Below are 72089 nucleotides of genomic sequence, written 5' to 3'. Positions count from 1 at the left end.
ATTAAAGTATTTAAACCACACATCAGGGGAAATAGAGTTTCTGGAACAGGATCTCACAACAGCACGTTTTACAGTTTTCCAAAAGAGTTTACATTTGTTACTTTTAGCAGCTGCATCTATCTCATTTGATAACTTGGTGTCATATTGTTGCTTTTTCAATGCACAACATTTCTTAAATTTTGATTTTGATTGGATGTATCGGCTTAAATTTCCATCACAACTGTATCTTCTAAACGTATTGAGATACATATACTTTTCAGTTCTAAGTTTCTGACATTCACCGTCAAGCCATGGTGGCTGCACCTGTCGACGTTTCAATGTTTTAGTAGAGTGCCGGATACCAGTGTTATTTCCGCACAAACACAGGATGTCTGTTAATTTCATAACAGCAAGATTGATGTTGTTTTTGTCAAGAAGATCTATAAAATCATCCCACATCATCTTAGTGTTATATTCCATAATCGAATGTAAAAAGTCAATCCTCCGCTCATCAGATAAAACATATCTAGGTTGTGTTAACAAAGGCATGGTGGTAGAGTAAACTGTTTCCAATTTCTGAGTACTTATATTTGTAAATGAACATTCAATAGGCACATGATCGGATTCCGTCCTTGGATCAACGGACATGTCAACAACGTTAGGAAATAGGCAGGTGGATACTATAAAGTAGTCGACAATACTATAACCAAATGTTGAAACAAACGTGAGTGAGTGAGTGAGTTTAGTTTTACGTCGCACTTAGCAATATTCCAGCTATATGGCGACGGTCTGTAAATAATCGAGTCTGGACCAGACAATCCAGTGATCAACAACATGAGCATCGATCTGCGCAATGGGGAACCGATGACATGTGTCAACCATGTCAGCTAGTCTGACCACCCGATCCCGTTAGTCGCCTCTTACGACAAGCATAGTCACCTTTTATGGCAAGCATGGGTTGCTGAAGGCCTATTCTACCCCGGGACCTTCACGGGTCGAAACAAACGTGAAGTTGCTTGGAATATCGGATTTCATTCTGCCGTTCACAATATGTACATTCAACTTACACATTTCAAGTAAACATTTTCCATAGTTATTTAATATATTGTCGCTGGAATGACGAACAATATCAAAGTCATCAGCTATGTACTCATTACCAACAGACAAATAGTCTGGATTATCATCTAAAATGTAGTCTGGAACCTTTGTAGTTCTTGGATTGAAGTCACCACCCAGAATAAATCTGCCGTTTTCACCAAATTCAAATGAAAGATGTAAGAGTTTATTTTGTAATAAATCCATACCATTGTCTTCTTTTGATGCATATATCGGTGAGTTTCCTGGATGGACATAAACAAAGCATAAAAGTAGTGGGTGAGATAGTTGTGCATTGACAGCCCTGAAGAATATCCCATTTTCCCAGTGGTGAAAGATCCGCTCAAAATATAATTCTAACTCCCGTTTTATAAATACAACTAGACCGCCACGAATATCTGCCACGAGCACCGAGTCTTGAAACATCACATGTATAACACTTGGCCGTCTCTTCCTGTTGCTGTGTCGCCTGTGTCATTGTTTGTGATACCTGTGCCAATGGTTGTATGGTCGTCTCTTCTTGTTGCTGTGTCTCCGGTGTCATTGTTTGTGACATCTGTGCCAATGGTTATATGGTCGTCTCTTCTTGTTGCTGTGTCTCATGTGTCATTGTTTGTGATATCTGTGTCAGTGGTTGTACAGCTGTCTCCTGTCGCCTGTGTCGTTGTTTGTAATACCTGTGCCAATGGTTGTATGGCCGTCTCTCCTTGTTGCTGTGTCTCCTGTGTCATTGTTTGTAGCATCTGTGCCAATGGTTGTATGGCCGTCTCTTCCTGTTGCTGTGTCTCCTGTATCATTGTTTGTGATATCTGTGTCAACGGTTGTACAGCTGTCTCGTGTTGCCTGTGTCATTGTTAGTATTAGCATTTGTATAGCGCTGTGACACTATTATTGGAGATATCGCACGTGTGACAGTATCAATACACATTAAGTACAGGGGAAACTGTTACTATTGGTACAAATACAGGAGACTGTATCAATACAAATGAAGTACAGGTGTCAGTATCAATACTGGTAGTAGTACGGGACACAGTATTAATGCAGATATAGTACGGGAGACGGTGTCATCACTGGATGTACTGTGGCTAGCATTATATAAGTACAAACATTGTACGGATGGTACTTAACTTCAAATATAGTGCGGTTGACACAAATATGCACATTCAAGGAAATTGTCCGCAGATATCTTCCCATTGTCCTTTTGGGGTTTCTATTTATTGTTTTGTTTCTGTTCCCGAGAAATAGGAAATGATTTCAACCTGACTCAAGTCACAGTATCACTTTTTAAAAAAACTAGAACTTCATGGTAACCAGCAGTATTCTGTTTCTGTTTATGAATATGATCAACACTCATAATTACTTGCCAACAACATAAGGATTGTATAGAAACGTCGCATCGTCCGAATAAAGTAGTTCTTGATCCACAAACGTTGTTCTTATCTGATTCACCAGCTTCTAAGCATGCCACTCAAGTTATGACAACATTTTATTGCCAAAACAAGAATAAATACTTGTAGATATGGTCTACCACTGTTACGAGTGTTTATTTTCTGTATATTTTTGTTAATATTAATTAAGTAATAATTATCATTGGGTCACAACGCTTAGTGTTTTGAATAATAATTATGATGGGTCACATTTCGTATAATAGATGGTCAGCATTTTTAAGATTTTGGTAGCAGGCTGTCCGGAAATTATCTGCCCTTGGCTTTCTATATGTTACTTCCGGGGGACTGTAGAGATTTCTACAGTATTGGCGATGGTCGTATGTGCCCGAAGTTTCGGGATATGACTGAGTATATATATAAAGGTTAGTTGCCGTGTTGAGACTGGAGACACACACATTCACATCACTGGAGTAGCATCATAAATCGCTGCCAACGTTTGATCTACATTAACCGCTGTCACACCGATCACTGTGTTACATTCTGCATGACTGTTTATCTCTCGCACTAAGACTTTGGTGAGTTTGCTATGTTATATTTTGTGACCCAACTTAGATTTTTTTTGTCTCATATGTATTGTATTTGAAATCAGTATTGTGAAATTGACTTGTGACTTTGTATAATTTGCTCTCTTTGCCATATAATACAAAATTTGAATGTTTTTGACTTGTATTTGTTCTGTTTTGCTGGTTCATAGGGGGTTTCTTACATTGTTTGTCACGGGAAATTCTTAACCGTAACACTACTTCTTTTGCATGCCTGTTTGCCTGAAAACTCGCACGGTACACATGTGAGTAAATGAACAGGGTATTCCTATTCCAGACATATAATGGGGAATCACAATGTATGTTGTCTTTGTTACCTGCGAAGAATTATACAGCGTTCGTTTTCACAACGTTGCCATGCATGAGCGCTCAGCCCAAACCCGACCTGTCGTGTACCCCACATCTAGAAGTTGACAGACATGAGCGCCCAGCCCAAACCCGACCTGTCGTGTACCCCACATCTAGAAGTTGACAGACATGAGCGCTCAGCCCAAACCCGACCTGTCGTGTACCCCACATCTAGAAGTTGGCAGACATGCGCGTCCAGCCTAAACCCGACCTGTCGAGTACCCCACATCTAGAAGTTGACAGACATGAACGTCCAGCCCAAACCCGACCTGTCATGAGCGCCCAGCCTAAACCCGACCTGTCGTGTACCCCACATCTAGAAGTTGACAGACATGAACGTCCAGCCCAAACCCGACCTGCCATGAGCGCCCAGCCCAAACCCGACCTGTCGTGTACCCCACATCTAGAAGTTGACAGACATGAACGTCCAGCCTAAACCCGACCTGTCGTGTACCCCACATCTGGAAGTTGACAGACATGAACGTCCAGCCCAAACCCGACCTGTCGTGTACCCCACATCTAGAAGTTGACAGACATGAACGTCCAGCCCAAACCCGACCTGTCATGAGCGCCCAGCCCAAACCCGACCTGTCGTGTACCCCACATCTAGAAGTTGACAGACATGAACGTCCAGCCTAAACCCGACCTGTCGTGTACCCCACATCTGGAAGTTGACAGACATGAACGTCCAGCCCAAACCCGACCTGTCGTGTACCCCACATCTAGAAGTTGACAGACATGAACGTCCAGCCCAAACCCGACCTGTCATGAGCGCCCAGCCCAAACCCGACCTGTCGTGTACCCCACATCTAGAAGTTGACAGACATGAACGTCCAGCCTAAACCCGACCTGTCGTATACCCCACATCTGGAAGTTGACAGACATGAACGTCCAGCCCAAACCCGACCTGTCGAGTACCCCACATCTAGAAGTTGACAGACATGAACGTCCAGCCCAAACCCGACCTGTCGTGTACCCCACATCTAGAAGTTGACAGACATGAACGTCCAGCCCAAACCCGACCTGTCATGAGCGCCCAGCCCAAACCCGACCTGTCGTGTACCCCACATCTAGAAGTTGACAGACATGAGCGCCCAGCCCAAACCCGACCGGTCGTGTACCCCACATCTAGAAGTTGACAGACATGAACGTCCAGCCCAAACCCGACAACTAGAAGTGGGGAATTGTAGATGTGTGCTTCAAGCAGAATTGTGTTATGAGGAGAACGGCGTTTTGGTGTATGTTATTATTGACATATCAACGCCTGATACATCACTGTTGAGTTCAGAATGATACACTTAAACGAGCATCGAACTCACTTCGTTGGGCCAGTTACAAGTTGAAGATGCGGAGGTAAAATCTCGGAGTCTTGCCAACATTACTGATCACTCTGATTGGGGATTACAGTTTTCCGACATTCAGCTTGAGGATGATTTACTTAATTTATTGTCAGTGACACTGTTGGTACGCATTTGGTTATTGCCAGATGAATGAGGAAGAGAGTGAATCAGCAAGGTGTTTGATCTTTCCACCTGAACAATGAAAGCATACTCAAGTGCTTCACGGGGACTTGCTGATCACCCGATCCACATTGTGTATTTGTTGTTGTTTTGTTGACACTATTTTAAACGTCGAAAGGGAATGAAATCAGTTAGAAGAGACGGGTGGGTTATAAATTTATGGAAAAATGATTACATCAGTTTTGTCCATAGTTTGGTTTGGTCGAGAACAGATAGGCGACGTAAAACGGAATGATTTGAAATCAGTATTGTTTATATGTTTTTAACACGCACGTGTTGGATAAACATTTTGAGAAAACCATGTTGTTGTACATTATATTTGATGTAACAAAGTCATGATACTCCGATCCCTCCGTGTTGGTATCCTCGCATCACAGTTTTGTTTCTTGAAATAGGACACTTCTCTGTTGTCAAGCAGACGTCCATTCATATGTCGCCAGAGGACATTAGGCCAAACCAAAGTCATTGAAGTGTTCTTAAAATCGTGGAATCGTCCCCGAACTACAAACGCCTATAACTGTTCTTCGGTGGCCTGTGGTTGATTTGGTATTCAACGCCACACACAGCTATAAGGCGACGGTCTATGAATAGACCCACCTTTCTCAAACCCAACACGCATTTCCATCTTCAGATTTTTCACAGGTACATTATTGCGAGATGTCACCTTTACACCGATAACGACTTTTTTATTATTTATCAGGACGTTTCATTGATACATCTCGCTCCTTAATCGTGTAGAGAGCTGACTGAATAAGTAAATAAAGCTGAAGTGTAGAGAGAGCGGAGTGAATAAGTACATTGAGCTAACGTGTAGCGACAGCTGGGTGTAGATAGAACTGGGAGAATAGGTTAACAGAGCTGACGTGTAGAGAGAACTGGGAGAGAACTGGGTGAATTGATTAACAGAACTGACGTGTAGAGAGAACTGGGAGAATAGGTTAACAGAGCTGACGTGTAGAGACAACTGGGTGAATAGGTTAACAGAGCTGACGTGTAGAGAGAACTGGGAGAGAACTGGGTGAATAGATTAACAGAACTGACGTGTAGAGAGAACTGGGTGAATAGGTTAACAGAGCTGACGTGTAGAGAGAACTGGGAGAGAACCGGGTGAATAGATTAACAGAACTGACGTGTAGAGAGAACTGGGTGAATAACTGCATAAAGCTGACGTGTTGAAACAGCTGGGTGAATAAGTGCCTAGAATCAATGTGTAGAATTAGCTGAGTGAATACACGCATAAAAGCTAACGTGTAGAGACAACTGAGTGAATAAATGCATGCATACACATAACGTGTAGAGAGAACTGAGTGAATACATGCGTAGACATAACGTGTACAGACAGCTGAGTGAATACATGCATAGACATAACGTGTATAGAGAGCTGAGTGAATACATGCATAGACATAACGTGTACATAGAACTGAGTGAATACATACATAGACATAACGTGTACACACAGCTGAGTGAATACATGCATAGACATAACGTGTACATAGAACTGAGTGAATACATACATAGACATAACGTGTACAGACAGCTGAGTGAATACATGCATAGACATAACGTGTATAGAGAGCTGAGTGAATACATGCACAGACATAACGTGTATAGAGAGCTGAGTGAATGCATGCATAGAAATAACGTGTAGAGAGAACTGAGTGAATGCATACATAGACATAACGTGTACAGACAGCTGAGTGAATACATGCATAGACATAACGTGTATAGAGAGCTGAGTGAATACATGCATAGACATAACGTGTACATAGAACTGAGTGAATACATACATAGACATAACGTGTACACACAGCTGAGTGAATACATGCATAGACATAACGTGTAGAGAGAACTGAGTGAATACATACATAGACATAACGTGTACACACAGCTGAGTGAATACATGCATAGTCATAACGTGTATAGAGAGCTGAGTGAATACATGCATAGAAATAACGTGTAGAGAGAACTGAGTGAATACATGCATAGACATAACGTGTATAGAGAGCTGAGTGAATACATGCATAGAAATAACGTGTAGAGAGAACTGAGTGAATACATGCATAGACATAACGTGTACAGACAGCTGAGTGAATACATGCATAGACATAACGTGTATAGAGAGCTGAGTGAATATATGCATAGAAATAACGTGTAGAGAGAACTGAGTGAATACATGCATAGACATAACGTGTAGAGAGAGCTGAGTGAATAAATACATAGAGATAACGTGTAGAGGGCTGAGTAAGTGAGTAGGTGCCTTGAGCCGATATATGTGTGTCAAAGACAATTCTGTTGTGCATATATCAGATATTGCTGTAACACCAATCCACGAATGTGGTATTTGTAATCCTTAAATACTAGTAGTCGTTTCATTCGATGTAGCTCTGCCAAACGTACCTGTACCCAAACTCATTCTACTAAAATGGTGATGTCATAGCATCCGTGAAGAATTGTTTGGACAGACAAAAGATTAATATCTTAAAATTAAATCAACATCGTTGACAAAAGCGTACACTTTTAGGAAATAATGTAGAAGGGAATTATGTTAATAATCAAAAACGGGTTTTTTTTCATAGGTTTAGCATCTTGTTTGTGGCGTCATTTCGAAAGGCTCTTTTCGATTTCAGTTGCATCGGTTGAAAAGGCAGGATTAGGTCAGACACATGGCGTAAAACTTCGTGTTATATTTTATTCAGCATTTTAAAAGCATTTTTGTTTTTACATATCACGTGAACAAGATACGTTTGTTTCAGAGCCACTGACAGAATGATTTTGAAACTGCCAAGGATGAATTTGTAATTTCCAAGGCAACGCCACAGTAAAATGTTTAAATTGTTTTAGCATAACCTATTAGACTAGTATACACTATGCAAAAATATGGTTGAATTACTGATGCAGATATCAGTCTGTGTGACAAATGTGTTCAACTCAAACTAATAACGTTCTGGTGCATACTGTGATATATGTCGGTGGTTTTAAAAACTCCCATCTTGATCTTCCACATGTTGAGGCGGAAATGAGCATTGCAATTCAAAAGTACGGGAATGTTTAGATTTGTCTGCTGTGTTCCAAACATGATTTTACAAAAAACTATTTTCTGATAGATTGTGATTCTTTACAACATTTTCCCACCATTTTCTTGTCTAAATATTGTGCCATGTGTGCGTGTGTAAGTGCAGTTTTTCTCGACATATATCTGTTGCAATTTCTCGACATATATCTGTTGCAACATGTTGCCTTGCAGTTTATAGATTATATCCATAATTCCCTTGAGATGAAAATGCACGATATAACTAAACAGTTCACAAATATAAAAGGTTGATCTCATTAACATTAACTTCAGTATTTACAGATTGACATACCATTACAAAATTGAAATTACAATAAGTAACTGGGGCGGTGAAAAACTTTGCTATGATGGATACATATATAATACGAAAGAGGTTTCGAGAAGGCATTCATAGGGAATGTTCCCAGAAAAGAAGGCTAACTTGTCGGTATGATTACTTGTCGGGGTGCATTAACCACCATGACTGATGTTTCTGTTGACACTATGATACGTAAAGTGAACACAGCCTCAGTAGTGATTAAGTGGAAAGTGCAAGCAGCAAAATGTAAAACTACTATGAAGTGTCATGCAACAGGTACAAGAGGTAAACCAGCCCAGATCATTGCTGACAATGTGGTTACTTATTAATGTGGCAGTAGAAGTGAGGGCTACAATTGGAAATACAGACTGTAACACGTACAGTCAGATCGGTCTAACGGGAGTATTCAAGTCTGCGTCTGTCATCTCACTTAGAACACATGGAGGAAGATCCAAGAATAAAGCCCTTCATAACTATACAAACATGACAAAGACAGTAAGCTGTTTGTGGGATGATAGATGCTTTATCAGTTCTGCCTTGTGAAGATGTCAAAGATCGGATGAGTGGTGTGCAGACTCCTCATGATAAGAGTATATATATATATATACATATGGAAATTAATTAAGCAACACCAAATTCAAAGACACATAAAAACTTAACAAAGTTTAACGAAGTAATTTTGATGATTGATTATTCAATTTTGATGTATTGACATACAGCATGAGCTTTTCATGGGTTGATATGACGCGCGTGAAGCTTGCACAGCGCACGTGCATTGCTTTAACCTCAACTTTCGAAAAATGCACTTTTTCCCTGGGGTGTTTACAAGCGCAGGTTGTCGATTGCATTCGGTTTTTCATTCATTTCAATGTCATGGCACGTAGGAAATTATCAGAGGCCACTCGTTGGCAAATAATCGGCATGAGGAATGCTGGTATGTCTCTAAGACAAATCGGGACTCAAATCGGACGACATCATTCCATAATTTCAAAACTTTTGAAAAAATACCGGGCCACTAATGAAGTTAAAGACCTGCCTAGACCAGGAAGACCCAGGAAGACCACAGTCCGGGAGGACAGAGCTTTACTGAGACTTGTACGGCGCAGGTCCTTCGACTCGAGCTCTCGGTTGAGACAGGAGTGGCTTCCAGGGAGACCCATCTCGAACAGGACTGTTCGGAATCGTCTGAAAGCTGCAGGATACCGGGCAAGGAGGCCAATCAAGCGACCCAGACTGTCTCCAGCCCATAAGGCAGCCCGACTGGCCTGGTGTAATGACCGTTTGCACTGGAACATTGCCTCTTGGAGGAAGGTCCATTTCTCAGATGAGAGCCGGTTCTTGCTGCACATGGTGGACGGTCGTACTCGGGTCTGGAGGCAGAGGAACACAGCAATGGCTCCACGGAACATCCAGGAGACTGTGGCCTTTGGGGGAGGTTCCGTTATGGTATGGGGGTGCATTTCCATGAACTGCAAGTTGGATATCATTACCATCCGTGGCAACCTTAACGGTGTTCGTTACCAACAGGAGGTTCTTGACAGGGCTGTGGTACCTCATTTTGAGAACCATCCTCTGGCAACGAGACCCATATTTATGGACGACAATGCTAGACCTCACAGGGCGCATGCTGTAAATGATTTTTTGCGGCAAAATGCAATTGACAGAATTCCATGGCCTGCCATGAGCCCTGACCTCAACCCCATTGAACATTTGTGGGACTTTATTGGCCGTCGTGTGAGGCAGAGAGACCCACCAGTCCATAATCTCAACGAATTGACGGCTGCCCTGCATGAGGAGTGGAACAGGATCCCCCAGAATCAGATCCGGAGACTCATCCAAGGAATGAGGAGGCGTCTGGAATCGGTGGTGCGTGCGCAGGGAGGACACACTAGATATTGATGAAAGTCGGTGTGCAGACTCTCAGATGACTGTTCTTTCTTTCCATGTGACATTTGTGTTAATACACCTGACAACAACGTCTGTGGATGAATAGTAAATTGTGTCCATTTTTTCATGAATTTAAGACAGTTTTAAGAATTTGGATTTCGTTGCAATAAAGCAAAGTCTTGATACTTTTTCCCTTTAAGTTGTTTGTCAGAGATCGTCTGTTGAATAAAAAAGTGTCAAACTATATCAACCCGGCATATTTTGACTGTCAGAACACTTCAAAGTTGCTCCAATAGAAAAAATTGGGGTGTTGCTTGATTAATTTCCAGGTATATATATATATATATATATATATATATATATATATATATATATATATATATATATATATATATATATATATATATATATATATATATATATATATATATATATATATATATAATTATATAATTATATATATATGTGTGTGTGTGTGTGTGTGTGTGTGTGTGTGTGTGTGTGTGTGTGTGTGTGTGTGTGTGTGTGTGTGTGTGTGTGTGTGTGTGTGTGTGTGTATGTGTATATATATACTACGTACCTGGAAGCTTTCACACCATTCACATTCCAGGTGTCTCAGGAGAGGAATAACCACCATTTTACATCAGGAAGAGAAGCGCCATGTTTCCACCAGGACTCTAGAATGTTCATGCAGTCACTGTTAATGATCACCACCGTACCAGTAATACTAGTAGTTCTTTAGCATTGACGTGATCACCCAGCCAGCTTGGATTGCAACTGAACCTTTTTTCGTCAAAGATATACACGTTTGCCATGGACCCATAATACAGCTGTCATAGTACACGTACGGCTTGTACGCGTATTATTGATACATATACCTAGATTCCGTAGTACAGTGGTACACTAAGATGGATAAGTATAACAGTTCAAAGGAATATGTAATGTGCGCAGATGATTATAGGCGGAACATGTTAAAGGAAAATGGGGCAAAGTTTCGGTAGTATAAGTTCCTTGTGGGCAACGTTCTGTACACACGGCAAAAACACTTTCCAAATCCTTCAGAAATCTTTGCTAAAAGTAGATATGACCCACAAACACAGTGATGACACCAGGTGGTCGGTAAAAGTCGATGTTTTTGTAGACCAGACTCGAGCATTTACACCTCGCTGTAATTGTTATTGTAATACCACTATAAAACATATGACGTGTTTGTCCTGAAAACACCTAGAAAAACGGAGGGTGTGAAATTAGGGAGTAAGTCACTCTTAAGTCACGGACGTCGAATGCCCTCACTGAAACAAAGAATTGATGCCTTTTCAATACCAACCATTGTTTCAGTAAAACAGGGGATATATGCAAATATGTGATCTCCTCGTTGCAATGAAACACACAGATTCAGGTGTTATATTTGATGAAATGACTGGGTCGGTGATTGTCCGCGTGCAACTACCTCCCCTTTCTTTCCCCCTGGACATGTACCACATAATCACACATAACCTAAATCACATACGTGTCTTCACAATCCATTCCTATTCAAGTACGATTCCATGACATGATCGCTCATCCATTCCCGTTCCATTACTTCCGCTGGGTAACAATTCCACAGCACAATGTGGAAATCTTAACCAACATTAAAGAGATTTTGTGTCATTCACTTCATCTGTCACCTTTGCAAGAAACTTACACCACATTTAACACTTAAAGTGTGATCTTCACTCTCTCACACACATCTGTCGCTATTGTCGTCACAGAATATGTCAATATGTCAATGACAAGTAGTCACGTGGCTGCCCAGGGCACGAGCCAGGATGACCACTGTCCATGGCTAATTACCACCTGGATTACACCTGGTAAGCCATCCAGGTAATTCGCTTTCTTCTCCACCTTTGAAGGGAACAGATTGGGCTGTTTGTCAGCCTGGTGACTCGACCTGTGAACAAATGTCACTTCCTAAGGGAGACATCCGCGAGCTAGGATAAACATATTTGAATAGAATAAGAAGGACGAAAGCGATCGAGCGAAATAATGATCGCTCCCTGCTGAAACTGAGTTTATTTGATATAGCGATGGTGTTAATCACAGTCTTGATTTAACCTTGCAGTTATACACCAATAACATCAGCATATTTAGCATCTTGATTAATTCATTACGTAAAATGGTGTGATAGGTTAACGTCGATATATAAATATACTGTATTTTCAGTGTCAAAAAAATATTTCGATGGCGTTTCTTTGACAAACACCCTCGAAGTACCTGTCGGTCCCGACCATTTTCTCTACCATCACAGACGTACGTATTTCTCGAATACATCGATAAGTCGAATTTATTACTTGCTCCACATTCGACTCATCGGGATTTGACTGTGCCAAGGTGTGCACGACGTGTTTGAGGTCTATTTCTCTTATTGCATGTTCATTTTCTGTCTGAAACGTGACATACACCAGACAATGGTGGTGAAAATATACTGATTAGGATATTTGTAATGTCTAACATATTCTGAAATTGTTGTTATTTATATATAGCCGAAGAATAGAAATTATTGTGTTACTTTTGTGCATTATTTTTCTTAGATCTATATGAGAACACTTGATGTGGGACTTCTATATGCATCACGGTGTTTGGTTTCGTGTGGAAATACCACAAACGTCCTCGAATAAAGAGAATGTCATTTCCGAGATGCTCTTGGTTTATTTCTACACCTTATGTCATGCCGTCAGTTGAAAACACTACCGTACAAAGGTCAGAGGTCTGTAAACGATACTGTAATGAAAACATTATCAATGTAACTGACACAGTTACAACCAACAAATCTGAAACACCGCATCTTACAGACAAACTAACATGCTATATTTATCGTAGCCTTGCATGTGATAAGACGGAACATGTGCGTGTTGAGTTCAACATTATAAAAATGGCAATGAAACGTAGCCCTGAAAAGTATCCAAAACATAACACGTCCGAAGCTGTTACTCAAAACGATAACAAAAAAATAATCTTCTGTCAACGCTGGTAAACTGATTTATCTTCACAAACCTCCAGAACATCCCGCGGACCCTGGCACCTTGCTTCCCTCACACAAAGCTGCTGATGAACCAGAGATTCGGGTTCCAACGGATCGCGGTGACTTTTGAACCTTTGCCGGATCTTATCTTCGAGAGTGTTGTGATTGCATCTTGTTACCGACCAGTGTTGATCAAGTCCTCGCCAATACCGCCATCATCCCCTAACTAACCAGATTATAGCGCAAAACGACACGGGAAATTCCCTGAACAAACACTACCAGAAGGTGGCGGGGATAGTGTGTAGTGTCCGGTGTGGCTGGAGCGTGCTGGGCTCCCCGACTGGTGGCCAAAGCCATTCATTTTGGTGTCCGACAGGTTAGGATTTGTATAGCGTGTCCGGACAAAAGTAATGTCCTCTTTTAAATATTTGTTTCAATTATTCCATATTAAATAGTTGTAATGCATGTAAATTGTTTAATACTAGCAATCGTAAGAAATGTAATGATTACAGAACAGACCATTGCCCACTTTTGAGAGGATATAATTGAGAGGGGGGTTTTGCCGCTCTAAGCTAATCCAGCCCTCTCACAGCGGAGAATATAATAATTGGCTGCATTCTCTACCCAGTTTGGGAATCGAACTCAAGCCTTTAACGTGGCGAACAAGTGCTGTCACTTCTGAGTGTCAAATGTGTGATATTTACATGTAGCATCAGTAAATGAAAAATAAAATCACTGAGTATATTGTAGGTATATGGTATTTCAATGTGATCCTAATCATTCCTCACGACCTTTCCACATGAAATCTGTGGTATGAAAAATTCACGGATTTTAGGAAAATACAATATAACCGACAATATAAATGATGATTTTATTAGTCTGATTAAAAAAATATATGATAGTGACATATAACAGTGGGCGAGAGATGGAATCGTCCGCTAGGATCGCATAACAATCTGGTTTGGTACAAGAATAATCTCGTTCCCCACCGTATCATGGTGGACTACAGACTAGACGGGAATGGTATGACATGGTTCGGTGGCCACCATCGACACACAGTGCGAGGCTCTGATGTCTTCCGTGATATAGTTTCGCTGTTGTGTGAGTGAGTGAATGAACATATTATAACGCCGCCCTAAAACAGCATCACATGAAGAGGGGAACAGGTTCTGTTTTTGTTGATCATAATTAACGTTATCAGGTCATCATGGCTTAATCCAGGTCCGAGGTTCTAAAGATATACAAAACACCATCGTGTCCAACATTGATAAGCTGCCAATGTCATGGATGTCACAAAATAAATGCTTTGTCCTTTAATTTCTTTATTCGTATCCTTTGGTTGAGCAAAACTTCGTATAACTCGCAATATTTACGTTGGTCCCTTCGATTCGACACAATGGTGTTTGACAGCTACCTTCACGTCTTTACCCCATACATGATTAAAATAATGATTAAATTCATCTGATACGTTCCCTCTCACTCGTTCTAGTTGTGTTTCTGGAAATGTTTCTTGCTAGTTTTATGCATTTTTTTCATCTGACTGCAGGATCTTGACAAAAACACCTGTAGTAAAACGATAACATAGAGAGGTGTTTTGTATGATTTCTGCTTTTGAATTACCCTTGCACATGTTCAATATTTCATGAAGTATTACATTGTGATTCAAATAAGCCACCATTTCCATAATTCCTCCAGATCTCGCTGGAGCTCTGCATTGTTCAGATGTATCATGCCATTATCATGTAAGCACCCGTCAGTCTCTCAGCTGCCGTCATGACGGACGGCACACAACAAACCCACACTAACCTAACCCCCAAAGCCTAAATTATAAAACAAAGACGCTTATTAAAGTCAGCCTAAAATTCAAGCGTGACACCAAATCACTGGGCAGAAACAAGCCTGTAAACATAGGGACGTTATGTGTAGTCCCCAGAGCAGTCAAGTATGTAAATATCATGCTGTTTATTCCGAAAACGTTGCCTCGAAGAGAGTCTCGCCTGAACAGCAGTCATTCGAAACACTGTAGTTATCCATCTGCCAGAAAGCCAAGGTTTCTGTTCTCTGAAAAAACAAGCGTCTTCACCAAAATCGATACACCAGTCAGCCAATGCGACACGCCATGAAAAGACCGGTCATGCGACTAGTGGGTTCCACCTGAGCGGTCACACATGATTCCTCTCGAGCCAGTAAAACATTATCCCGGTACGGCTTACCTGGTACAGGTGTAAATATTCAAAGAGTTTAAACTAGACCACATTAAATATTGACATTGTTTTCAACCGCATGTGACGCACTGGTGTGTTCGATGGGTTATACATGAGTGGTTCTCAAATAAAATTAAAAAAATATATGATAATTTAGAAAACATTTATCAAAACCGGCAAGAATTTAACAACGAAAAATGCATTACTAACGCGGCAACACTGGAACGAAATAAGCCACAATTGTGATGTCAACCGTGATAAGCAAACAAATGAGCATTTATAATTACTCAGTGTTTAGGCATTAATATTCATTTGCCATACATTTGCATGAGGCAGACACTACCTAGCACTCAGTGTCATGATTCAGACCTGATCACTGTGTGCCATTAATGTGTTCAAGATACTGGGCTAATTAGACGAACGTCCAAACGACCGAGGCATGTGTTGATGAGGGTGCGGAGAAATACAGGTAAGACGTTGTTGATTTTCTACGTCATTTGTTTCTATACTTTTTTGTATATACAATGCTGTAAAATTCGGTAAACATCTTTTAAGTTGGAAATGTTATACATGAGTGGATAGGTATCGTGTCTTTTTTTCCTGTAATGGACATGACAAACAGTATTTTTGTAATGTTTCCGTTCGTCTCTCAAAAACACCTGCTTGCGATGCTTATGTTGACACAACATCTACTTGTAAAGTTATATGAATACATCATGATGATAATACTTGAGCAAAATATGCAATTTCAGAAATGGTCACATTTTCTTGCATCCTATCACTTTCCATATTTCTATGATATCTTGACAAATATATACAGTATGTAATATCGATTTCTTAGAGGTTAAAAGTTACTGAAATCTCGGTAATTCATTTACATTTATGCGACAGTTATACGATTATTCACAATGTATATTTCTTCTAGGTGATTAACAAGTTTGTCTCTTATGCATACACGAATTTCAGGTATAATCATCACATATTCAGAACATACAATTTATATAATACCGACACGTTCGGGAAAACAGGCGAGGCACGATGTGATGAGATTGATTGTTTACAACCCAGTTGAACCAAAAAAATTCAAAACAAAGAAACCTGTGGATAATTACATGCAGTAACAGGTATGGTTGTTAAGATATCTCCCATTCAAAACAATTTTTCTCTAATTTGTGAAACCGATTCATTTTGTATTTTGTTGAACTCTCAGTTTCAACCAACCACCCTCCTGCCGATCCTAAAGTATTTAGTCAAGTGGATCAACATGGAGGCCTCATTAATTCCAGTGTTGGGGTGGGGAGAAAATGGTGAATTATAAGGGTATAAAAACGCCACATGTAATATAAATCGCCTTATATTCAACATTAGTAACCATCTGCCCCATTCTTCTACCCATTACCAGGAGACTTTAAATGCGAAGTACTTCAGTTTCTATCCATAATTCACGCTTTTATAACATTAAGCTGTATCAAGTTCCCCACAAAGGAACCAGGAAGCCATGGCACCACGATCGATGAGTTGTGGCCCGTAGAAGGAATTTGTTTCAGTTGTTTCTAAACAAAACTAAAGAATGTGTTCTTGTTTGATAAAAGTTATCAAAGATTAATGACGCGTAATGCACGTGCAACAAATGCTTGCCATGTTTCGGATAAGGGTGCTTTTAGCTGACTGTTAGCTTTGTGTGTAACGATGTCATTACTTTGATCGTGACACATGACACAGACAAAGAAGGAATCCCGATCTGCGGCAACTAACTTCGACATTTTTATTACGTCTTGATAGATTATATTCTCAAACCAGCTGATCGTTGATCAAACTAAACCTGGGTGGTTGGGGCCAGGTAAACAGTTCAAGTAAGAACTAAATGAAGGCCTGTTGCTTAATGTCCTGTCACAAAGTATCTCCTTTTTCAATCTCTATGCTTTTAAATACATTTTCATTATTGAACCATTGGTTTTAAAGGTTTTTAGAGGTTGTTCTAGTGGGTATGTGAAGAATGACTTATATAGTACAGATTTTCAAATGAGATATATGTTTTAACATTAGCAGAAGTGAGCGAGCCACAACACTGCTCTCCAATCCACAAGGCTATGCATGGACTTCATACGTTGTTCAAATATCCATTTAGAGAATCGAACCCGGAACCTACCGACCTACCTCTCCTTAAATCGAAAATAACAAAGGCATTTGTAAATGAGAAACATGCAACAACCATGCAATCGTCACCAAAACGTCCTCGAAGCATTCAAGTTTGCGCATTTGACTTACAGTTTTGACGTGCAGTCACTGTAAGCCTGAGTACCGCTCCACAGTGATCTAAAAGGCTAAGACGATCGCAAGTCAATGAAAAAGCACGAACGTTACGTTCACTTTAGCGCTTCAATCTCTTCGTGGAACGAGGCAACGTGACAAGAGTGGTATGTCCGAGTGTGAACAAAACCAATTCTTAACTTTGAACACATACTTAAACACATATAAGTATAACACTTGACTAATATTTAGGTCGTATATGATTTCCCTTCAAGCAATACCATCCTCTGCCATGGTTGTGCCCATGGTATCTCTGAAGACGTCCCCGTAATTTGTAATGACCTGAGTTTCTCCATGCTGAACAGTCTACATAGAGTTTACATTAATCCAGAGAGTCAACACAGCACTCGTGGTGGCTTTATACGATCTTTATCAAACATCCGCTAACACCCTCCTACAACAAAGAGAACGCATATTTGCCTGTCTATAAACCGTCCAATAAATTCATATTTACTTCATAAACTGGATCTTGATTACATTCAAGGAAGAATATGTTGACAGAACTATACAATTTGTATTTTCTTCATAGACACCTGCCTTGTCACTTTTGAAGAACAATATAAAAGTGATGTTCTTTACCAAGGACTGTTAAGACAAGAAAGACCATTGTTATGTTCATTGTTTCTGCCGTTTTAGCTGCAATGTTCAGAGAGACCATGTTTACTTGGGGACACATGCAATCCTAGGTGTGAAGTATACATGACAAACACAGTAAGACAAAATCATGCTTAATTCATAAGTAATATTAAAGTAAAACGATTGATATAAAGTATATTTCAACAAAACAACGTTGGCATAACTGTTTTTATAGACACTTCAAGAGAGAAGTGAATTCCAGAAATCAGTATAAGAAAATATTTTTTGTGTCTCTGTGAGTGAACGTTAACAATGCATCTGAAATGACATAGCGACAAGACTAATTTATTTTTCAAACGCAAGTCCGTTCCATATATTCATTCGCGAGTACAATTAGAGAGACCTACTGGGGATTTTGGAGGGTAAATACCTCAGATTCTTGTAAGATACCCCAACAGAAATTACCGAATGTAAAAGCTGCCGATGGTTGTGGACAGTATTAAGAAATATTTAAAATACATTGTTCCAGTAACACTGGCTGGTGACAATTTCATTGCATTTATTTGTTTGATATCACGGTCATAAACACCTAAGTAAAACCTATAATTTCTTGCGGCGATATTAACATTTCATTGGTTTTATGACCAGACATCAAGTTATTCAAACATAGATAAACAATAACGGCCGATACAGTTGATGTATTTTAATACGAGGATACCTTGGTTGGTGAAAGGACACCATGATGAGTGTTCGGGTGTGTATCTACATTTCGTGCCAAATTCCACATTGTTATATTAAACTTAACGGAATGTTGTGTTGTTGTTTTCTTTTTTTAAAAAAAAACAAAAACAAACAACTAAACAGATAGTGCTAATATTAATGCTTCTTGATTCTATAACACATACTCTTTTTTATTATAGATATTTATTTTAATATCATATGATGAACATGGTTTAAAACACACCATACATTTAAACATCACTTTATAGCTTTTCATTATGGCACATATATACTGAGTTCAGGTGCACTCCAACACTAAACAATATAATATCAATGATGACATAGGAGGAAGGAGCATGTCAAAGTGATCTCGTTGGTGTCTACAGAGCCTCATTTGACCTGTTCCGGTAATAGCTGCCTGCACAAACAATTCTCATTGTTCCATAAATACCATCTCACCACATATAACATATAACAATGACTGAATACTGTATGAACTGCTGTGTACTGTCCAGTCGTAGCAATGGAAGTATCAACAAAACATCAAAGCCAACACCAAACCCTAGACAAAATTAAATACATGAAATTAGATGTGTTGCAAGTTTGAAACACATGGTACAGGTAAGTGAGCGATTAAATTGCGTAAGTTCTGCTGTGGTGTAGACAAGGTTGGTGTTTTCCTGCTTGTCTGTTACATCTGACGATTTGTTTTCGGGGAAAGCCGTTTGTTATGACTCTATTTTAACGTTTCGGCTTGTTGTTTTCCTGAGGCCGATGCAACGTTTTGTTGTTACGATCAATATTATAATGCCACGTGCCCTGACTTACGACAAAGTGGGTTGTGGTTTTAGTTGTCGGGGTTAACATAGCTGCGGGTGATATTGATTAATTTGACTTGTCAGTTGACGGACAGATTGACGTGCCTGAGACGCCGTTTTTCGTCACTTGCGGGTGATGACAGGAGATGCAGCTAAGGCATAAGGGCTGGGTTCAGTTTGGAAACATTTCGAGAGGAAGTTTATGTTTGTGGAAATTTGCTTTGTTTTTCAAACATTTGGTTTTTTTCCTGTTGCCGTGACGACTGTTCCTATTTCAAATTCGACATTGACATATCACTGAAAATATCAAGGAGTTACACTTCCCTAATTAATGCATGGTTAAGGTCGCAGAAAAAAAGGTTGATAAGAGGTATGACATTATTTTTTAATGATGCTGGTCAGATGGCGTGTGTCGTAGGACCTCTCAAGCCCATAACGTCTTGTGTTCACATGTGAAGAACTAGAAATAGTGTATATTCCTTCGATCTATTTGAAAATGGGGACATAGTCGACCCTGTGTTCACAGCACCATCACTGTGTTTGTGGATTTCAGCAAAGTGTAATCGGCAAAGTATAATACGCGTAAAGGTTTTACTGCTTCGAACACCAGGTTGACCACGGTGTGGTTAGAACATCAGAACATGCATGTATCCAATAGTAATAGTAAAAGTACTCATTTCTCATTCGTTCTGTGAACATAGGCTGTCTTACATCGTGTAATTCGTCATTAGAGGTCCAAACCTTTGGCACAACCTCATATACACGAGGGAGGAGAATTTAAAGCTGATCAGGGACAAGCTTTGAACCTTGACACGTATTTGACGTAGGACATTCAGTCGGGTGAAATACCATTAACACTTAAATATAAATGATGCTATATCCTTACCACGTTGTTGTGAAAAAGATATATGAATGTTTATTTTGGGTCTGTTTATGTATTCACAACAGAAGCATTAAAGACTGAACTGTGCTAACAGAGGATTTTCCCATACTCGGTGAAACGCAATAGCCATAGTCAGCCCTTTCTTCTTCGTATGTAGGTTCTAATTCTCACAACTGGCTGAAGCCCCTGTCCACCCATGGGTTACATTTCATCACATCGTGATGAGCATTTGATCATGTTAGATTGACCTGTGACATGTGTTTTATCTTTTAATCCTTACATATTTCGCCTGATTTAACAACGTGAATATGCATCCGTGTTGGAAAAAAATATTTCAATTTCATTTACGTTCATTTCAAACGAAATAACCTCCGTTGAAAAAAACACACCAAAGATCAAAGATTGTATTTCATCAACCTTCCCAGTAATTAGCAAAGCCGTACCTCCCCCGCCACTCATTCTTTTACCCCAAAACCCCACCCACCCTAACCCTGTCACCTCTGAGCAATACCCTGTCCACAGGACGGTATTGATTCAATGGTATTGATTCAATGAATTTAACCATGTCCAAAGTCCCAATGAAGCATCACCGTGAAATGGTTATACGGTGATTAGCATGAAGGGCCATGTCATCCTTCACGGCTCCATGGTTCTATTGACGCCTTTCCAAATTTCCAGCGGCCAAACCCAAGTCTGCATTTCCATCTCGAAGAAGCCCCCCTGCTAGTGTGTAAATTCAATTAACTCTCGAGGAGGGTTCGAGTGCCTCGGGTATTGTGCGAAGCTTCTAATAAGGCTACTCATGGAATCTTACACCTCTTGAAGGAGACACACCAGTGCATTTCTTTACATGTCCACGGGTTCGTTAAGGACTGAAGACCCAACGCCTTACTCTGACCTCTTTGTGTTACCCCTTTACACCGTGGCAGACCCTGTAATCCAGCAATTGAAGCGAAAATTACATGATTAAGGGAACTTGAACATAGTGTATTCTGGCGTTAGCTGTCAAAATAGAGTGATTTCAAAATTCAAAGTTGAATTGTGGCGACGTTTGAATTAGAGGGTTGTGTAGTTAGGACATTTGTACAAGAAGCACAGACAGGCATGGTTTGACTTTCTGCATGTCTATCAGTGTCGGAAATAGGCAAGTGGGAGGACAAATGATATGCTTATAAATGTGAGGCTGGTAATCATTGAGAATCGTGTGAACCAGGGAGAACAATGTTCAAACTACGTTGACAGCAATTCAGTAAATATTATTCCAGATGGAGAGTCAGGAGTTGTGTGAGAGTAAGTGATGATTTCTCGTGCATCGGCATATTAGTCATTTACAAACAGTTGCTGGAATACAGAATTTTTGTAACGTGATTATACGCGTGATAGGAACATGATTTTAATAGTAATTTATCTATACATGTATTAAATAAAATGCTATAATCACTGCATTTTCATCATAAGAAAAAGTGAATCAGACATAATAAACCACAAAGCTTACAGTTGTTCTAAATTAGGTTGTATGCACAACTTTAAAGCAGATTGATAAAAAGGAGAGACAAATTAGCACTTTAATACAAAAAGAAAGACAATGTACACACTGCACCTTGCAGTGCCCAGTTCTCCACACTCAGGGGTTTTTTTCTTGAGACTCTGCAGTGCCATCTGCCCTGTTCTGTTTCCGGGTCCTGGCCGTGTATATTGACCTGATGAACAGCCATCCCAGTTCCTCCAAACACAGCACTGTGACTGTAACGTCAGGAGACAGTTGCGTAAACGTGTTCGTAAGTGAATAGGGCGACCGCTGTTGACTTGAACTTATCAGTGAAGAAGCTACCGGGTCCGGACAGTTTGTGTCTTCCTTGACGTTGTGGCATATGCTTGGTCTGTCCACCAATCTGACATGGGAAATGGGGAAAAGGTGGACTCGGGGTGACATGGGAACGTTTACAATGACCAGTACCCATACAGATACGTTTATCAAAGATACGTGAAAGACAGAGATGATGGAAAATGTGGGTGAACCGACTTAGGTATTTTCATTTCTTTATATCTAAAATAAAATCTAACATATATGATCCATCAACATCAGACTGGTAGGGTCGTAACTATCAATTGGCCGTGGATGATATGTCAGATATCCATCTTTATCTTATTAGCATTCTCTTTTGGAAGAGCGTGTTCAACTGCCTGCAACAATATATGAAACGTAGTCACATTTGTCATATTCACACATGAATATGACAAATAACATTCATCATAAGTACAATAATTCGTATATTTCTGTTTTCTAGCTAGAAAGGTCATGGTCGTAGGTCATAGGCTTCTTAAACAATGCATGGGTTTATAGTTTTTACTTGTTTACAGTACGGGACTCCCAAATGGCCTCAAATACCCTCATCTGTGGCAGGCATAGTGACACGTTGTTTAAATGCATCAGTTTATTGTCCCGCATCTTCACCACAATGAAGCATTCATTACCAGATTTCCCGCCTTTTCGTAACTTAAACATTCGCGCATTTTCTCATCTTAATGTTGTCTCAACATTCTAATTCTGAACCGTTTGACAAGCGTGATGGTCAACCCTTTGTCGGGACAACAAGGTTTAAACGGTGTTTACCGTTTTAGCTCCCGGATAAAATAAGGTCCTGGTATGTGAGAGTGTGAAGTTAAATTTTTGAAAGTGATAATCTTTATCCGTGCGTGCCTAGTATTTCTGTGGATCAATAGGGTCTCGTTTTTAGAGAAGTGTCCATACAAACAAGTGCATTGTCTTTTTGAAATATTGTTTGCCTCTCAGTTTAAGGCAGTCGTGAGTTTAGTTATTTATTTTTCGAAGAAAATGTACATAGAAACAGTCTTTGCAATTGCTCCGAATTTTCGAAAAGTTAATTTTAAAACCCATATCTTTGAAACGAATACAAGTTCTTTCAAAATATGCATGATTTAGAGTGCAAATAGTTCATAAAACTGACAGCTTGTTCATATGAATGAAACAATTCAAGCAAACGCTGTAGGATGAATCAGCAGTGATTTCGAGAATGAATGTAACTTCAAAATCAAATATGTCTGAGTATTAGCTTTCGATGTAACACTAATATATGATATACAAGACCAGCTGGATATCTAAGATACAGGGACAGTTCACATTACTTCGTAGAGACGGTTGGGTAGCAGAACTGTTAAAACGTTCGCTCGTCACGCGAAGACCCTGGTTCAATTCCCTACATGGATACAATGTGTGAAACCCATTTCTGGTGTCCACGCTGGAATATTGCTAAAGCTGCGTACAACCATATTCACTCACCCACTTCGTCATAACCGTTGTAATTATTTGTTGACTGGAACAATCCCTGGGTCAGTACTTCATTCACATATATACCTTAAATATACCTTAGTATACCTTTAGAACCATCAGACTACATCCGATGATTTACTTTGCCGTCCACAAACACGTCTTACTATCCAAAGGAATCTATATAGGTGGCCTGGATAATGCATGACATTTATTCTCGCTCGTGGGCTCTGTTGCATGTTTCTCCTACATTCAGATCGATATATAGTTAGCACCACTTATCACCATAATCTAAACATTTACATCTGCTTTCCTTCACATTGGAGGGTGAGCAGGACTTTACACCATCCTCGATAGTATTCATGATCTATCAGCACGGTGGACACTGGAAATGGTCATGCATATCGCCCCTTCTGTCTTTGTAGCCTGATTATAAACACATGACATGAGAGTGACAAGTGAAGAAGCCAAGTAATGGTAACTACCGCCAATTGATATCGTTGACGGAGCGTTAGAATGGTAGTTCGATCCCCTTTTTTGTAAAGCCCCCAAGCCACAAATCACTAAAGAGACATCAGACAAAGACTTCAAACTTTGCACATTTTCCTGGGGGTACAGACATTAATGAACGAACACTTTAACCATCAGCCTACCGAACGAAGGTATGGCATTGGCCATCGCTTTGAACGTTCTCATAATTCTTTGTATGTTGTAAGTGACCCAAATAGAACTGGGCGCTCTCCTGGTTAGAAGTCTGATTATGCTTCAAAGTTGTAAAACCATGACAAGCTGGAACTGTAGAAATAGTCTAACATAAAGCAGTGTATTGTAGACAACGTTCACCTCCATCCCCTGCTAAATTTCACAATCTCATCCCACGTAAAGACCCGCACAATATGGAACTTTTTCGTTAAAAAATACGTTTTCACGTGAAAATCTACCCCCACAAATTCCAGCTACTATAATTCACGCTTACCGACATTCCGTCGCTTCGAGATGGTTCATTGTTCCTTAATTACATTGCTATTCGTCAGTAGCGTGGTACGCATACTTCACGTAAAGCGACATGGCTGTGTTGATTATTTACTGCCCCCCTTTTTCCAACAGCCTCGGTGTTGTCTTGTCAGTGTTTCCCCAGCGTTGTTTACCCTCAAAGACAAACAACGCCAAGTCTCCATTCCCAAGAATTGAAACAAGGATTGCCTTTGTTACCCATGACACACTTTAATGTTTTCCGAGGCCCGGGATTTGATCTAGTAAAGCCAAGAGTTCAAGCCACTCCTCCTCTGTTATACAGGTGCTGGCGGTGCCTCACAAGCACAACTCTTTTGAAAGGAAGTCAGAAAACATCGATGGGGCTCTTCAACGGCGAAGTTAGGTAATTCATTTGAGGAGACTTGCCAAAGGCGTCTGGCGATCCAAGACGTCGGCAGAGAAATTCTGCATTTCGCTTTAGACTGTGTTTATGACTATTGGACTCCTTGACTTTGGATTTATGTGACAGGGTGTCTGTGTTTCTTTCAAGAAGGTGGAACTCGTTTCGTTGAAAAGACGAAATTCTACAATGACTCTGGTAAGAATGGTGCATGTGTTAGATAAGCATCAAATATGTCTTAAGGAATTTTGTAAAGAAATTCTGTTGTTATGATTCTCGGGTGTTCTGAAGTGATATGTGCAGGGGTATCTTCGTTTTATTAGATCTGATCAAATCAAGGCGACAAACATCCTATGATCCTTACTGAATATCATGTGTTTCAAGAATGTTCCTTCCGGATCATTATTTCTACGAAAGATTATACTCTCCTGGCAGTGCTCCAACAGCGCCAAGGCTAATTTTCAGAAAATGTACGTAATCACAAAACTGGGAATACAGTAAAACAGATAGCTGTTTTCCTTTCAGAAACTACATCAAAACAGCAGTTAACAAAGTACAATGTAGTATTCAAACGGTGAAGTTTTATGGGTGCAAATTAACATTATACATTTAACGATGTCAATCATGCATCTGTGTGTGTGCGCGCGCGCGTGTATGTGTGTCCGAGCGCGTCCTTGCTGATGGCAGTTTCATAGTGCTAGACCACCGAAATTCAATGATAGTATTTAGCATGTATACGCCACCCAGGCAATGCGTAATGACCCCAAGCTGACCAGTCATGGTTTCATACGCGAGCAGCAGGCAGGGTACCAACAAGTATCGTAGTTTAGTTATGAATGCACTCTTGGCAGATGTTTGGCAGAGACAGACGTGTTTATCTGGTCAACTGCGGGAGAACCACAACACATGTTCTGTCATCGTGTCTTGACAAACGTATGATGACATTTTCTGTCATCTTGGAGAGGGAAGTGTCGTTTTGGATAAAAAAGAAAAAAAATATCCAGTGTTTCTTTAAAGGTGGAATTCACTCGCAACGGAATACTATTCACTCACATGCTCTCAGTGCATCAGTGCAAATCCCTTGTGAAAACTGACCCACATACAAATGGCTTACAGACTTGATTTATCCGGAATATTGTTAATCTGGACGATGTCACACTGGTAGGGTAGTGATAAATGTTGATTTCCGACGCATGGAGTGTCGTTGGCAGGACCCTCGGAAGTCGGTTAGTCTGACTCCCAGCCTACAGGACCGGCGGACATCGGTTAGTCTGACTCCCAGCGTACAGGACCGGCGGACATCGGTTAGTCTGACTCCCAGCGTACAGGACCGGCGGACATCGGTTAGTCTGACTTGCGTTCTTCGTGACCTCGACTCCCAGTCAGGTGAGAAGAAACAAGACGCTGTGGACCTAGACCCTTCTATTAAACACTGATGTCGGCCTGTATGCGAACAGTAGCGTGGTAGGTTTGTATTTAGTAATGAAAACGATTACTTGCGACATCTTGTACATACTTTGCGGGACACGTTTACAGGTGAACCTTCTATGAGCAAGTGTCGTGTCGTGGCCTGATCATACGTAACGATACCTGATTCGAGAACGATGTCACGCGAAGCTCATCTTCTTGGATATCACGGTGGATTTGACTGCTGATATCACAAGGATGAAGTTATCATTTGTTTTGTATCATACAGCGACGTTACTATCAATATATCGCATCGTACTGCAACGGCACATCTCGTAAGAATTCAAGTATACTTACGAAATTATTTTTTCTGTCCAATATTTTATCTGAGCTAGGAATGGGATACGAAGTTATAGTGAGGAATACAGGTGTATTTTTTCTAGTCCATATACGGATATAGAAAGTTTGAGGATAACCCCCAATTCAAAGCGGCCCTGAGAAATGTGTTCACATGATGGTTGTTTCCTAGCTTACTACTAAGACGATGCCATCATTGATATGGACCTAGCTTACTACTAAGACGATGCCATCATTGATATGGACCTGGCCTTCAGATCAGTGAAAATACCGTACACTATAAACACTCGACCGAACGCACAAGCACCATGAAATACTCATCCAGGTGACACGCCTTCATATAGCTGGCTCACCTGAAGCAGCGTGTAATGTATCTCACTCACTCATTCCGCTTTCAAGTTGTTCTTTGACAATGAAATATAAACAACTAATTACAAATAAACGATACAGGTTCAAAGGGCAAACAGAAAACATAAAAGAACCAGTCGAGTTTATATTGAGTGAACCTATTCTGCCTTGTAGCATACACGGTAAGTTTTCAAAAACGACTCTATACTACAAGCCACTTCAAAAGATAAACTAAAACAAAGCGGTCTTGTAAAGAAAGTTGAACAAGTTACCAGTGTAAATATTTAATACCCTAGGCACAAAATGCCTTGGGTAGATGCATATTTCACACCATTTGCCTCAAGTGATTTGATTCACAGCGTCAAATGAAGCGTGTCTCCCTTAGAAGTGCAATCATTCGATCTTAACACTATGCTGATTTATTCAGAATGTCAAAATCAATACCCTATGATCATTTTCGTGTGTACGGAATAACACGCCTCGTTTGGTCTACTGAATAGGAACAAGGTTAGAGTGGTGCACTGAACACAACGTGTGAATTCACAGCAATAACCCACATGTATTGTTTCTAATTGAAGCGGCAGATAACGGAATATATGTAGTGTTATATATTTCACAATGATGTAGCATCAGCTAAGTTATATACCTGTATTAGTAATTAGTATGACCATTCCCGGTCAGTAGCGACCCTGTCAGCGTATATTGGTGCCTCGGTGGCTCGGATGGCCAGGATCGGTAACATGTTGAATATATGACTTGCGTTTGGTTGCTCGCGACATCAATCATTCTTTTGCCTGGTTAATACTTGAAACAGACACGTAACTTTAACATAGATAGTTTTTTATTATTAGGGATTGCATGTTAGATTGCTTACTCCAGATGGTATGCATGTATGAGATATTTAGACAGATACTAATGAGTTTAATGGCTTTCTTATATTATTATGTCAACAAAGTACCTAAGTGTAATGACATGACTTTGTATTTCCTGTTGCATTATAAACTCTGGTTTGCTTTGGGGGCACAACTGTAAGTTCCAAACAAAGCCCACCTTAATTATTCTGCTTTTGCTGAACATCATTAGAATACAACTTTCACAAACCAGTATGTGAAGATTAACTACAAAGAATCTGCCGAAAAGAATTTCTTTGAGTCTATAAGGAAAAAGAGTGGCAAGGGTGCAAACATGAGTAGAGTTTATTTTTCTGGAAAGAGAAAATATAATTATTATTTATACTTACATTCTACTTACCAAAAAGGAATCTATATTATTGTTACATGGCAGTTGTAATTGCATCTGGTGATGTGTGCCTATTGCGCACAATACATCACATAGATAAAAAATGTCCTAACGTTATTATTCACATTTATTCATCTCATATCTATATACCTTTATATACGCCCAAATGTTGCAGGGTTCCCATTCAGTTACTCGAGACAAAAATCGCAAGAACGGTATCTTAGCAATTGAAGACCAACTTTAAAGGATTCATAACATGAATCCACAATTCTCTTCATTAACGGCATTGACATCGTGTTGACTATGTCAATAGGCATATCAATATTGTGTCATCGTTGTGTCCTGAGCATGACTCAGGCACCCTGTCTACAACCTGTAAAACTGTCGTGGTGATATCAAAGACTGTGAACAAACACCTCTGAGCATCACAGAACAATGGATCCCTTAGCAACACGCATTCCAGCTGGAAGTCTATTTATTTTTCACTTTTTTCAGATCGTGGCTCGTGGTATTGTAAGCGTTTGAAAGAAAGAGAGGCGAAAGAAAGGAATCTACTAAAGCCCTTTCATTTTCTGTTATGATATCATTTTCATGGCAAAGCATGCTCAGAAAACATAAATATTGGTACGCCAGCAAAAATGCAATCAGTTTCTACAGCGCTGATATATTCAGAGTTATTTTGCTCTGTCAAAGTACTGAAACAATAGTTTAATCTCAATGCAGATCTGATAATATTGAAACGGTTTCCGTGAACAAATCAAAATTTTATCCAGACAATAGTAGAGACAAGAAACAATTTACAGGTAGTGTTCTCTTCCTTCCACGACCTCAGACGTGTTCAGGCTTATTTGTTTAGCTTTTTGCGGAGATTATTCCCAGAAATCACCACAGTCTAGGTATAGTCCAAATTATCTACAAACACAAAAAGACGATGAAAAAAACGTTTCCAATGATGCAAGAAGTTATCCTGTTCAATAGTTCGGATTACCATTCCGACTGTCATATACGCATGGGTTTAGTAACCTCTTTATATATGTATCGATGACATAAGCCATTCGTGATAAGCTCAGTGTTTCGTGTCACCAGTGACATCATCGGTCCAGTTTCCAATGATTGGACATATACGTTACGTATGAAAGAAGTTTGCTTCGAAATATATGTCTTGTATAACATGACTTCTGTAGCATTAGTTATAGATCTATGTCTTGTATAACATGACTTCTGTAGCATTAGTTATAGATCTATGTCTTGTATAACATGACTTCTGTAGCATTAGTTATAGATCTATGTCTTGTATAACATGACTTCTGTAGCATTAGTTATAGATCTATGTCTTGTATAACATGACTTCTGTAGCATTAGTTATAGATCTATGTCTTGTATAACATGACTTCTGTAGCATTAGTTATAGATCTATGTCTTGTATAACATGACTTCTGTAGCATTAGTTATAGATCTATGTCTTGTATAACATGACTTCTGTAGCATTAGTTATATATGTAATTGAAACACGTGACAAACAGGGTGGCATGTATACCTATATATTTGAGATTAAAGAGAAGTTTAATGACACAAGGAGCCCCTCTTTGCCAGCTTTACAACCTTTCAAAAGTAATAATTAATTGTCGAGTTTAAAACAAACTGATTTCTCGGTGTTATACATTACTTGTAACAGACATTGTTTTATCGGCAGTTAAAGATTAAGACAACTCTTGATTAAATTTAGTTTTCGTCTTCTGTAAATGTCACCTTGAGCGTTATGTAGACGACACCACTATCTAAATGAGATGCGTTATATCTTCAAGTAGATTCACACAACATTGAACTGGGAGATTTGTCTTTGCTTGTTTGTGGTAGTCGTAACAAAGTGTGTGTATGGGGGGGGGGTAACTCTGAACTAAATGTTCACCTGTGCTTGTGAGATGCTTCACCACAGAGGTCGCGCATACCACAGAACGCTTCATTGTTTCATTTGCTTGCACTTTTCATTGTCTGTTGTTGACCAGTGTCTTACCATGTATTAGCGATGTTGTGTTTTCTCCAGATGCTTTACATAACGATTCAAGGCCAGAAAATACAGAATAACATTTTTAAACTCTAGTCCATTGTAGTGGAAAATACGGACGTGCTGTGAATGGATGCAATTTCTGAACGTGAAAAAGAACGGAATAGGACTTAGCTGGAGAACATTCGGGATATCGGAGTTCGAATTGTCATGAGTTGAATGTTTAGGACTCAAATAGTTATATTTATTGTTCTCAACTTCAAGGATCGGAAATGAAGATCGTTGTCATTGACACAATGCTGTCCGCTTTGAGGGTAAACTGACAAATAGAAGTATGAAGTGCATCAGTTAGTGAAACGTAAATCCCAAACGATTCTAAACTGTGAGAATGTGCTTTAAACAGAGGTGCCGTTATCCCAGTGGAGAACGGGTACGTTTCTGTATTAGATCTCTGTATAAATATAGATAGTAAGTAAAAGACACTATTCCCTGACAACTGCGCATGGATATCGAAGTGTTTACATCAACCCAATATTTAGTTTTCTTAGACTGAGAGTTCGGTTGCTCCTGATCTGTTCCTCGATTTGTCGTGCTCTTGGGTTTCACATAGTGGTAAACTCCTAACTGTCCTCTTATATCAACACATCGTGATATAACAGAAATAATTACAACCCTAAATCAGAGTCTGTTGCCATGGTTTCTGACTTCCCCATGTGTGTTCCACTTCCTTTGTGTCCTGGAAGTCTTATGAGAATGTTTGTTCTCTTTCCTCCAAAGTGTGTGTAAGGGATGTTCACCGCCGCAGTCGACTACACTCCGTCTGTATGGCCACAACGGCATGTAAATACTCCGGTCACGACCAACCAGTGGTTGAAAGCATGAGCACAACTGAACGTCACCTGAGCTGTATGATGTGTTTACGAACAATTCTAATTATCAGATCCTACACGTCTCCTCTTTTGTATTTTACTGTTAAGCAACTGTTGTAAACGAGTCGTTCTAATTAACGATACCTTGTGGCGCCGCGGTACAATCATCATTAAGTAAGAGGAAAAGGCGATGGACTGAAAAGTTCGCAAAATTCGAATTCGGAACCATTAATATCGGGATGTTTTCTCTTAGGGAGTGGAAAATGCCTCTTACCTTGAGGGCTGAATTCTATATTGTATCAATCACATACAGTGTACAACTTTACTTGCTAACTCTTAAAATTATCTTTAAACGGACATATGATGTGAACGAACACACAAAAGCAATAGAAAACATAAAGTCGTGTTCTCGAACTGGATATCGGAAACCATTAGGAGGATAGTCTTGTCGTTAAAATGTCGTTAAACAGACATTCTGAAAACAATAGTCTCTTTATCTGGGTGTTAAAATATTTAAGCAATCATCCTTTAATGTTTCAACTTCAAAAAGACAGCTTCAGAGAAAAAGGGAATATTATCACTTTGTTCACGCTTCAAAAGGTTTACCGTTTAAGACATTCTGTCAACAAGACAAGTTCATTTTACCAACAATTTGTGAGTTCTATGACACGTTTTAGTGTTGGTCAGCGGTGTTCTATTGATGGACAGGTGTGAAACAAGGACAACCACTGGCCGATGTTGGTGTATTGTTGAGTGAGTGTATTGTCTCACAATGTCTTAATCCTTGTACCATATATTGAGGTTGAAAGTAATCTAATTTAATTCATCATTGTACATCAACATTTGCCATTTTTACACATATAATATATTTATCCGTCTTCACCAACTATTCGTGTAAAATCATGTATAAGATATGGCTATAGCGACCCTTTACATTAGAAATAGATGGATTTAGAAATAGAAACACCACTGGCAGTGTGTGTATTGTCATGTAGACATGTGATTAGGAGAACGAGTGTGTAAATGATGCTTTAGGGTGCATATATAATGCTGCAGCTTTTCGCTACGAATGATACAGACAACACACCGTAACCACGAGGACAGGCATTGATTCACACAAACACAGTCTTGGCTATGTAGTCAGAATAGTACAATTCGTGCCACATTAACGGAACTGGTTTGGTCGTTTTGCTTGTTTTGTTTTGTTTGTTGTTGATAAATAACAATTCAGCCCATCTGAATGATAGTTGAAATATCAACGATCTGATTCTTAAACAACTTTGAAAATAACACTCAAACTTCATTTAATATTTGCAATCCCATTCACCAGATAAACCTCAAGAATACAAAATAATACAATCTGTGTAAATTCATTTACATTCTCCAAACACAACTGCTTGGAATAATATTTCACGTTTCAACACTTTACTTCCCAAATACTTTACAACAAATTCAGCGACGTCTCAACCACGTACAACATATTTGCCGCTCTGCATCCCGACAACGACATCGCCATCGACCACGGTTCCAACGCGACATCCGTTGGAGAGGAACGTTGGTTATGTTGATTTTATTTCTCGAGAGTTTGTAGGAAGCTTCCGCGCTTGAAACGGATAGGCGGCCAACGGAAAGTGACGATTCTTGTTATTTACCCAAGAAATTATCGCGACTTCTTTGCTATCCTGTGAGCAATAATCAACAATGGATTGACGAGTTGACTGAATTACGACTAGGGCGAATCAATTAGCATCGAGTGTTGATCAATGCGGCTTAACGTTGTAAATGCGGGAGGCGACGATTTGTGACAAACTAGTTACTGATCGGAGTAAGCCTGGAAACAAACACCGCATTATACGAATACTTATTTGTAAAGAATGTTTGAACGTGCCGGATCAGTGTAATTGATTCGAGGGTGAAATGCCCAGCGGTCAGACCATGTTTTCTTATGTCCGAGTTCGGACATTCATCCAGGCACAAGTAACAAGATGTTAATGAAAGGTTGTTTTTCTTGGCCACAGGTACATGTATGTAATAGACCTTGGTGGACAGTTGGTCGTACACACTGACCAGGGAACAAGACATACCACAACATACCCCTCTAGAGGTGAAGTAGACGTATAACATCCTTATCCAAAGGTAAGTGTTTTAAGTGAACTTCTACTGTAATGTCCACTCTGCAACGCTTCTACATTTACGATTACATGTTAATCATCTGTTTCCGATCACTGAGCAGATTATATCGCTGGCTGTGTTTGCATGGCTTGTCATATATTCATAGTGTTTGATGAATTGCAAGGAATCATCATAAAAAGTAGGATGAAAGTTGGCTTAAAGGATCTATCCGTTTGTGAAATTACAATATCAATGGAAGTAATTTACTCAAAATTGTCAGACGTTTTCGGTCACGCTTGATAATTTGTTTGAGTGACATTTTAGAACGTCCAAAATAGAATAAGTTTCTTAAGCTTGTGCCGTTGTCAAGCAGAAGTACATAAGATAAAACGTATCGAAACCTCGCACTAAATATAAAGTTTGCTATCAATAAAATATTGCTGTAGATAGTCACGTTTGATGCATGGTTACAGAAGTCATTGGTATTACTAACGTGAGCAATCAGTTTAAATCCATGGCTAGGGCTGAGTATTACCACATGTGTTTTACTGCCGTAAAGAGACTTCGGTACAAAGTGTGAAGTTCATGTTTCGTGTCTAATATCTGATTTAATATTGATGGAATATAGCTAAAAATTACGTAAAACCATATCCACTCACTGACTCCATATCTCCCGTGAAATGCTGATCCGGTCAATGATCAAACAGGACGAAAGTCTCCATAGGAACATCTAAACCAGTTTATTTGAGACAGTTTACATGTAGGTCATAATATAGTCAGGACAAAAGTGAAAATATGTACGCATTGAATAAACAACATGTAATCAATATCAACACGTATCATTTTAAAATATTCCACATGTTTAGTGTATATATAAACCATCGGGATCATGTATGTGTTTTCTGTATACTCTCACTGGAACTTGTTGTGGATGCTTGTTATACCCTGGTGTTGATGTTTAACACAATGCAGATGTTGATATCGAAATGCTGATGTGGAAATCACCGTTAAGTCAACATTGTAATCATAAATTCAAATTCGCAGTGTAACCTAGCGCGCTTCATCTTTACAATATTTCATGCATACACATAACATTAAGTATGCGAAAAGAAAATTGGTTTTTAATGTCTGACACACGTTGGTATCAAGTATCAGAGAACTGTAATCGTTTCCCAGCCTGTGGTGAAGTGTAAGAAGAAACAGTACTATATACATGTTATAACTGTCATTCAGTATTGATGTTACTTTCTTCATGTGGGCCTTTAATCTCAAAATAGTTAGCCTAAGGAATGTCACCCCTGTTATTGTATTTGATGAGAGTAAAATATTTTTAACCGAAATACTAAAATGGAAAAAGATAAAAAGGTTTTGTACATTCAACAAAACTACGAATGAAATGTGATAAATCTGATTAACGCTTAACAAATTTCTACAAGTTAGTGAATGGGGCTAGTTTCATTTAATATCGATAATGATAACACTATCTTTATGCATTTTGATGAGTTTATAGGTAGTCAATATAATGTGTCTACGTAATGAGTTGAATTATTACACCTGTGCATGATGTAACTTGCAAGCATGTATATGTGTGCTTATGTGTGTCAAGTATCCTTATAGCGTAGCATGTGTGTGATCAAGGACTCTAGTTTTTCTCATTGGGGATTCCTTTGTTAGCCATTGATTTTAGCCGTCATTGACTACATTCTTGCTTGTTTAGAAAGTTAACATGAATTATCACTTGACTCTGTCCACTGTAACCAATAAATGGACAGTGTGTCTGCGGTCGTTGAATACCTGTACACACTCCCCGGTATGTTTTAACACAGATCAATTGTTCCAAGGGCTCCCCAGGAAGTGGCTTCAGTGCATGCCGGGAATTGTCACTGACCTCTTCCGGTCAAATTATTTGTACGGCCAGTGGCGAGCCCGACACCGGTGCTGATTCCACGTGGTTGGATTGATTGAAATACGTTCCGCCAGTGCTTTGTGGGTGGACCAAATATGTTTCATGTCCAATAGTACAAATAGAAATGTGTGTTGACATGTGCGCCTTTCTCAAACCTGGCAGGTGTCAATAAACACGCGTGGTATATTTATTCTGTAGGACAGAAGTATCAGTTGTGAAACATAAAACCATCTATCAGGCATACCTGTTGAGACTGATATCACGTGATTCCCGTTTGACCTCCACATTTAGAGACATGTTCCGTTAAACCGTTACATCTAAAGACAATATTTCCTGTTTGATTTGAAGATACTATTCTGAATGTCATATCCTTATCATATCTTGGAACGTTAATATGTCAATGAGCCAACATATGTAATCGGACATTTGGCGTTGCGGAGGATCAATAAGATAACGGTAGTGTCAAGTTTAACGCCGATGACAGTTTCATCTTGTTTCCGCTTGGTACTTTTCTGCCTCTCATCGTCAAGGTAAACGAGTCACTGGTGTGCAAGGATATCCTTTTCAGATATTCTTTACAGAAAATATTTTGCCTTGAATAACACAATAGCCAAGATCTAATTAATTTAAGACATTAATGATATAAAGATAGGCTTCGTGGAATATGATCTTTCCCGTTCTTAATGCCCGTATTAATTCCTGCATATTTGATGACGTCATGAATAACCGTCCCGCAGCACAGAGCACGCGCAAACCAGTACTGTCAACGTTTTCAATAATTCACAATTCCTATTTCGTTAGATATGGCGTGGATACCTAACGTTTGAAAAAAGTAATTAGATTGTTTTGATCATCGATTACGGGCTATATATTTAAAATTTCCGTTGCAGTCATTTTAAGCGTTAGTTTGTACATGCATTCAGTTTATTGATAAGAAAATATGAATGTGTTTGCAACAAAGAGTATCATAAGTAAAATCATGAGACAAACACAATTGAATATCCAGGCTCGATTATCCGCCAAAACGGAAAATGGTGTTAAAATATATATAAACCGAAAATAGTGATAACACCAGGTGTTTGCGAAAAGAGTAAGCCTGTCCATCCCACCCGGTAGCAGTAACCGCTTATACAGTATGGTTCAAAATTATTGAGAATAGCTAAAGCATTTCATATTATTAAACGAGACCAAATCAGATAAAATTGAATGTATTGTGAAAGTGAACTGCCCTTTTCATGTTGTGTAGGTAACAATTTAATATTTTATCAAGTCTCCTTGAGCTTCACGGCACAGTCTAAGACGGGTAGGCATACTTCCTATCAGAGAGGTTAGTGTCTCGTGAGTTATGCTGTCCCAGTATCGGACCACTTCTCTCTTCATGTCTTCAATTTTTGTCAACCCCTTTTGATTCACACATTCCTTCATCATCCCCCAAATGTTCTCAATGGGATTTAAGTCAGGACTATATGCAGGAAATGGTAATGCAGTCACATTTTTCTCCTGAAACCACTGCTTGGCATGTTTTGCGGTGTGTTTAGGATCATTATCTTGCTGCAAAATCCAGTCATTTCCATAAAACACATGTGCACTTGGAAGGAGAAAATTATCTAATATGTTAGTGTAGCGTTGACTTGTCAGATTTCCCTCAAACACACACAGCGGGGTCGTTCCTAATAAGGATATCCCTCCCCATACATGAAACTTTGGGCTGTATTTAGGTCGTCGATACAACGGTGCTGACGCAGACTTTGTCCATATTTTCGCATTATTGGGACATACCCATATTGAGCTTTCATCAGTAAAAATCACATTTTCCCAGTCAAAGTTTTCATGTGCCAAACACCACTCAACACGCCTGTCTTTATGTTCTTGTTTCATGAGAGGAGAAGGAATTCCAGTCTTTTTCTCCCATCCAAGATCAATCAAATTTCTTCTAACTGTAGATTTTGATACAACTGTTGATCCCCTTTCTATCATTTCATACCTGATGTTGGAGATGCTTGCCCTTTGCTTTTTAGACGCTAACATTCCCAGCCGGACGCGATCTGAGAAGTCCAATTTTCTGGGTCTCCCTGCTCCTTTCTGGTGCCCAAAATCTACTCCCTCTTTAAAATTCTTCCTAATCCTATACACAGTAGAAAGAGGAGTTCCTGTTCTCTCTGCCAGTGTATTTACATCATCAATTCCTTGATTACACAACTCAAAAATCAACCTTCTTTTATCTTCAGCAGACATTGTTGACAGTGCTGAGGAAAATGACGTCTGCTACAAATTCAGGGGAGGTAACTCTAATTGTACTATACTCAGTAGGCCAAGAAGAGTTACCTCCCTTATACCATTACTTAGTTTTAAGTATCAGTGAATCAGTTGAGGTGTTAGGATAGCTCAAAGTAAGAAGAAAAATTCTCAATAATTATGAACCAGACTATACAGTCTGCACAGAAGTAAGACATAGTATATGCTGGTTTCCTGCAGTCACACTGCAGCCCTGTTCAATAGATGTTGAACATGTTCACAAATTGTAGTTAGTCAGTGGTGAAAAAGTATGCATTTTCTCCATTTCTGTGTTGACTTCTCACGTGATTACACATGCATTCATGTAACCCAGTAACGCCCAGATTCAACTACACGTGATGCCATGACACGAGCACGTGTTATCATCACCTGTGATATCTCATGCATGCCCTACTCTGTTGTGATCCGTTAATTGTGGGTTTGATTCCCGGGAGTGGTAAGGTAAGGGCCGTATTCACTCTTCTCAGCAACATTGTTATATCCACCTGAATTTGTTATATCCACCCTAAATTCGGAGTTTCTCTCGAAACACCGTGCTCTGTAGGTGGCAGCTTGGTGGTTAAAGCGTTCGCTCGTGGCACCGATGACCCAGATTCAATTTCTCACCACGCGTGAAGCCATTTCTGATGCCCCCGTCAAACCCACCCCACTCAATGGAGAATGTTCTTTCTGTTCGAAACACAGAACACTCTTGTCGTCGACGTTAACACATAACGATTTAAACAAAGTTTATGGTATATTTGCCATGGTTTAACGTAATAACGTAATATTGACAATGTTGCAATAAAATGATTGTTTCTCCTGAAACACTTGGTCTTAAAAATACAACACTTTTTTAGCTTTCCCACAGAACTAGGATCAACCTATGTTCTGAATCTGTATACTGAGCACGGTCGGAAATAACAAAGATATTTATTTATGTTCAATTGACACCAAGAGAATTCTAAGGGTTTGATTCAATAGATAACATACCCCACTGAGCTGCGCCTCGTTGAAATTTTTCCACGCGGCTTTGGGGACCGCTCATTGTTTTGCAATGTCTATACATGAGGTTCATTACAGCTGGAAACACTTCACACGAAGGCCTCCCTCTGCGCGCAGGTGCAGAAACCGCCTCTCGTGTCGCACATTTTCCCGCCATGGGCTTTCGCGTGACACATACTGTTGGTTTGGTTTTCGTGGATAAATATCAAGACAAGAAGTGATGTCATGGTTTATTACTCACAGTTTGATCTGTCAGACAGTAAAAAGCAGCGTTAAACGTGATAAACTACGTATGTATTTCGTTGCAATTTCTAGCGACAGGGGGGAGTAATATTATCGCTTGATAGGGCGGTTGTAAGCTTTTAAGGATTTCTGTTACGTTTTTGTTCAAGCTTTTTTGCGCCGTAGGGATATTTGTGGACCACTTTAACCACGTTGAGTGTTTTGATATGAAATGTTTAAACGGGATATATGTAAACTCGACCAGATATATCCGGGCATGTGCTCGTATAAGAATGATTTAAAGCATTCTCAGACTGACAAGCGAGTGAATGTTGTTTCGAGCCGCCTTATGTAACTTGTAACCTTCATACTCAGATAGTTGATGCAGGTAGCAATGGTTCATTCTGGCCAGATACGGTGACATCCAGTGAATCACGTGAACATCCGGGTTAGAATTGTCCTCAGCAACCTCTGCTTGTCGTAAAAGGCGACTATCGGGATCGGGTGGTACTGTTGGTTTAGTTGACGCATGTCATCGTATCCCAATTGCGTAGATCGATGTTCATGATGTTGATCACTAGATTGTCTGGTTCAAACTCGATTGCTTACAGGCCACGCCGTTTAACTGGGACATTGCTGAGTGCGGCGTAAAACTAAACATATTCACTCACATCAGACATTCTCTCAGATGGTGATTTGATACTGTTGTTTGGTGAAACGAAGTGAATTTTGTTATTTGGAAGTTAATTACTCATGTAGTTTTGTTAGTCATTCATAACTGACATCATACTTTTGTTTGCCGTATTACCTGTATAATGTAATTGATATTTCATAGTAACCCTTGTCGGGAATCGAACGCGGGGTTTCAGCATAAATGATAAAGGCTTTAGCCGTTTAGCTAACCAACTTCTTCCAATATGTATTTAGTAGGCCCATGATTTATGAGTTCAAGTTGACACTGATGTGGACCGAACTGTTCTATTCACTCTCACAATGAAACACATGTACATAGACACCTATGGCCACATTTGTGACAATCAATAGTCTGTCTACACTACCTGACATTCGCTTCAAGTGAAATCGACAATGATGTACCTTACATAACCCAGGTGTTGAGCAAATTACATGTTGTCAATAGCTGCCACCAACACATGACAATCGCCGCACCATTCCGACATCAATCATGAATATCTCGACAACTGACATCGAAATCGACATCCAAATCCCGCATCCATATCGAAATCTATGCGCTGTATCACCCATGGCTGACGACCTCTGACCCTCGACCCCGGTCACTCACCGTGTGCATGTAATCAGTTTCGCAAGGCGCATGACACAATCTGGTTCGTTTCACTCCCAGCCACAACTGGGTGTGTTTATTGTCTTGTAAACATGTGATTTTCTTCAGCTGGGATAATGTTAGGGCGTGATAAGTGGAGATACATACACGATTCTGTTTCCAAGGAATGTTTATCTCTACGCTGAAACCGACATTGGGGTTAACAGGGTTAATTGGGATTTGACATTTACTACTGGAAAAGTGTACATTTCTACTGGTGCCATTCTGATTAGGTAATACACATTGTGTGTACATATGGAGCAGCTTGTCGTTAACATTCTCCGAATAACAAAACGCTATTTCCTGATCCCTGGACTTGCCCACTAAAGACAAAGAGTAATTGCGACTGATATGCCAATGTCAACCATGGAAATGATTAGATATTTGTTATTCACTGAAAGTACCAATTACTGTTTGTAACCAGAATATGCCTCTATATACTCCCTGTATTCCGTTTCTAATCGGGACTGGTTACCTTCTGGAGTTGAAATGTATCATGTATCTTCCCGAGGTTTTATCAACATCATCGCGTCATATTCACCCTTCCTAGCGGAACTAATCACTTTATAAGGCGTATGAGACAGTGATTAAACTTTCCTAACTGTACATCTAAACTACTGCTGTAGATTATATGCACCATAAACCAAGAGAAGTTACGTTCAAATGTTCGGCTTACAGGCTCAGTTGTGTTTCTATTGTACTATTTAGAAATTGCTAGGTCATAAATCTGGGTGTTTTTCATCCTCCTCCGACCCTCCTACTAATGCTAATGGCGAAACATGTCCCCTCTCTACTGTACTTTCACTTTTGTTATCGCTCGGGCTCATCTTACCCCTTCATTAACGGCCTCTGTAAAACAGTTTCGGGGCTTGGTACTCCTGTAATAAGCCCTTTTCCTCACCCTGGGATTATGATAACAGCGCACCGCATGATGACCAACGCCCAAGGTCCCGCGATTTCACAGTCTCCAAACTGAATGCCAGCAGACACCCTACACAACCATCGCACCCGTATCCACCTCTCTCTTCACAGATCGTTCCACCTCAGTCAAGATCAGAGTAAAAACGGATTGTTTTGCAACCCTGGGCTATATTCCGATAAGGCACCTCGTCTATCCACAACCCGAAACACCCAGGGTGAACCAGTCAATCCGGGCCTGAAGAGTGGATACGGTGTAGAGACAGTGCTTATTATGAACCTGTTTTCTGTACATGACGTCCTCTGGTTTCAAACAATTTGTCTGCTTTGCCTTCATTGCTTGTCTCCCTTTTGTGAGTACGTTAAGGTGCCTTTGGCCTTTCCTGCGTCACGGTTTTGCAAGTCTAAGTTTTGTATATAAAGGGGTCCTTGTATGACAGTTTCAGATGGCCTCAGGACATTTTCACTCCCTCAACACCCTCAACTGTTTATTAACACCAGCGGTAGACCGGATACCGGAACTTGAAATATACACAGATCGACATACATGCTTGGTTTGATTGACAGGGTGATTTGTGATTATGCCGTTTGTAACATTTACGTAGCTGTGACACACACAACAAACACATCACGTTGATTTCAAACATCTCACAGTATCACAGTATTAGGACTATGCACGTATATCATATTGGCATCTAATGTCACAATATCACAAAGTTCACACAACAATATACACCAGCATCATACAATATCACATGCAATGTAACACAAAGGACCGCACCGCACCGCACCGCACCGCACCGCACCGCACCGCACCGCACCGCACCGCACCGCACCGCACCGCACCGCACCGCACCGCACCGCACCGCACCGCACCGCACCGCACCGCACAAAATTGCAAAATCTCACACGATATCACACAGAAAGAGGACAGAAGACCACCCCGGAAAATCACACAATATCACGTCATCTGTATCATACATAAGCAGCAAAGCATCAACCGTACAATATCAGTTGTTCCGTTACGATAGTCCATATATTTATACGGTCATATGTTTGATAAACTTGTAGAACGACCTCCACAGTCTGACATAGCACTACGAGTGCATTAGCTTGTCCTCGTCGTCACAGACATTCAGTAACAGTTGGAACAGGCATAGAACTACAGTGCATTAGCTACAGTGGCACACACGCCTGTTTCCATTCACCCACCGTTCCCAAAGAATTCATTTTCGTATTATTTAATGAAATCAGAGCGAGTGAGTGAGTTAATTTTTAACGTGACATCGGCAATATGTCAGCCATATCGTGACGAGAACATTTAACACTGAAGGTTTGTTAAATATAATAATAGGGGAAAGTAATCCCAAATATTTTTTTAATTTATTATCACAAGAAATGTGTGTGCCTCAGCATGAGCAAATCCCAGAGGCTGCATCGTCACCAAGAGACCGACATCAATCACACAACCTGAAACCTCCTGGCTTACTCTGAGCTCAACTCTGAAGACAGTGTAACGTTCCCTGCTACTTAATGCTCTTTACCTGCACACTACCCTATTCCTCTACAGTTTCAGTTACACGCCATGAGAACAGGGTCAAGTCTGTCTGTAGTAGAGATGGACACTTGGATATATGGAAGCATCACTATGCTACCCCCTGATGCGAAGACATTCAGTGGTATGTCCTGGCCAATACAACAAATGACCAACATATCTAATCTGACCATCACCAGCACCAGGCTGCCCTAATTTCCTATCCCAATTACTCCAGAAAGAAACCTATAGTGACGGTAACCCCCGTGTATACTATTTCATGGCTCTGGCCCATTTTCTCACTCCCATGGACGAGTTTAACGGGGAAACTTGGACACAGGACAGCTGTATACTCCCACCCCATTCTTTCACCCGTCAGTGTAGTGTGCTCAGAAACATTTCGCTCATCCGGTTCTTAAAGACGGCGTTCACGATATATGAACACCGAGGTGTTAAATGAGCCGATGTTCCTACCCAGACATTACAGAAACGACAGGAAAGTCCCGCTTGTACCTTGTAACAGCTGGTTAACTCACAGTCTATAGTCTTATTTCGTCACAATTGTTAACTCGAACTACGGGTAACTCGATGCAATGACAACTTCCAGATACGAAGTATTTACATCCACTCTGAGATAACGCAGACTTCGGACTGCCAGGAAAAGAGGCACCACTTATGATTTACAATGAACTTTAACGCGGAAGTCCTTTGTTGCAGAACTATTTGGTCCAAATCTCCCTGCGTCATTTCATACGTGAGTAAAAACCCTGCTAGACATGGGATCAAGACCCGCATACTACCGTCAGTATGTTCACAAATCTTTTAACCCATCCCTATATAACATTTGACCGTACCACAGACAACAGATAGCGATCTCTGACAGCTAATACCATAACACGGCTGTAACAGATAATGTAAACCCGCCTGTTATTGTTACCACTGAAACGTTAACGTTGTTTATTGCCGAATAATTGCAGGGTGTTCGTTAATCTGAAAGTAAAGAGAGGGGACATTTTCTGCCCACTGAACACCGGCTTGGAAGAAATCTTTGCAGTGCCCGAGCGAGAATAATCTGCCGTGGTCTTCCTCTTATCCGAGAGACAGTGCTTGAAATTGTGCGTGCACAGAGTGATAAAAAATTTTCATCATTTTACGCATGGTAGATCGAGTTCCCCGGCTTCAAAGAGGGACAATGGTAGCTGAGCTTTGATTTTACCGTGAAATAAGTCTAATGTGCCATTGTGTTATCGGTCACTGGAGACGTGCATGCAAGGGGTAGAAGTCAGCTGTGGCAGGTAACCGGAGTTGCAGGAAAACAATTGGGGTAGGGGTGGGGGCTGGGGGGAGTGAGGTGGGGGTGTGAACAGTTCTTGTATCTTTTAAGTAATTAATACATTGGAAGTTTGATTCATGTAGTCTCTTTGTGGATTGAAAGCAAATTTAAAGTATTCGTGTCCCTATCTTTATGCAGTGCAGTAATGGAAGCTGCCTAATATCACGAATCGTGGCAGGAGATCTGGGAAAGGCGTTGAGTTGAATCATTGGATACGATAATCATCGACGTAATAAATACTTTTCCCCAAAACTGCAGTGTCTGATAATCTGTCAGCCTGACTGGCAGTCATGTCACATTTCTGATATGAAACATATACATGTTATTTGCGTATATTTGTTTTCATACCACATAGATTCAGTTTGTCATCTTGAAATCACATGCGCCTGAAGTCGGCGAACGTTTATGTTAACGTGTGCATCTGATCACTTCATTGATAATTTGTCGTGTCATTTATCGGCCACCAAGGGACCTTTACCACTTCCAATGCTTTCTGCAACATCAAACTGGAAAATGTGTTTATCAGCACATCTTAAGCTCAACTAATATAATGTGTCAAAACTGATCCGTAAGAGAGTAGCACAAAACATATTTAAGCTTGGGTTAACATTAAGCAACGACACAATAATTTGCTATTCATCCTTATCACACTGACTATCTAGCAGATAAGAGCGAGGGTTCCAAATCCCCTGTCAAGTCCTAATGCTAGGGAGAAACTCTCACAGGGGAAGTGACGGGGGGCTAGACAGTGACAGAGGGGGTCCCTTTCAACCCCAGTGCCCCCTTTTACCCACTGTAGTCCCTCAACAGATGCTGTGGTAATTTGACGGCCATTTGTTTCACGCGTACGGCATATCTCTATCTCAGTGACAGGGTTGTATTCTCTGCCCGGTCTTGTTTTCTATACGCGCAGGGATCGTGATGTACCCGCATTAGCATCCTATACAGGTAGTGTTATTATGTATACGTGAAACTCGTATCATTGTTCGAAGGGTTAGGTGGCATCGTTGTACAAATGACCACTCGGTTACGTCTGAGAGGGGCAATTATGGCTAATTATCCGATATGGAAATAAGACTGGCTTAAACCAAGTCAGGAAAAGGGAAAATGTATAGGGTATAATGAGGCACTCGAGAACTTGGGTAACATGAGATGACATCTAGAGTAAACACAGATTTATGAAGCTTTGTACACATGAGTGAAGTGCCTACTGGGGTGTTCATTGTCAGGTTATACAGACACTGGCACTTGTTGCCGCGTAATGTGAGCAGGATTCTTACTTGCGTGGCACAGGATCAGTGCCACTTCACTATATGAATATAGGTAATTACAGTTACGCATAGGGGATGGCACTTAAGGATGTGTGTAATCATTATACTACAGAAATATAAGCGAGTCTTGAATAAGGAAGCGCATGAACACCTGTTTTCTTCGAGATCAAAATCTTGTCGGAGAATGTATATCAGAGGTATGTCTTTATCTTCAACGATGTTTTACTCATTTCATCTCTTCTCTTTTGCATACAAGAATATTTATTTTTCCGTAATCGCAACTGAGAAATCTAGCAAATCAGCACGTGTCAGATGTTTGTTTAAATGTCATAAGAAAGATATTTACGACCTCTGTTTTATGGTGGTTTATTAAATTCGCTATGAGAGAATTACTCCGCTAATCCAGATCTAATCTATTGACTGCACTCATGGGTTTTACAGGTGTGAGATTTTCAACAGACATGATGACATAATCCCCCTTAAACAAAAGGGGACCCAGGATCTTCCGGGTATCAAGATACCCATATTACTCTCGAGGGACGCGCGCGTGTCTTTGAATGACAGCAAAAGGTGTATGCATACACTTATCGCCTTTGATGACTAACGGTAATTTACAGCCGACAGGTAGAGAATGACAGGCTTAGAGAATTAGAGGATTATCTAAACTAATGATAATTGGTGTACCTTTTGTGTGAAGCTGTTTGATGAACTACACCAGGTAGGTGAAGAGTGAATATGCAAGGTTCAAGGTTCTGAGGCATCACCATGTTAAAGACGTACCCGACTATTACGGTGCGTTAGCACGTGTATCACTGAAAGAACAAATGAGCGAATGTTGTTTGTTGTTTAACACAACAGACAGCTTAATACTATATTATCAAGGTTCGACAGTTGATAAATATATAGATATAAAACCGGAAAAAAACAGAAATACAATGAATGAATGAATGAATGAATGAATGAATGAATGAATGAATGAAAAGCAATTTGTATGTATATAATTGGTTAAACCAGGGTTCAGATCATATCAGTGTGTATGAAACATATATGAAGCTGTCCACGTTAATAAACGCAATGATGATTGTTATGAAGTCTTGTCCAGTCACCAATGACAGTCCGTTACACAATGCCCAAATACTCTCACACACGTAACAGCGAATATAGAAAGACGATGGATGATCATCACATCAATAATGCGAAGAAATGTTGATGAAATCCTGATACCATTGTTTCGCTTCACACCACTTGAACTGCCTGTCCTTATTATCAGTCCATAGTCCATGCTTATCAACACATCAACAGGCCTTCCAGGAGAAGCCCCAACTAATGACGTATAACATTACGTCATCACTCCAGGAGGAATCATAACTGGCCGTGTGATATGTTAGTGGTTTGTCGACCGGAATCTCTTTGAGTCTTTGTCTTTCTTATCAGTGCTAACATAGGAGTAGATTTCTGCTTGTGGCAAAGGTCTGGCAATCTCGGACGCTTGGCTTTCCATGTTGTATCCATGTTGTTAAATGTCGACATGCTCATGAGAATGATTTGTGGTTACAGTAGTAGTAGTAGTAGTAGTAGTAGTAGTAGTAGTAGTAGTAGTAGTAGTAGTAGTAGTAGAATGAGGAGGAGGCAGAGTTGATGGTAGTGTTGTTATCATCAATCCTTAAAGTATTTTGTTGTTAGCGTTGTTTTCATTAGTTCAATCAATATGCCATGCCAGCACTATCCGTGGCGTTTGGTACATTCATTGTTTGATGCAATCTTAACGTGAAGGTAGTATGGAAATAGTAAATATTATTTATCATCACCGCCGGATGGTCAATATTTAACGCCTGAAGTACCACATCATAATCACTACACTGCTAGTAGATGAATGAGCTCACTCACATTTTCCAGAAAAGAATTGTTCACGAATTGGTGTGAAAACATTTTCATGACTGAATGGATTATTTTTATTTCTGCACTTGTCAAAAACAAAAAAAAACTCGCATGCAAATATTACATATATAAATTACACTCCTCATCAAAGTGTGACAGCAAGTCATTTATGCGCGATGGAGTAACTTGAAAAACACCCTTCAATATGGCTCACTTTTGTCAAAGGGAAGTAATCGCTGAACCAGCGAATCCATTCATTGTCGGAAAAGCGCGCTCCCTGCGGCGCGAGTCAGAAGCTGATAGGCTATGATTGGTTGACTGACTGGGGGGCGTGGTTTGGTCTTTATACAGGAGCTGTACACATGATCACAGCACTTTGAAACACTGTGGTTGTGTTGATAGTAGCGCGAGGCGTGGGCAAGGAGAGATGAGTTTGTGACAGCCACGGATACCCGGAGCTGAAGAGGCATGTTTGGTAGTCGTTCGTTGTGAGTTTGGACAAAGATTTACAAACCACATTAGATCCCTTTTCATGTTTAGAGGGACTAAAGAACAGACTAATTATCGTCAAGTGATCTTGCTGCAAACACTGTTTCTCTAAAGTGTGTATGTTTGTTTTACAGGTTGAAATCGACAATATCACCAGTGAAATAGACCTCAGTTGTATATTGACACAAGAAAGTATACAAGCTCCGGAGAGGACACCAGAGTGATATTAACAAGATTCTACCAGTGGTCGTGGATTATGATTCGAGTGGGATAACTGTGAAGCTGTCAATATGGGTTTGAAGATGTATGTCGTGATATTGACAACAGTGTTGATATCTACGAGTGTCAGTCAAGACTTGACATTTCGGATAGACGAGGAACAACAGGCTGGGACATTTGTTGGAAGGATTTCCGATGCCACCGATTTGCAATCAGCATTATCTGATGATGCAATGAGAACTCTACGGTACAGCTTCCTCACGCAGGGATACCCGTACAGTGCCTTGTTCACAATCCACAACACGACAGGTGAAATCTACACGGCACTGAGGCTCGACAGAGAAGATATTTGTGGCTTTTCATTTCAGTGTGTGTTAGATCTAGAAGTGGCAGTTCAGTCATCGACAAGTCAGTATTTCAGAAAGATATGGACCAGTGTCTATTTGCAGGATATCAATGACAATAAGCCCGTGTTCCCGAAACCATCCATACATTTGGAAATATCTGAAGCTGTTTCCATCAACTCATCTTTGGCAATTGACGGGGCAGTTGATAAAGACATTGGTAACAACTCTCTTCAAAGTTATGAACTGACGCCTTATGACAGTCCATTTACACTCCATGTCGTCAGCCGTTTAGATGGGGGAACTATCGTCAGTCTCGTTGTAAGGCGAACACTGGACAGGGAAACTGCCAGCAGTCATCAAATCACAATTTTTGCAATAGATGGCGGAAATCCCGCCTCTACCGGCAGCGTCAGCGTGAATGTCGACGTTATTGATGTGAACGACAACGCTCCCGTTTTCTCTCCCGCATCTTACAATGTCACTGTGCGAGAAACCACATTGGAACATACGGCAATCTTCAGGGTGACGGCGACAGACACAGACATTCCCGAGAACGGTGTTGCCTACTACAGGTTCAGCCCATTACAAGCAGGCAACGTAAAACGCTATTTCAACGTCAACGACACGACAGGGGAGGTAACTGTTGTCTCTTCACTTGAAGGGGCCCAGGGAGAAAGGTTTATGTTTTACGTTGAATGTGTAGATGGTGGGAGCCCACCTTTAATATCTCAAGCCGCTGTTGAGATATATGTTGAAGATACTATTAACAGCCCACCATCTATTAACCTCAATCTACTGTACGGGGGTCTGGTATCTGAATATGCTCAGCCAGGCACCGTAGTCGCCCATATTGCCGTCCTTGACCTTGATTCTGGCAGGAATGGGATAATTCGTTGCAACATCGTCAGCGAGATGTTCGAACTGCAAGGACTTGACGTTAATGAATATAAGGTAATCGTCGTGAGGCCGTTGAACAGTGAGGTGACGAAAGAGCATTACGTCACGGTGACGTGTCAAGACGCAGGAAATCCTCCTCTCAACACTACTATCAATTTCACGGTGCTTGTCAAGGACGAAAACGACAACTCGCCAGTGTTTAGTAAAGATGTGTACACTGCCTCTGTAGTCGAGAATGTTAAAGGAGTCGTGATAACAAGAGTTCAAGCCAGTGATAAAGATTCAGGCTTAAACGGAGAAATTGACTTCATTATACCTTACGCTGATAAAATGGGACTTGATGTATTAAAAACTGGGGAGGTGATCTCTGCTATAGAGTTCGACAGGGAATTTATGCCGAAAATGGCAGTTCCAATTGTAGCGCGAGATAGAGGTAACCCTCCGAGAAACGCGACAGCAACCTTGATGATTACCGTTGATGACGTCAATGACGTGAAACCGAACTTTCAGTCTAGTTTGTACAAGTTCAAGGTAATGGAGAATCGCGCGCCAGGGACTGAAATTGACAAGGTTCATGCTTTGGATCTTGATAGCGGGGTAAATGGAGAGGTTGTGTACAGCATTGATGACAACGCTGATGACCCTCCGATTGAAATCTTGCCCGGTGGTCAGTTGCGTACTATCCGGCGTTTGGACCGCGAGATGGTCAAGGAATTTCGAGTTAAGGTATGGGCAAAGGACAAAGGCGTGCCCGTTCTAAGTAGCTCAACTACTGTCGTAGTAGAGGTTGGTGATGAAAATGACAATCCGCCGAAGATACAATCTCCTGATCCTGTCAACTCGTCAATCGCGATCCCCTACCACACAAGCCCTGGATCACCCATCCTGTCTGTTGTTGCTAATGATGCTGATGAAGGGATCAACGCGCGTTTTCAGTTCTACGTGGCCAGGGGGCAACGCCGAGTTCCCCCAACCTGGGAGGATCGGAAAACAGATACTGGGGAGGAGACTGACACGTTTGGTATCAATAGCCACACGGGGGAGTTGCTTCTGAAAAGGAAACTATCAGAGGAAGATGTCGGCAAATACAGAATGGTCATCATCGTTACTGATCAAGGCATTCCACAGTTAAGTTCGAATGCTACGCTTGAGGTGTACATTTTCGCCAGCAATGAAACGTACTACGACGGCCCCGGAATGTCAGAGGAAAACGCCATCGTTGTCGTCATCCTTGGCAGCCTCACCGGCATTGTCACCGTGGTGGTGATTGTCACGATCCTCATCATAAAGCGGGCAGACAGAGCTAGGAAGACTCCCCGGGGGGAATCTGCACCACAGCTCACATCACCAGCTGAAAACGAACAAGTGAAGGTGAAGACACACGACGCCATCGTCATCCGGAACGACATCTCCTTCGACTCCCAGGCTTCCAGTCACATGTCGATAGACAGCCATGGCAAGCTGATACTTGGGCCTGGAGATGGCACTCAGGTAAATATTTTTTTAATTGTTTTGCCATATTCGATGTAAGACATGTGTCGAATTCTGGCCCGTTTGTATTAAATGGTTGAAATTGTGACATTGACACAGTGAAGTTCTTGATAGGTTGCCACTTGTACACTTTCACTCATTGTTGTCTTGAAGTTCAGTCAAGTCTTTAATTGTTCATTCCGGATAACCTGTGAGTAATATGTATTACTAATATTTTCGAAAGATACCTTGAGGTGCTAAAGGGAAAGGGGATACTCTACAATCGCGTAATCATGTTACAATCCTGCAGGTGTTTGGAATGAGACAAGTTTTAAAATATAGTCATTTATTCTTATGTTAATCATGTCTTTAATAGGAAACCTTAAGATTAAAGTAACATTTCCTATATTTCAATATATTTTAATCTTTCTTGTTATTTTCTTTGAATATCTCCTAACGTTTGTATATATAAATAAACCCGTAAAATAATACAATTACTTCTGATAAAACGTATTTATATATTATCAGATACACAACTAATTTCATTATATTAATTCGCGTAGTACATGTAATGCACCTTCATGTAATACATTCGTCCATCACGCATTAGGAAATCTACACCTTGCTGTCAGTCCAACTCCAGCGTAGGTGTCATACACTGACGTTGATGATATTGTCGATATCAGAATATAGATATGACTGGTCCCTGCGGGCAGGAGAGATTTACCTAGCCAGGCTATTTGTAATTAGTACTACAGTCAGTGTCACGTGACATAGAAACGTGACTTTATAAAGTCCAAGTATGTTCCTTAATTGAATATATTATATACCTTTCATGAATAGATTAAATGTTTTCTGTTGTACACGAGAATTTTTTTACTTGGTTAAACAAGTTGAATACAATATTTACATGTATTCCCTGTAGTCTGTGGTAGGTGAATTAGATCTGCACTCTTCGATGACGGAGGCTGATGCTGCATCTGTTGAACTTCATCTCTTGAAGCGATAAAATCGTGTGTATTTCAATCAATCATGTGTCAGTATATCTTAATAGCGTCGTCTTTATCTATGAGATAAATAAGAACATCGCGGCGTGGAATATATATATTTCCCTCACAGGCATATCAGTCAACCCAATCAGTCCCTGCCAATCTAAGTAACGATAACACACTGCGACCATTTCTGCAGTGTTACCCCCGACTGTTTTATGGCACCTTAATCTGTTTCATTGTCCAGTAGCAAATGCATTAATATTGCATCAGGTCAGGGGTAATCTACCATATAAACACCTCATTCTTTCCCAATCCCCAAAGTCCATTCTTCTGTAACTACAAACACCTTTTAGTGCAATACTTAATGACAACCCTCTTTCATCTGTACCGCCAGAACAGATTGACACAGCCAAAGAAAACATACTGTGAATTCCCCATCAGCCCTACTTCAACGTGTGCGCTATGTTACACAATTTTAACATAAATGAGGACGGGAGCAGTTTGCCCACTTAAACATTACTCAACTGTTGTGTGCTCCTAGAGACCGAACAAACAGGATCAGTCGTTGACTTTCAAAGTAACAATTTTTCGATGAGCCAATGAATTGGTCATCACGATGGTCAGCGGTGGTCAAATAAAGACCCTTGAGGAGAGGAAGAGGTCCTTCAATGCCTGTATATTCCTGTGGTTGACCTTTAAAATATTTGCACATACCTCTGGAACCTTTGCTTCAAAGGTTTCATTATCTTAGACTTCGCTTTTCAATATAGGCAATGCATGTTACACAGGGTGTTTATTTTGCACTCAGTTTTACGACATACGAGTGATAGAAGTTTAACTTTGAACAGAATCCTGCAATACAACAGTGTCATGTTTCCCCAATGTAACATCGAATTCTTCATCACCTTAGTCTCTGTGTTTAGCCTTTCATTGGAGGACACGTAATTCCAGCACACTGTAACTCATACTTAAGTCGTACTTTCAGTTTAATGTCAGGTTAATGTCATTAATGCCATTATTGTTCAAACGTTAAAATAAGTACAGCCTCTGCTATGGTTATAAGTTGTAGGTGCTGGTCTTTCGGTTTAACTTAAGATGATAAATGCGGGAAATTGTGAATATATTCTTATGAATAATCTATCATAATATTTCAACAATCCTGTTGAATAAACGAATGCATGAACCGAAAGATCCAATAGCTTTTGATATCCCGACTTGGGTGAAGCTTATATTCCACTAATAATAATGTCCCGCCCGAAGCTATAACATTTAAGTCAACACTTCGTAGATTCAATGTGAAACGCATATCTTCCCTAAGTAAGATTCACTAAAGACATTTTTTACATGAATATCTCTTAAGATAACACGTTATGAAATGTTTATTGACCATGAACTAGGTCGAGGGTGTAATTCTGTTGGGGATAATATATTGTTATCTTTCACGCTTCGAGATCACTGTCATTCTCAGGTAAAAGATGTCATTGACAAAAATCTCATAATCCAACCACTTCATGAGACGACAACAGTAAATCACCGTGAGCCGTCTTTCAGGTCATAAAACCAATAAAATATGTGCTTCTGTTTACTATTATGGGGAAGGGTGATTAAAACCCGAATATACTGACACTGAGTAAGTCGTCGTCGTCTTTCACCAGTTATGTGGAGTGTCTTTCGCTGAAATTGACGCTTGTTCATTTCAGCTGAAAGGGTCTCGTTTAATGGTCTGCACGGCAAATACTCGTGTTCGTTTCGACAAGAACAGACTTTTCACCCGCTTCTTGTTCATCCTTGTACATGTCTCTTTCATTCACTCTCCTCGACACCCTAAATATTTGACATCCAGCGCTCTGAACGGGTTAAGAGGCGTCGCTTCACAAAGCACTGCCCAGGGGGCATTGTAGAGCAGAGATAGTTTGGGAATACAAGACTTTGAAGGGGATATTGATGATAAGAGCGTCTTAGAGGGAAAGAAAAGTCACCGAAACAGAGAGTATTGTCAAATTTTATCTCCCCTTTCGGCAGTTTAAGCTCTGAGAAAGTAAGCTGACAGATATATATTATCAGCGATAAATTTCCATGGATATATATATCCGACAGAGTGGTTTTAAAAAACATGTGATGACTGTAAATGAAAACAAATGTCGTCTGAGTGATTGATGCTTCCTGGGATGTTTAATGTATGATAGAACTGAACTGAAAAAAAGGATCCTTGAACTTGATATTCTCAAATCTACAAAATAATGTTGAATTGCACGTCTGTCACACTATTTTTCTATAACAAACGTGGTTTGACGTGTCAAGAACTGACATGTGCTGCTAAGGTAAACATGATGATAACAAGGTAAATAGTCTATCTTAGTTTCATGACCACATGCCTGGGGCGATTACCTAAACTGATTTATGCTTTGTCTCAATGAGCAGTCAGTCCATATATACAATAACATAATGTCACCGAACCATGTTAATTGCTAAACAAATTAAACTTGATTGGCAACTAATAATCCTCGCAACAACACCGAGCGAGATATAGCGAGTATTTGTTATCGTACAGGAGACAAATAATTACTGCTAACACGCAAATTTGAAATATGAACCAGTTTTCCATTTCCAAATGGCTTTTTTTTTCTCTAAACGCGTGTACTATTTTTAAGCAATTACATTTTTAGTAAAAAATAAAAGTAGAATCCCAAAACGTTGATAATATTATCGACAAAATGACGTTATCTAATTACAGCAATTCGATATATCTTATCGTGTAGAGAGCATGTTCGACAATCACTTACCGCAGCGTTGCGCACTTTAAAATAAACAAAATTGTCGTTAACAAATGCTGGTGGGATATCACAGATTACATCTAATGTATTCGCGACCACCCAGGGCTTCAGTATTGATATTAACATCATCTTACACAACTGACGAGTCTGTTTCTGCAATTAATTACATACATACACACCACTGCCTGTGCTTCGTTAACATTTCCCCCCAACCCCCGTTCGTACCCCTCCCCCGGGCTGAAAACCAGACCCCCATGACCTACTGCAGTGTTGAAGGAGCGGTAGCTAAAAGCGTAAGTGTTCGATTTCGTAGATCAAACATTTTGATTGACACTCGTTGCGACATTTCTAGGATAATTACGTAAATTAATGAAATTGACAAGCATTGTCAGCTACAGACATCTCGAGTGTCGGCATGATGCAACAGACTTGGCTTCTTGTAGATTGCACAGCTTATGAGGAGGTAGTTGGCTGGGTATTTGTTCGTTAATCGCGGAAGGACTTTCCAGATGTTTGAAACACAGAACTGGAATTTATGTAGTATGGAATGAATTCGAATCAGTTTTGATGAGCAAATGAGAGCGTAAATAATAATGCCACTAAATCCAAACCATCAATATTTAAATACAAAAACAACAATATTGTTTATGTTCATTAGCGTTACGATGTATACACCACTAGCTGTTTTGTTGCATTTCTGCATTTTGCAGTATTCTCATGTCCTTCATAGTATCTCGTGCTTCATTTTTTGCTCAAATATCTAGCGAAGCGAAGCCTACTGTTTAGGAAATCACTGACACGTAACTTGAATTTCAAACGTCTGTGTAGGACGCGGGTACGTTCTGTACATAAGCCACAACCATACCTACCACCCAGTGCCCTACCCCACGTAAACTAATATTAATGATATAGCGCCGCATGCCTCATTTATCCTCAACACACACACATACCACACACCTCCTCCCCTCCCGAATAACGACAAGAACGCACCCGTCGACACCAGACTTGGTAGGTATTTTCACATAAACAAACATGTTATTATCTGTCTAGGATGTATATTAATACATTGACGCGTCGTATCCAAACTGAACGTGGAAAGGAATATATCTTCACGAAGCCACCTTGATACAGATTATCTTAACCTCCCAACAAGCACTGTGGAGTGTATAGGTTGCAACTGCCATGCGATTAATATTTACATTGTGTAACCCCTCTCCTTCCATAAAAACGTCTGTTTTGAACGTTGCAACTTTTGTCAGCAATCCATTCATATAAATTTTTGCCGCTATTTTTGTACGCTTAATAGAATCCGTTTTGTCCGAAAATCAAGATCGGTGTATCTATGTCTTTGGTGTTTCATAATTCTTAGTGCACTATAATGAGCATGTGTTTGACTATTACTCATTAACACATACATATATGTGTTTGACTATTACTCATTAACACATACATATATGTGTTTGACTATTACTCATTAACACATACATATATGTGTTTGACTATTACTCATTAACACATACATATATGTGTTTGACTATTACTCATTAACACATACATATATGTGTTTGACTATTACTCATTAACACATACATATATGTGTTTGACTATTACTCATTAACACATACATATATGTGTTTGACTATTACTCATTAACACATACATATATGTGTTTGACTATTACTCATTAACACATACATATATGTTAAGGCTACCGTGGAAACCGTCTTGCTTAGGAGGTGCACTAATATGTGAGTATGAGCGTTCTTGAATGTACTTTTTGAAACTCGACAGGGTAATTTCAAATTGTCATGTAGTTGAAAATGTGACTAATTTTTCAAGGAATATAAGGCATTACTTAAATAAGTCATAACACAAACATCTAACAAACTGACATGAAAAGCCCATATGTGCCAAAATGTTATCATATAGAGGCATTGTTCTCGAGTCGTATAACCGATTATATCACGAATTTCTTTGAGTAAACATATAATAAAGTATTCTTTATTAGAAGCCACTGAAGTATATACGTCTAAATATGCATATCATTAGTGGTATTAAATAACGGTTTAATGTTAAACTGCTAGTCAAAATAAAGTATACACCCATTACTAAACGTGACAAAAAATGCAACAATGACCATTCCATGTGGAATGGCATTCTAATAAGAATACAAGCATATGCTTCAAAACTGAACCTCTTCAACATCGGTGCCAGACTATAACGCGCATCTGTCGAAATAAATCAAGGTACAGTCGATATGAGGTAGATTGTTCACAAAGTCAAAGTAATTGTATTTAGACGTTTAATCATGATTATGTTTGTTATAAGCAAATAATCAACATTTCAATATTTTCACACATAGGTTCAATCGTCCATTAGTCTTCGAAACGTGTTACGAAACTGAGATTGCCAATTACATGACATGTTCACAAAGATCAAGTATCATTTACCGTTACGCAAAGTTTAACAAAGACTACATTTACAGGGATTGGTCAAAGTAAATATGTTACTCGATGAAGGTGTATGAGCATATCACACGATTACACCCCAATGGGGTTTGTGGACATTTGAGATATTCCCAGACCTTCCCTCGGGTGGGACACCGGGAAATCTTATCTCCAGCAGTGCCCATTCTTCCGACAAATCAACCCTTCTAATGACATAATTTCCGATAGCGCGAGAAAAGGAAATTGAGTACATACCATCACTCTGGTAAGACATTTATCCTGCGTTGTATTTCAATTTCACGGTTAATGAACACTTTGTACGGACAAAATCTTAGCACTGCCTTGACAAATTGGATTTTGTTCTTGACGAATGTAGACTTTAAATCGCCTTGGGAGCGGGTTTACGGGGTGTATTGCGTTGTACATATTTCAGACGCTTTGCTCGAATCATTAGATAAGTCCTGGTTTGTAACAATATTTTGCCCGTTTTTCCAACTTTATCTGGAGGACAAACAGTTCGAGGCTTACAGCTGACTCGAGGATGTTTCAAACAGTTGCGCACAATAGTCTAGATGTGAGGCAAGATGCGACTGCGCGACCTGTTTGCCTGGCGTTGACATTTGAGTCGGTACGGAAGCATGACTGTTCAGAAAAAAAACTCATTTCAACTACACGAAGCATTTGTGAAAAACGTACCCATCCAACCCCAACATTGCTACATATTTACCGGCTGCTTAATGGCTTTGTTTCCAGTAAAACTTTTACACTCGTAGAATATTTGTATGACCTTTGTGAGAATCCATGGTATTGCAGCATGTGTATTTACACTTTTAGATGATATATACAATGAAAACCGCGTCATCCGAAATGCTATGTCTATCCGAATAAGTCATTTCCGTAGGAAGCTACCTTTGTAATGTATGTTGTATGTAAGTCGGTGTTCCTCAACACCACACTGGAATATCTGGCATGTACGGGAATATATGTCTCAAACACAAAATAGAATATCAGATTCCTGGACCCTACGTTTGTCCATCTGGACTCACCGTTGTCATGAACAGACGCCACGGTATTCTCGGAATCGCATACTGGAGTTTAGCAGATATTCCTTATTATCACTGACATTGTCTTGTCGCTTCTAATTCCGTACTGTGGTATTTATTACAACACCATGCGTTGTATTATTTATCTATAACAACACTAAGCGGTGTATTATTTGTCAAGTCTACAAATGACGAGCATTTATTTTGCAATTTTTTAATTGACAGAATACCCAACCCGGCGACGACGGCATGTATCCTGGCAACACCACGGCAGACGAGTGGTCGACTGCACTCAAGATCCACAAGGATCTCCTCAGAATGCATGGTGTGGATTCAAATGTAAGTGCACAGTGACATACGGAACCTTTAAAGAGATGTGGCCATTTTGTCATTAGTTCATTTAACACAAAGAGAGAAGGAGAGGAAGAAGAAGAAGAAGAAAGAGAGCTCGTGTGAGATAAGCTTTCGAAATTCCATAAAGGTTTCTTGAATTCCATAACCTGCCCAACCTTGCAAGTTAAATGAACAGTTCAATCCCTTTTTATTTAATTGCTGTGCATCATTTAAGCATTGAATTGAAGATATTTTCCTCTCCGTTTAGACCCCAAGACGTAGCAGTGACGATGCCAACAGCGATACTTCAGGGGAGACAACAACAAGCGACAGTGGTCGGGGCGGAAGTGACGAGGATAGTCACGGTCGCGCATCTCCAGTCATGCAGAAAGGTATGTCTTTCATAGAATCGCCATCAGTGTTAATGTCTTAGAATGAGCGAGCGTTCACCCCGCCCATGAAATACTCCAGCAATATCACAACGGGGGACATATAGAAATGTGCGTCACATTTGTCAACATATTTGTAACACGAAACCTGGCCTTCGAGGTGACCATTTTAACGACTCTATCGATATCCCTTCGAACATTTGTGTGGAGGAAGTAAAACCATAATGGACAATGTATGTTTAGCCAGAGAATTATGCTCTCTACAAAATGATTCACTTTCACTTCCCACTGTCCACAGCACGTGACGTTTATTTATGGAATACCTTTTTGCGTCAATAATTAACTGTGAGAGACGGAGTCGTTTTGCTTCCAATTCCCATTAGCCTAATCCCAACTAAACAAGCGTTAACTACAACAATGTATTCCTCGCCAATTCAAAGCAAGTCCAGATATGACTTCAAGATTCCGTGAGTGACCGCACTCAGTGACCATTATGATCGATCAATAACAGCATGTAGATTGCATGTCTTACAGTGGTCAGGACCACAGCTAGGTCAGACTTGACCGAAGTGTAGTGACTGTCATTAATGACATATCCCCGCATCAATCACTACTGTGGGCTTCCTCCCGGTCCCGCTACAATATAATCCAATAGGGATTAGCAGAGACACTTAATGGAGACTATCAATTAGGAAGAGAGAGAGAGAGAGAGAGAGAGAGCGAGAGAGAGAGATGTTGTTTATTTTGTACGTGCATGTAAAGTATAGATAAATTTATAAGAATGTGTATGCACACAATAGACTATAAGAGACTTAAAGAGCATAAAAATATGTGCAATAGATACAATGATGAAAATAAATTACATAAAACTATACAGTTAAGTAGAACAAACATACACACACACATGTTGTTGTTTTTCAGTTATATAATATGTTTATGTATTTTGTAGTGTCTACAACGTTGTCTTCCCGCCAAATGTACCGCCAAAAGAAAGCGTCTGACTATGTCAAAGGACTCGGGAAAATGTCAACTAATTCATTCGGAACATTCGGGAACAGTTTCGAAAAGATTCCAAATGCTAGTCAGTCCAGTATTCGATCATCAAGTCAACGCCCCGCGAAACACGTGACATTCCAATCGGATCTTCCAGTCGACAGGAACTTTATGGAGGGTAACGATATCCACGATGGCCCCTTCTATGTGAATGGTCACACCAGGAACTCCAGGGGAATGTTTCCCGACGATGTGAACCTCAGTTTCGACGCCAATGACGATGACACCACGACGTCGGGAAGCTACACGGTGGACGACCATCTGTCTAATGATATCACAATTCCAAGAATGAATGATATCCTTGTGTAATTCTTCATGTGGATGAAAGTGCAATTTTGTGTTTCTGGTGATATATGCGTATTAAAACACAACATGCATACGTTTGTGTTGGCAAAGGTGCTAAATGCAGCCATCATTTCATGGGCGCCATGTTGCATCCGTCATGCAATCAACAATACATGTCGTGATGTAAATGAAAAACGAACTGCAATACCAACCAATGATATTTGTTAGAGGCAATATGACACTGATATTATTACTATGTGAATACGACTGTGTACTTAAAGACAATGTACTGCATATGAGTATTTAATCAATCAGTATTTTCGATCGTGCCTTGTGTGTGAGAATACCCTCAATCTGTGATCGTCACATAACCAAATTAGTGCTTTAGGTTCCCGTATACGAAGCTGACAATCAAACTTCGATCTTCGAAAAAATAGTCCCAACCAAAAGACATCTTCAAGCTGAAGTGTTTCCATAGCGACCACCAAATTCTGGTAACGTTGAACACTTTTCGGTGGTACCAGTTGAAATAATCAGTTGTCATGTGAGTGAAAGCGTCCATGCGAAATGAGTTAATTGTTCAAATTCTGGATTTTAATGTTCGAACAATCTTAAAAGGGTTTGCAACGTTCATGAGGTGACGTATTTAAAGCTTGTCTCGATGCTTAGACTATCAACAGTTCAAGTGAACAGTGTCATGTACGTTGCCCCCTGTAAGGTTGTGGTATGTGTGTTGATAATTGTTGAGTTTGTCTGTTTCAGAGTTATTAATATGTTGGCTAGCTGTGTCATTAAATACATTCTTGTACATAGACATTCGTCATTCACAAATGATGCAATTATTAAATATTTCAAATTATGAAAATGTCTTAATTTTTTTTTAATCTAACGAAATGTATTGTTTTCTCTCAGCACATTGGCGCTTCGAGAGCACTAGAAACAGCCCAGTACTGTACGTGCAAGCTGTGTATTTTCCGTGTATTGTATGACTCCTATTTCCACAAGGGCGTCTCTGTGATCTACAGTAGCATAAACGGACGTTTGATGCATATCTTACATACCTTCACAATAGGAACAACTTTGCTGATTACATACATACATTCTTTGTATAAGATGCATAATATATTGCTTCTCAAAATAATCTTTTTACTTCTAAGATCAAAGATATTTGTACTATTATCAGGGTATGAGACTCACAAAACATTCAGCTAGACCACTGGGTTGGTTAGATGTCAAATTTGCCAGCCCTCACGAAACTTACCTACCCACCGTTGGGCAGGTGAATTTGAGAATGTGGCAGTCCTTGTTGAAAATAACCCGTCTCGACAGGCAGGTATGTCGAACACTGCTATTATTAGTTCTTAGTGGAATGGATAATGTTGCAAATATGACAATATCTGTAGATAAAGAAACGACAATGGAGGGGGTAAGTATAACTATATTCTGTCGTACATGTCGTACATCAGTGCTATGTGTTTGAAATATATTAATATTATATTTACAAGTGTAGGTAATTGCACCACATGATTATGACTGACAGCCACGTAAATCAATGTTTGTAAGAAGCTATAACAGTAATGTGTTTTTTTCCAGGTCGTCCTTGTTGCTCGTCACTTATTATGTCTTTACGTGGTAAAGGTAATATATCACTAGACGTAAAGAATTCCGTTATCAAGAATGGTTATAACTCGGTAACATTTTAGTGGCGGTGATCATTTTACTGTTTGGAGGATAAGTTTTATCTCATACCGGTATTTGAGGCTACATAGAGGTCAATGATGACTTTGAACTCACATTTGTTCACCACTGTCAAATATATTTAGGAACTCAGGAACTGTATTTGCCATCAATATTGTTTGCATTGTAAAACTGATCAAAGGCTCGTTGTCAACGATGGAGGACACAGATACCTACACCACGACATATCATCTGTTAAAGCAGAACTTGTACGACCCGTCAGTCTGATATATAATTATGTGTTAAATAAGCTATGTCAAAATCGATGAGAAATCCCACACAGTCTTTAATTCTTGGCGGTTAGACATTTTATCTCTTACCAAACATCCACACTCGCAGGTGGCGGGAGATTATGTCAGTCACGCACGCGGAAGACCTCAGTTCCAGTGAGTAAATATTATGAATAAGCCCAAACGTTATCAATAGTTATTAAGCATAAATTATCAAAATATGATTTATCAACAGGCGAGATGGCAAGTCTATGTTTTGTTCCTAAATCTAATATCCATTTTGTCACACGACTCCTCTTGAATGAAGTTCGACATTCTTAGCTTGGTGAATATTTTGGCAATAAAATCTGAATAAGAGCTCCGGTGCTAATGGTGTCCTGGTTTATGCTCGTGTGAGCTTTTGTTGGCATTTCGGTTGTGCTTTTGTTGGAAACTTGTTTAATCATGTTGATATTCAAAGGCAGGACAAGGTACTTAAAGGGTAATGTGATGTGTGTATTGTATGAGGCATATAATGGTTAAAGTGGTGTCGTCATCATACACGTCGAGACGAGCAATTTCAACATAAATATTGCAACAGTGATCATAAAACGATGTCCTAGTGCACGCAAACTAGTACAGTTACTTGACGCCCTGCCTTATTGTCACATTCCGAGAACATTTTACAAATAACTAGAATGTATTGAAAACGCTTCAACTTCAAGAAAAGCCCTATGCCCGTGTATAAAAATGAGTGAGTACGGATTTAGGCCGTTTATGTCAATATTTTGGAAACACCATTTTTGTCTTGATTGTGGTTTGGTTAGTCATATTCCAGGTATGTGTGTTGAGTCTTAAGCAGACAATCCAGTGATTGACGTCATGAGCACTGACACAGTCAATTTGTACACGATGACAAGCTTATGCTAGATTAGGGAGCCTGCATATCCAGTGTTATCGCCTTGTGCGACAAGCAGGGGTAGCTGAAGACCAGTTTCAATCCGAACTGCTTTTACACATTGCAGTATGTGCTGATAATATAACACTCACCTTAATATGAGGAAGGAAACTTTTGATTATATTTGGCTACACCACACTCTGGTAACAGCGTGGGACAGAATTCATGTTGATATAGTTTTGCAGAGGAGATTGGAGATTGTAACGTTGCAGTTACAGCGTTTGTCGAAAGCCCGGGTTCGATTCCTGGTGGTGGGTGCTGAGATGTCCCTAGAATATTGCTGATAGTGAAAATCACTCCCTAATTCACAGAGTTTTAAATGTGTGCGTAGGAGGCTTGAGATGACCTACATGTACACTACTCTTGCACATGGTGCCGACAACCTTTGGATAGTATTCAGAGCGAAAACCTCAGCGAAATCACAGCCAGAATGAAGACACAAGTCGAAAAGACGTGACAAGAACCGGTACATACTAGGGAGAGGACAGTGGGAGACTAAGACTGGTGTTGAAGCCAATAAACAAGGGGATTAAGTTGTAATAACAAGCGCATCGGGTGTTTTAGAGTCTATTGTTTGATTAATAAAAATTATTTTAGGGGGTTGCTATGCAGTATATTGAAAGGTTTGTGGCGACGCATTAGACGATTCTGAAGAACGTGAACCCAAGTGATCGCTGCGTTAAACCTGGGACAACGTATGTTGTAGGTTTGAAGTTGAAAATCTTCACAGACGCACGACATTTTGGTCACTACCAAAAGTAAAAACACACGTCACAGTCGGTTTCTGAATTTACATGTTCAGGTAGCGAGATATATCCCCGCTGGCTACGTATGGTGACAATATACACGAACATTGAAGCCTCGGGGAGTTGGTAAACTGTTTGTCTTCGTATCCTGCTGCCATGTCTTCGAATCCTGATACTATGGATCGTTCTTCTCTGATTGGCCTCGTCCATACTGCATTATTTAATGCTAGTATGTATATGACTGGATTTCTACCGTTATTATATACAGAGGGAACTTATCAACCATGGAAGAGCCCACCCCCTTGTTACGAGTGGGTATTAACCTTACAGTGAAATGTTGTTTTGATAAAGCATGAGGAAAACGACCTTTGAAATATTTTCAAATGACAGGAATTTATTTAACCTGTCCCGACACGTACCTGGATTCACATTCCTGTACGCCTGACCATGGAGACAGCACCCAGAATATGTCTATTGATAACATATTTGTGAGTTTTTTTCTGCCATAGTACAGAATTTTTTTTCTTTTAAAAAACTGACCATGAGTCATACCATGTTTACCGGTGTAGTGCCGAATGACTAGTCGACATGTAACACTACACCGGCCCAGTGAGATGCTATCAACCTTCAGGCTGAAATATAGCAGATTTTATAATGATATTGACCATGTGATGACAAGATAGCATTCAATTTCTAGATTACTACCATCCATGCAGCGGTCGCTCAATCAGAGTAGAATACCACTCCTTTGCTCGATTGGGGCCAGCCTTTGTTCATTTAAGCCTCGGTTCTGTATATTTTGACAACTGTATTAAATTGCGTACAGTCGATGTCAATTGTTGGGGTGAGGAAATTGGCAGTGATGATATGACAGTCCACTCCCTGCCTGACGAGGAACCTGCAGACCTTGAAATTAACACGCTATTGACAACGAAATGTACGAGCTGAATAGATGTCTTCCGAGATTAAGTGATAGCATTATTCGGAATAAAAGTGAAACTGCTTCCTACGCCGAGTGACGCGTAGACAGTTCCGATAACATCGTGTGACCATTATTGGTGGAGGTGTTGTCACGTGATTGATTTCTCTCGAGTGCATGGTGTCACGTGATACCCCCCATGATGACAGTGAATGTGATCGTAACATGTGTTGTTGGGATCGTTGGAAAGGTGTCAAGTTTGAGTAATGGTGATATGGAATGGACCAGTGGTCATTAGAATAATGAGAGAAGGACAATGTTGTCAGTAGAAAAATCGACAGTCATTAATATTACATGTCCATTGACCAAACTGTACACATCATCACGATGGATGTCCGCATATGTGCAAATTTACAGAATTCATACAGAATAAAAATAAAACAACCAAACATCCATCGAGTTGTCACCACCAGCTTCTGTGCATACGAAAAATATAGTTGCCATATTCAAAATGGTATGCACACATTTTGAATACTTTCTGTTGATATGGCCGCTAGTCCGCTTTTAGATTTGCACATATCTCTAAAGCAATAATTAATAGTTTAAATGACAATTTCTAAAAGAAGTATAACACTCTTAACAGTCTGGCGTCCCCGTCCGCTCATGTGGACTTGCCTCTTTAACGTATTATAGAATGACATACATGCAGCTTTGGTACAAGCTAGGACAGTCCGCTGTCAACGTCTACTGAAATACAGATTCCATTAGGTGAAAAGCAAAATAGCTGTGAAGAATATTTGAACATAAGTGATGACGCCAGCTGATTTCGAACAGTATAAGTAGTTGTAGATATGGATTCAAGCCCGTAAATAAACCGTGACGATAACATATGTTCTTAATATCAATAAATGTGACAAGGCCATTTCCATACTCACAAGAACACTTTGTTATACGATCCCGAATATATCATGTTGATGTGTTTATGAATTTGCTAAAATACAAATGACTTTGAGTGTTTGCGAAAAGCTGAGTACAATCAGACTTACTGACATATGTCCTCATGCATGGGGATTCTGGAATAACGAGGTTTCCCTGGGTACACGAACTGGTTATTCTTATAGAATTTCCAACGAGGCGATGAAGTATTCTCCGAGGGCCATTCCACCATATTAAAACCTAGAAAATGACCCTCAAAATATATCGCTTTCCATTGTGAGTTTCTACACTTCATTGAGAGATAGACATGTCTAGCCTGAAGACCCTGGCATCTCGTATTCAGATTGCCAGCAAATTTGCTTCACACAGAGTCAGGTTGTGAATATTGCAGTTCGGCTTAAATTTGGCCACGTTTACATTATACGACATCATGTGTCTCTTTGGTGTGAACAAATACTGTATTTGTATGAAGTCCGGAAGCCATTTCAAAAAGTAACACAACAGAAGAGAGTTAGTTTCAGACACCGACACAACGGAAGAGAGTTTCAGACACCGACACAACGGAAGAGTTTCAGACACCGAAGCATCATCAGGTATTTCGGGTACGGACATACCGGAACGTAATTCAGAAACAAACACCTCGGATGGTAATTCAGAAACAAACACATCGGAACGTTTTTCGTACACCGACACTTCGGAAGGTGTTTCTGGCACCGCCCCATCGGCAGGTGTGGAATGTGGAATAAAAACCGTGAAATACACACAAAGTGCATGTTGATGGATTACCTATGTTTATTTCATGATACAGAGCAGCTATATTCATAACGCGATATTAGAATACTTTTAGGCTGTAGGCCTGCATACAGGAACCACTGGTCTGGGTTCGAATTCCAGGTTCGATCGATTAGGATCCTTAAACTGTCACCAAAGTAGTGCAAAGGTTGGACATTCACAGTCTACCACTCACTCACTCACTCACTCACTCACTCAACCACTCAACCACTCAACCACTCACTCAAACACCAACTGTTTAAGTCTGCATTAAGACATAACGCACGACTGGATTTGAAATGCCCTTCCTCTGCACCTATTAATGAGCAAAATGTCGATGAAAAGAATGTGAAAACATCAAAACTGATAAGGAAATAAGTATATGTGTCACATGGATTTAAATTATTTCCAGGTAAATTAATGGCTAACCTGAACTGACCAGGGAATCAGATATAGCTGAGCGATCAGTGGTTCGCCTCTTCCTCTATCCCAACTAATCCCCACTATTACTCCCTGACCCCCGCGTCCTCTCCCCTCTCCCCCGTCATCAATATCACTGACGCTAACGTCGTTTTAATCACAGACCACAGCCAAACTTCATTAAACACCACAAGAAGGTGTTAAATCTCATAGAACTCTCTTCTCCATTGTAATCATCTAAATATAGATCCCGTATTGACGCTACCAGACGCTATGTCCAACAGACACGTTTTAAAGCCTCGAGGGATGTCACTCAGTATTCAATAGCAATGACGTAACAACTATGACGTCACAACGCTCGGTCTTTACCGATCGGCGGTAATGACCACTTGAGACCAGCTCTTGATTCATGGGTGTTGAAAATTGCTGGTTCGACTTAATGTGGTTTGGGGGTACAAATTAAGAGCTAATCTAATCGCAACCTAATCGCCCTGATCTGCGAGTTAGCTGTTCCATGCGGTGCGTTTGGTATGACTAAGATAACGAAACACGTTGTAAATAGGACCAGTATGTGACTGAGTGAAATTTACATACTGACTTGATGGTGTGTTATAGTGTTGATGCAATACGTGACTTTGATCGATTGACCACTTGACCGTTAGATAACAGTAGGGGCTGGGCAGTGTAATAAGCATAGACAAGGGGTCATTTCTGTCGGAAACAAGCTTCTATATGCACAACGTGTGACTTCCAGTAACACATGGAGTTACATGGTGTCCTCCATCACCGGCTGTGCAGTGGAACCTACCTCACGTCACATTGACTTGGACGTGTAAATAAAAGCAGCAGCTAGTACATCTAATTATGAAAATGGGATCCAAGTCTACAAATAACAAATATTCTGTTGTATCATTTCTTTTATGGTTGACCAACAAACTTTATACTCAGCTTGCAAGTATACTACTTTTAGAGAATTAAAGAACGTGGGTGCTTTGTAAGTAAGCATAACTGAAAGCAGTTTTGCTTCCCGTTTGTCTATTCTAGAGAATGGCTTCATGAATGTGCGTCGCATCAATGTTGACGACATCAAATGAGACGACATATTAAGGAAGATGTATTTGATTCACGAACCTTCCGACATTTCACTACTTCCAACAAGTTTCCAACATTTGGCTTCCTCCATCAGGTGTCTGTACCTCCTGATGCTGTATGTATAATGTATTTGTATAATCGAACATAAACAAGTATAACATATACGTACTGAGTACGTTAACGCCGGCCGTTTTAGCAACAGTGCAGAACTCGGGACACGAAGTCTGACGAAGGGGAATACATTCAGAATCAATCGTCAATAAGAAAGTGCTACACACATGTCATTTCTTAATATTTGAAGACAGTTTATCATGTTTGCTGATAGGTAGACGAGAACATTAACTCTTAACGTATGTAAACCACCGGTTAATACAATAAGACCTCTCTATTTTGACACCGTGCGCAACCCTGACATTGCCAATACAAGAGCAGATAAACTTTGTTTCGTCTGTAGGCATACGCTAGTGATTACATAGCGTGATAGTGACATGCACTCAGCTGATAGATATCTCCCCAGGACGGTTCCTGTATATGTGTATTAATTACAGCTGCGTTGAAGTCGGGGTTACGTGAGCGCGCGGAAAGTGTGTTGTGACAGATGGATGATGGACCGCCTTGTTTCAAGTGCATTTCATGTTGAAACATTCCACACCCAACTCTATATTAGTATGCCGAGAAGCCCCGTTAATCGAGACTGCATGTTCCCAGTATGGTAACTGTTGTCTAACTAGAAGTAGACGTAGGGATTGTGCGATAATTTCGCTGTTTGCAACATCTTTTAGCTGTGGTGATGGAGTAGCAAAACTGTTTACGATTTCTCTCGTCTTGATCCAAGTTCGATTCGGTACAGTTGTACAATGTTTAAAATAAATGCGACAAAACCGTTTCCATATTCATAAGAAATCCCTAAGCAGAGCTAAATGCCTTTCAAAGACATATTACAGCTGTACGATGTTGTTTGTAAACATATACGATCTTTGTGTGCAAAATATACATAATCAGAACCTCCAGTGAGACAGCTACAAATACTTGATATAAGCGAAAGGTGGTATACATAATATCAATATATAGAGAGCCTTTTAACACCTACATTTTCACTAAAAATGCCCGTGTAGTTAAAAATAGAACCAACCTGCAGTAAAATTTCATTTTCTCGAGGTCTGCAAAAACAAATCGAGATGTCAGTGTTTCAGACAAGCTAGTTTCCATAGCTGTATGCCTGTTAGATATCCCCTGAGACTTTAATCGTGCGTAATCTACAAAAATACACCCGACATTCTATTTTATTTGTATAATTTAATATTATATTTTGATAATACATTTACACGTATGTAGGTGTTAACATGTAGGGTATATTTTATTTCATTCTTGATTTATCATCGTGTATCTCTGAGATATACGTGCTTGAAACTTTGAAATAAGCATCAACTTAGATCACAATTTAAACGTTGTTTATTAAATTAATAGCATGTGTAAATACCAGAGTGAAACCTATAGTCCGTTTGTTCGGAAACAAGATGTCTGTCTATTCCAGGGAAACATGCCAGACCATTTCCTCCTACACAGGATGATGGATGTTTCCGGGGTTGTCTATTTCACTGCGACATTCAATTTACACGTTGGAAAGAACTGGCTGGGACAGTAAACAAATTTCCCCATTCAATGTAATTAATTCTGCACTGTTTATCCGCCCCGCCATTTTCAAAATGGCGGACCTCGTTTCCAATTCTCCTGCCAAGGAGATCTAAGGCGCACGTGTTGACAGTAACTGCTTAAGTGGGAACAGCTGCTTGGCAAAGAGTGGGAGATTGAACTGATTTGGAAAATATTTATGTTGAACAACACTTAACAGTAGATATGTACATGAGATTGGGCCAGTAAAACGCCAAATGAAATACTTGAAATATGAAAATTCGTTTTATCTTTGCGACTCGAAGCCAGTTAACAACTTGAGTGGTTTAAAATCCGCTCAAGTGCAAACGTACGTGAAGATAAGCAGCAGTTAAATGGTGATATGTGGTCTCGAAGAAAGACCTGAGACTCGCCTAGTAGGTTTTAAAAGACATAATCAGACTGTGTTACATAACAAATTGAAACTTGTCAGAGATGAACATGCCGCTTGTTGATAACAATGGTCGGGTAATAAAACATGTTAGAAAGCATATCATCCGCTTGGAAATGTAAAACCGTTTCCCATTTGTTTTAACAAAAGTTATCGATAATTATAACGGATATTTTCTGTCTTTGTCATTTCTTGCAGGCGAGGAAGCATTTCTAAAACACAGCGAACATTTCTCTGATCGTACATATGGAGTCTGACAAGACAAACGCTTAGTTCCCGAAAAATATATATTTGAAGCTAACAAATAAACCCATTTAAATCGAAAAAGGTTATGTGGGAGATTGAAATCTTGACTTGTTTCATTTCGGGCTTCGCAGGGATGGCTAGGCAGTAGGGAAAATAATATGGTTCAGGCATGTGAGACAGACCTTCGGTTTTGCAACAGAACTTGACACTTAGAATCAGAGAACAAGCACTGAATGTTCCGAACAGACCAAAATAACACAAATATTAAATGCTATGTTGACAAACAACAACATATATGAGTAATACATCTAACTACAGCTTTGTTCAGAGGTAAATCATGACAAAGGCAGGTGTATATGTCAATATATGGATCACTGGGGTACTCGTGCCTGTATTAACTTCGCTTTAAAACATTTACATTTAAACCTTCTGATTCGTCTCGGTTAAAGGTCACATGCAACGTAAAATACAAATTTGCAGATTCTGGTACCTTTCGATGTGCACTTACCGAAACAAATCATAAAAAATGCTAATTCAACCTATAAAGTTGAAAAAAACGCGATGAAACAAAAAAGCCCGCGAAATCGGAGTTCAAACGTTTCACTAAATTCCCCCCAGCGATGGGGGGAAAACTGGTTTCAACAACAGTGCTGCGCTGCGTCCATAACGCATGCGCGGTGAATAGGTTTGCGGAGCTTGAAACAGTATTCATGCCCAGCGTCTGAGGTCGTGAGCAGTAGTCTAGTCTTGGTTGTGTACACAAACAAGTACATACTCTACTCGTTACGTAAAACAACTTGTTGATTGTGGTAAGCAGTCTCTGTCACAGAGAAAGCTCAGTGTCTGGTTTATTCACACCTATGTGTCTGTCTGCCTGTCTGCTAAAGACAACATGCAATACACAGCTTTGAACAATCATTGACCACGTGCAATTTGAACTTAACACCTATCTGACTATACGACATAAAGAAGATAAGTTGATTTATGACGCGTGCACCCGAGTCCCGAGTCTGCCACAATATGTAATTAGGCACGTGTGATACACATGACATGTTTTTATGTCTGGGTTGCAAACAAGCTACATTAATTTTTTTTTCGGATGACTGGATCTGACAGAAACTTGTGCAGACCCTTGTCAGATTCAAGTCCTGGTTTGTACTTGGACGAATGACAGATTCCAGCCACGCAGTAGTTTACCATCTCTACTGACATGATTTTTAATTGGATCGAGCGCAAATTCAGAGAACATGTATTTTCTAAACCCAACATCTCTATATACATTCTTCATGGATAACGATTTCTTTTCGTGTATATGATTTTGCTTGACAACAGTATATGAATCCATACTGAAACGACGCATCAAGTACACAAAAAGAAGTTGTTATCCATAAACTTTCTTGTGACTGGCTATACTTCGAAAATGCCCATCAAACAGATCATCTTTCTGTACACACAATGAACCCTCAGCATGTCAGCAAATAGAACAGCCAATCGGAAGCCGTCGTTACACTTGAGTGCATATCCACCCGCTATGACTGGGTTCGGTCTCCCGAGGGCTTCGTTTAGAGGGAAGTAAGCCCAAGTACAAAATATTGCACTTTTGAATCGCGATTGTACGCTTATAATTTTGTTTATTTGTTTTTTTAAAAGCAGCAATGTATATTATATGTCATGAATAAGTGATAAATGTGTTTTAATTATGTTTGATTTTTTGGTTGCATGTGACCTTTAAATTGCAGTTTCATTTGATAAAAAATACACATTTTAATTCCCTGGTGAATGTTCATTCTTTTGTCACACGAAACACGTTTATGTTTATCATCTGTGTGTGGATGTTGAAACTGTAAGTATTTTGGTGACCAGAATGTTATGGGT

At 40.0% G+C, this 72089-nt stretch overlaps 1 protein-coding gene across 2 annotated transcripts; it reads left to right on the top strand.

Moving 5' to 3' along the window:
• Window positions 1–33705: 33705 nt before the first annotated feature.
• On the top strand, window positions 33706–60983 carry LOC137274660 (protocadherin gamma-B5-like). Of its 2 annotated transcripts, none has more exons than XM_067807981.1 (5): window positions 33706–33724; window positions 48004–50823; window positions 58284–58397; window positions 58660–58783; window positions 59730–60983. In XM_067807981.1, exons 2-5 carry the CDS (start codon window positions 48160–48162, stop codon window positions 60140–60142), a joined length of 3315 nt encoding a protein of 1104 aa, XP_067664082.1. In that variant the 5' UTR covers window positions 33706–33724; window positions 48004–48159; the 3' UTR covers window positions 60143–60983. The 2 variants fall into 2 exon arrangements, with proteins under 2 accessions (XP_067664082.1, XP_067664081.1); XM_067807980.1 differs by lacking the exon at window positions 33706–33724 and adding an exon at window positions 47778–47868.
• The last annotated feature ends 11106 nt before the right edge of the window (window positions 60984–72089 follow it).

The sequence above is a fragment of the Haliotis asinina genome, chromosome 2, assembly GCF_037392515.1.
Source record: "Haliotis asinina isolate JCU_RB_2024 chromosome 2, JCU_Hal_asi_v2, whole genome shotgun sequence".
In the NCBI taxonomy this organism is placed as follows: Eukaryota; Metazoa; Mollusca; class Gastropoda; order Lepetellida; family Haliotidae; genus Haliotis; species Haliotis asinina.
Note: the sequence above shows the minus strand (reverse complement) of the source record. Positions and strands in the feature narration are given on the sequence as shown.

Coding starts and splice junctions, on each gene's coding strand:
- LOC137274660 (XM_067807981.1), top strand. CDS start 48,160: ATGGGTTTGAAGATGTATGTCGTGATATTGACAACAGTGTTGATATCT. Junction 50,824..58,283: donor GGCCTGGAGATGGCACTCAG/GTAAATATTTTT, acceptor TTTAATTGACAG/AATACCCAACCCGGCGACGA. Junction 58,784..59,729: donor ATCTCCAGTCATGCAGAAAG/GTATGTCTTTCA, acceptor TGTATTTTGTAG/TGTCTACAACGTTGTCTTCC.